The sequence below is a fragment of the Procambarus clarkii genome, unplaced genomic scaffold (genome assembly GCF_040958095.1).
Source record: "Procambarus clarkii isolate CNS0578487 unplaced genomic scaffold, FALCON_Pclarkii_2.0 HiC_scaffold_298, whole genome shotgun sequence".
NCBI lineage: Eukaryota > Metazoa > Arthropoda > Malacostraca > Decapoda > Cambaridae > Procambarus > Procambarus clarkii.
Window position 1 is genome coordinate 26,087 of NW_027189331.1, and position 72,089 is coordinate 98,175.

General features: G+C 40.6%; 1 protein-coding gene across 1 annotated transcript; it reads right to left on the reverse strand.

Annotated features, from left to right (window-relative positions):
• Positions 1-24,671: 24,671 nt before the first annotated feature.
• LOC123751552 (uncharacterized) lies at positions 24,672-54,587 on the reverse strand. The gene is made up of 3 exons (XM_069320672.1): positions 54,510-54,587; positions 47,918-48,209; positions 24,672-24,946 (listed from the first exon to the last, which is right to left on the reverse strand). Exons 1-3 carry the CDS (start codon positions 54,585-54,587, stop codon positions 24,672-24,674), a joined length of 645 nt encoding a protein of 214 aa, XP_069176773.1.
• Between the last annotated feature and the right edge of the window lie 17,502 nt (positions 54,588-72,089).

Sequence of the window (72,089 nt, forward strand, 5' to 3'; positions counted from 1 at the left end):
TATAAAAACCAACATTAGAGATCACGAGGCCTAGGCCTCGCCTGTGACCACACATCCTGCCACCCTGGCCTGCTACACTCACACACCTCACACTCTTAACTCTCTCATAATCACTCTCACTCTCTTACTCTGTCACTCTTACTCTCTGTCACTCTTACTCTCTGTCACTCTTACTCTCTGTCACTCTTACTCTCTGTCACTCTTACTCTCTGTCATTCTTACTCTCTGTCACTCTTACTCTGTCACTCTTACTCTCTGTCACTCTTACTCTCTGTCACTCTTACTCTGTCACTCTTACTCTCTGTCACTCTTACTCTCTGTCACTCTTACTCTCTGTCACTCTTACTCTCTGTCACTCTTACTCTCTGTCACTCTTACTCTCTGTCACTCTTACTCTGTCACTCTTACTCTCTGTCACTCTTACTCTCTGTCACTCTTACTCTCTGTCACTCTTACTCTCTGTCACTCTTACTCTCTGTCACTCTTACTCTCTGTCACTCTTACTCTCTGTCACTCTTACTCTCTGTCACTCTTACTCTCTGTCACTCTTACTCTGTCACTCTTACTCTCTGTCACTCTTACTCTCTGTCACTCTTACTCTGTCACTCTTACTCTCTGTCACTCTTACTCTCTGTCACTCTTACTCTCTGTCACTCTTACTCTCTGTCACTCTTACTCTCTGTCACTCTTACTCTCTGTCACTCTTACTCTCTGTCACTCTTACTCTCTGTCACTCTTACTCTCTGTCACTCTTACTCTCTGTCACTCTTACTCTCTGTCACTCTTACTCTGTCACTCTTACTCTCTGTCACTCTTACTCTCTGTCACTCTTACTCTGTCACTCTTACTCTCTGTCACTCTTACTCTCTGTCACTCTTACTCTCTGTCACTCTTACTCTCTGTCACTCTTACTCTCTGTCACTCTTACTCTCTGTCACTCTTACTCTCTGTCACTCTTACTCTCTGTAACTCTTACTCTCTGTAACTCTTACTCTGTCACTCTTACTCTCTGTCACTCTTACTCTCAGTCACTCTTACTCTCTGTCACTCTTACTCTGTCACTCTTACACTGTCACTCTTACACTCTGTCACTCTTACTCTCTGTCACTCTTACTCTCTGTCACTCTTACTCTCTGTCACTCTTACTCTCTGTCACTCTTACTCTCTGTCACTCTTACTCTCTGTCACTCTTACTCTCTGTCACTCTTACTCTGTCACTCTTACTCTCTGTCACTCTTACTCTCTGTTACTCTTACTTTCTGTCACTCTTACTCTCTGTCACTCTTACTCTGTCATTCTTACTCACTCTCAGTCACCCTTACCCATTCATACTCACTCTCTCACTCTTACTCTCATACTCTTACTCTCAATTACTCTTACTCTCAATCACTCTTACTCCCAATCACTCCTACTCCCAATCACTCCTACTCTCAATCACTCCTACATTCATTCTTACTCTTACTCTTACTCCCAATCACTCTTACTCTCAATCACTCTTATTCTCATTCTTACTCTTACTCTCACTCTTACTCTTACTCCCAATCACTCTTACTCCCAATCACTCTTACTCTCAATCACTCTTACTCTCAATCACTCTTACTCTCAATCACTCTTACTCTCATTCTTACTCTTACTCACTCTTACTCTCAATCACTCTTATTCTCATTCTTACTCCTATTCCCAATCACTCTTACTCCCAATCACTCTTACTCTCAATCACTCTTACTCCCAATCACTCTTACTCTCAATCACTCTTACTCTCAATCACTCTTACTCACAATCACTCTTACTCTCATTCTTACTCTTACTCTTACTCTCAATCACTCTTATTCTCATTCTTACTCCTACTCCCAATCACTCTTACTCCCAATCACTCTTACTCTCAATCACTCTTACTCCCAATCACTCTTACTCTCAATCACTCTTACTCTCAATCACTTTTACTCTCAATCACTCTTACTCTCAATCACTCTTACTCTCACTAACTCTCAATCACTCTTACTCTCACTCTAACTCTCAATCACTCTTACGCACTATTACTCACTCTTTCTCTCAGTCATCCTTACTCACTCTCATACTCACTCTTACTCTGTCACTCTTACTCTCTGTCACTCTTACTCTCTGTCACTCTTACTCTCTGTCACTCTTACTCTCTGTCACTCTTACTCTCTGTCATTCTTACTCTCTATCACTCTTACTCTGTCATTCTTACTCTGTCACTCTTACTCACTCTCAGTCACCCTTACCCATTCATACTCACTCTCTCACTCTTACTCTCATACTCTTACTCTCAATTACTCTTACTCTCAATCACTCTTACTCCCAATCACTCCTACTCCCAATCACTCCTACTCTCAATCACTCCTACTCTCATTCTTACTCTTACTCTTACTCCCAATCACTCTTACTCTCAATCACTCTTATTCTCATTCTTACTCTTACTCCCAATCACTCTTACTCCCAATCACTCTTACTCTCAATCACTCTTACTCTCAATCACTCTTACTCTCAATCACTCTTACTCTCATTCTTACTCTTACTCACTCTTACTCTCAATCACTCTTATTCTCATTCTTACTCCTGCTCTCACTCTAACTCCTACTCCCAATCACTCTTACTCCCAATCACTCTTACTCTCAATCACTCTTACTCTCAATCACTCTTACTCCCAATCACTCTTACTCTCAATCACTCTTACTCTCAATCACTCTTACTCTCAATCACTCCTACTCTCACTAACTCTCAATCACTCTTACTCTCACTCTAACTCTCAATCACTCTTACTCTCATACTCACCCTTACTCTCAATCACTTTACTCTCACTCTTACTCATTCTGTCACCCTTACTCTCACTCTTACTCACTCTCAGTCACTCTTACATATACTCACTGTTACTCACACTTACACACTCTCTGGCACTCTCACTCACCTTCAGTCACTCTTACTCACTCTTACCCACTCTCGCTCACTCTTACTCACTCTAGTTAATAAGAACACGCCAATATAAGACAACAAAACGTTTTCAGATTCTTTCTCACCACTTTCCAGCAACTTTTATAATTTATATAAATTATCTTAGGGAATAATACATAAATTATATATTTAAACATGATATTAGTGTTTAGTGGAATGCATAAGGAGTCAAATTGTGTTAAAAAGAGCGATTTTTAGAAAATTTGGAAAACTACTTTTTTCTGTTCATATTATAACTAAATGGATTTTAAAGGTTTCACTCAGCCAATATATATCATTCACAATTTATTAATGAATTTTACAAAAAAACACCATAAATTTTATATTTAAACATGTAAAAACTATTTGTTTTACATTTGGAAGAAAATAATTGTAGAAAAACAATTTATAATTAAACCTTTGTGTTTGGATTTTTTGAGTAAAAGTTTCTCAAAGGCTCTCCTGCACCATTCTCAATGCAAATCATTCCCACACCTATGGGAAGAGATAGGCGAACGTTGTGTAGATGATTTGTGTTTGCTGGGCTTCTCCCCTTTTCAATATCTTACTCAGTATTTTAACGAGAAACAAATAGATGATTGAAAATGAAGTATTTAAGTTATTATCAAATCAATTATGTGTTTCCATCATTTTTATCGTATATATATATGAATTAATACCCATAGACTGTAAATTCACAAAAACGTAAAAACGGCAAAATATTGCCTAATTCGATGATATTTTGTTTAAGTCACATAAAGGAAAAGGGGATGATAAACGTCAAAATATTGCTAAATTCGATGATTTTTCGTACGAAACAAAATGCAAGAAAAATTGCTTAAAATGCAATATTGTGCGAAATTCTGAAATTTGAAGGCCAAATCACATATCGTGATACTACATGAAATAGAATCGAAATATTGGTAAAAATGAATATATATACGTAGTATCAAACTACATGAAAAACGTGAAAAAGTCACTATTTAACCATATTTGAGGATTTTAACTTCAAAACATAGAGCGAGGTTTCCTATTATTTATATCAAAGAAAAGACATATGACAATGTTGTTTCAAATACAAATGATAAAAATCAATGTGTTTTCATTAGAATTAACTAAAATGTTCTTGATTTTCCGTTTATATTACCGAGGGAAGATGTACACGTAAAACCGCTCTAATCCGGCTGAAACGTAGATATATGCAATAAAAACCGAACTTCTCCTCTTTTCAATATCTTACTCAGTATTTTAACGAGAAACAAATAGATGATTGAAAATGAAGTATTTAAGGTTATTATCTAATCAATTATGTGTTTGCATCATTTTTATCGTATATATATGAATTAATACCCATTGACTGTAAATTCACAAAAACGTAGAAAGCGGCAAAATATTGCCTAATTCAATGATATTTTGTTTAAATCAAACAAAGGAAAAGGGGATGGTAAACGTCAAAATATTGCTAAATTCGATGATTTTTCGTACGAAACAAAATGCAAAACTTGCTTAAAATGCAATATTGTGCGAAATTCTGAGATTTGAAGGCCAAATCACATATCGTGATACTACATGAAATAGAATCGAAATATTGGTAAAAATGAATATATTTACGTAATATCAAACTACATGAAAAACATGAAAAAGTCAATATTTAACCATATTTGAGGATTTTACCTTCAAATCATAGAGCGAGGTTTCGTATTATTTAGATCCAAGAAAAGACATATGACAATGTTGTTTCAAATACAAATGATAAAAATCAATGTATTTTCATTAGTATTAACTAAAATGTTCCTGATTTTCCGTTTATATTACCGATGGAAGATGTACACGAAAATCGCTCTATTCCGGCTGAAACGTCGATATATGCAATAAAAACAGAACTTCTCCCCTTTTCAATATCTTACTCAGTATTTTAACGAGAAACAAATAGTTGATTGAAAATGAAGTATTTAAGGTTATTATCTAATCAATTATGTGTTTGCGTCATTTTTATCGTATATTTAATGAATTAATACCCATAGACTGAAAATTCACAAAAACGTGGAAAAACGGCAAAATATTGCCTAATTCGATGATATTTTGTTAAAGTCACATAAAGGAAAAGGGGATGATAAACGTCAAAATATTGCTAAAATCGATGATTTTTCGTACGAAACAAAATGCAAGAAAACTTGCTTAAAATGCAATATTATGCGAAATTCTGAGATTTGAAGGCAAAATCACATATCGTGATACTACATGAAATAGAATCGAAATATTGGTAAAAATGAATATATTTACGTAATATCAAACTACATGAAAAACGTGAAAAAGTCAATATTTAACCATATTTGATGATTTTAACTTCAAATCATAGAGCGAGGTTTCGTATTATTTAGATCCAAGAAAAGACACATGACAATGTTGTTTCCAATACAAATGATAAAAATCAATGTATTTTCATTAGTATTAACTAAAATGTTCCTGATTTTCCGTTTATATTACCGATGGAAGATGTACACGAAAATCGCTCTATTCCGGCTGAAACGTCGATATATGCAATAAAAACAGAACTTCTCCCCTTTTCAATATAATACTCAGTATTTTAACGAGAAATAAATAGTTGATTGAAAATGAAGTATTTAAGGTTATTATCTAATGTATTATGTGTTTGCGTCATTTTTATCGTATATATAATGAATTAATACCCATAGACTGAAAATTCACAAACTCGTGGAAAAACGGCAAAATATTGCCTACTTCGATGATATTTTGTTTAAATCAAATAAAGGAAAAGGGGATGATAAACGCCAAATATTGCTAAATTCGATGATTTTTCGTACGAAACAAAATGCAAGAAAACTTGCTTAAAATGCAATATTACGCGAAATTCTGAGATTTGAAGGCCAAATCACATATCGTGATACGACATGAAATAGTATCGAAATATTGGTAAAAATGAATATATTTACGTTATATCAAACTAAATGAAAAAAGTGAAAAAAGTCAATATTTAACCATATTCGAGGATTTTAACTTCAAATCATAGAGCGAGGTTTCGTATTATTTAGATCCAAGAATAGACATATGACAATGTTGTTTCCAATACAAATGATAAAAATCAATGTGTTTTCATTAGAATTAACTAAAATGTTCCTGATTTTCCGTTTATATTACCTAGGGAAGATGTACACGTAAAACCGCTCTAATCCGGCTGAAACGTCGATATATGCAATAAAAACCGAACTTCTCCCCTTTTCATTATCTTACTCAGTATTTTAACGAGAAACAAATAGATGATTGAAAATGAAGTATTTAAGTTATTATCAAATCAATTATGTGTTTCCATCATTTTTACCGTATATATATGAATTAATACCCATAGACTGTAAATTCACAAAAACGCAGGAAACGGCAAAATATTGCCTAATTCGATGATATTTTGTTTAAGTCACATAAAGGAAAAGGGGATGATAAACGTCAAAATATTGCTAAATTCGATGATTTTTCGTACGAAACAAAATGCAAGAAAACTTGCTTAAAATGCAATATTATGCGAAATTCTGAGATTTGAAGGCCAAATCACATATCGTGATACTACATGAAATAGAATCGAAATATTGGTAAAAATGAATATATTTACGTAATATCAAACTACATGAAAAACGTGAAAAAGTCAATATTTAACCATATTTGATGATTTTAACTTCAAATCATAGAGCGAGGTTTCGTATTATTTAGATCCAAGAAAAGACATATGACAATGTTGTTTCCAATACAAATGATAAAAATCAATGTATTTTCATTAGTATTAACTAAAATGTTCCTGATTTTCCGTTTATATTACCGATGGAAGATGTACACGAAAATCGCTCTATTCCGGCTGAAACGTCGATATATGCAATAAAAACAGAACTTCTCCCCTTTTCAATATCTTACTCAGTATTTTAATGAGAAACAAATAGTTGATTGAAAATGAAGTATTTAAGGTTATTATCTAATGTATTATTTGTTTGCGTCATTTTTATCGTATATATAATGAATTAATACCCATAGACTGAAAATTCACAAAAACGTGGAAAAACGGCAAAATATTGCCTAATTCGATGATATTTTGTTTAAATCAAATAAAGGAAAAGGGGATGATAAACGCCAAATATTGCTAAATTCGATGATTTTACGTACGAAACAAAATGCAAGAAAACTTGCTTAAAATGCAATATTATGCGAAATTCTGAGATTTGAAGGAAAAATCACATATCGTGATACGACATGAAATAGTATCGAAATATTGGTAAAAATGAATATATTTACGTAATATCAAACTACATGAAAAAAGTGAAAAAAGTCAATATTTAACCATATTTGAGGATTTTAACTTCAAATCATAGAGCGAGGTTTCGTATTATTTAGATCCAAGAATAGACTTATGACAATGTTGTTTCCAATACAAATGATAAAAATCAATGTGTTTTCATTAGAATTAACTAAAATGTTCCTGATTTTCCGTTTATGTTACCTAGGGAAGATGTACACGTAAAACCGCTCTAATCCGGCTGAAACGTCGATATATGCAATAAAAACCGAACTTCTCCCCTTTTCAATATCTTACTCAGTATTTTAACGAGAAACAAATAGATGATTGAAAATGAAGTATTTAAGTTATTATCTAATCAATTATGTGTTTGCATCATTTTTATCGTATATATATGAAATAATACCCATAGACTGTAAATTCACAAAAACGTAGAAAACGGGAAAATATTGCCTAATTCGATGATATTTTGTTTAAGTCACATAAAGGAAAAGGGGATGATAAACGTCAAAATATTGCTAAATTCGATGATTTTTCGTACGAAACAAAATGCAAGAAAACTTCCTTAAAATGCAATATTATGCGAAATTCTGAGATTTGAAGGCCAAATCACATATCGTGATACTACATGAAATAGAATCGAAATATTGGTAAAAATGAATATATATACGTAGTATCAAACTACATGACAAACGTGAAAAAAGTCACTATTTAACCATATTTGAGGATTTTAACTTCAAAACATAGAGCGAGGTTTCCTATTATTTATATCAAAGAAAAGACATATGACAATGTTGTTTCAAATACAAATGATAAAAATCAATGTGTTTTCATTAGAATTAACTAAAATGTTCTTGATTTTCCGTTTATATTACCGAGGGAAGATGTACACGTAAAACCGCTCTAATCCGGCTGAAACGTAGATATATGCAATAAAAACCGAACTTCTCCTCTTTTCAATATCTTACTCAGTATTTTAACGAGAAACAAATAGATGATTGAAAATGAAGTATTTAAGGTTATTATCTAATCAATTATGTGTTTGCATCATTTTTATCGTATATATATGAATTAATACCCATAGACTGTAAATTCACAAAAACGTAGAAAGCGGCAAAATATTGCCTAATTCAATGATATTTTGTTTAAATCAAACAAAGGAAAAGGGGATGGTAAACGTCAAAATGTTGCTAAATTCGATGATTTTTCGTACGAAACAAAATGCAAGAAAACTTGCTTAAAAAGCAATATTGTGCGAAATTCTGAGATTTGAAGGCCAAATCACATATCGTGATACTACATTAAATAGAATCGAAATATTGGTAAAAATGAATATATTTACGTAGTATCAAACTACATGAAAAAGGTGAAAAGAGTCACTATTTAACCATATTTGAGGATTTTAACTTCAAAACATAGAGCGAGGTTTCCTATTATTTATATCCAAGAAAAGACATATGACAATGTTGTTTCAAATACAAATGATAAAAATCAATGTGTTTTCATTAGAATTAACTAAAATGTTCTTGATTTTCCGTTTATATTACCGAGGGAAGATGTACACGTAAAACCGCTCTAATCCGGCTGAAACGTCGATATATGCAATAAAAACCGAGCTTCTCCCCTTTTCAATATCTTACTCAGTATTTTAACGAGAAACATATAGATGATTGAAAATGAAGTATTTAAGGTTATTATCTAATCAATTATGTGTTTGCATCATTTTTATCGTATATATATATGAATTAATACCCATAGACTGAAAATTCACAAAAACGTGGAAAAACGGCAAAATATTGCCTAATTCGATGATATTTTGTTTAAATCACATAAAGGAAAAGGGGATGATGAACGTCAAAATATTGCTAAATTCGATGATTTTTCGTACGAAACAAAAGGCAAGAAAACTTGCTTAAAATGCAATATTATGCGAAATTCTGAGATTTGAAGACCAAATCACATATCGTGATACTACATGAAATAGAATCGAAATATTGGTAAAAATGAATATATTTACGTAGTATCAAACTACATGAAAAACGTGAAAAAAGTCACAATTTAACCATATTTGAGGATTTTAACTTCAAATCATAGAGCGAGGTTTCGTATTATTTAGATCCAAGAAAAGACATACTACAATGTTGTTTCCAATACAAATAATAAAAATCAATATATTTTCATAGTGTTAACTAAAATGTTCCTGATTTTCCGTTTATATTACCGATGGAAGATGTACACGTAAAACCGCTCTAATCCGGCTGAAACGTCGATAAATGCAATAAAAACCGAACTTCTCCCGTTTTCAATATCTTACTCAGTATTTTAACGAGAAACAAATAGATGATTGAAAATGAAGTATTTAAGGTTATTATCTAATCAATTATGTGTTTGCATCATTTTTATCATATATATATATGAATTATTACCCATAGACTGAAAATTCACAAAAACGTGGAAAAACGGCAAAATATTGTCTAATTCGATGATATTTTGTTTAAATCACATAAAGGAAAAGGGGATGATAAACGTAAAAATATTGCTAAATACGATGATTTTTCGTACGAAACAAAATGCAAGAAAACTTGCTTAAAATGCAATATTATGCGAAATTATGAGATTTGAAGGCCAAATCACATATCGTAATACTACATGAAATAGTATCAAAATATTGGTAAAAATGAATATATTTACGTAATATCAAACTACATGAAAAACGTGAAAAAGTCAATATTTAACCATATTTAAGGATTTTAACTTCAAATCATAGAGCGAGGTTTCGTATTATTTAGATCCAAGAAAAGACATATGACAATGTTGTTTCCAATACAAATGATAAAAATCAATGTATTTTCATTAGTATTAACTAAAATGTTCCTGATTTTCCGTTTATATTACCGATGGAAGATGTACACGAAAATCGCTCTATTCCGGCTGAAACGTCGATATATGCAATAAAAACAGAACTTCTCCCCTTTTCAATATCTTACTCAGTATTTTAACGAGAAACAAATAGTTGATTGAAAATGAAGTATTTAAGGTTATTATCTAATGAATTATGTGTTTGCGTCATTTTTATCGTATATATAATGAATTAATACCCATAGACTGAAAATTCACAAAAACGTGGAAAAACGGCAAAATATTGCCTAATTCGATGATATTTTGTTTAAATCAAATAAAGGAAAAGGGGATGATAAACGTCAAAATATTGCTAAATTCGATGATTTTTCGTACGAAACAAAATGCAAGAAAAATTGCTTAATATGCAATATTGTGCGAAATTCTGAGATTTGAAGGCCAAATCACATATCGTGATACGACATGAAATAGAATCGAAATATTGGTAAAAATGAATATATATACGTAGTATCAAACTACATGAAAAATGTGAAAAAAGTCACTAATTAACCATATTTGACGATTTTAACTTCAAATCAAAGAGCGAGGTTTCGTATTATTTAGATCCAAGAAAAGACATATGACAATGTTGTTTCCAATACAAATGATAAAAATCATTGTGTTTTCATTAGAATTAACTAAAATGTTCTTGATTTTCCGTTTATATTACCGAGGGAAGATGTACACGTAAAACCGCTCTAATCCGGCTGAAACGTCGATATATGCAATAAAAACCGAACTTCTCCCCTTTTCAATATCTTACTCAGTATTTTAACGAGAAACATATAGATGATTGAAAATGAAGTATTTAAGGTTATTATCTAATCAATTATGTGTTTGTATAATTTTTATCGTATATGTATGAATTAATACCCATAGACTGTAAATTCACAAAAACGTGGAAAACGGCAAAATATTGCCTAATTCGATGATATTTTGTTTAAGTCACATAAAGGAAAATGGGATGATAAACGTCAAAATATTGCTAAATTCGATGATTTTTCGTACGAAACAAAATGCAAGAAAACTTGCTTAAAAAGCAATATTGTGCGAAATTCTGAGATTTGAAGGCCAAATCACATATCGTGATTCTACATTAAATAGAATCGAAATATTGGTAAAAATGAATATATTTACGTAGTATCAAACTACATGAAAAAGGTGAAAAAAGTCACTATTTAACCATATTTGAGGATTTTAACTTCAAAACATAGAGCGAGGTTTCCTATTATTTATATCCAAGAAAAGACATATGACAATGTTGTTTCAAATACAAATGATAAAAATCAATGTGTTTTCATTAGAATTAACTAAAATGTTCTTGATTTTCCGTTTATATTACCGAGGGAAGATGTACACGTAAAACCGCTCTAATCCGGCTGAAACGTCGATATATGCAATAAAAACCGAACTTCTCCCCTTTTCAATATCTTACTCAGTATTTTAACGAGAAACATATAGATGATTGAAATGAAGTATTTAAGGTTATTATCTAATCAATTATGTGTTTGCATCATTTTTATCGTATATATATATGAATTAATACCCATAGACTGAAAATTCACAAAAACGTGGAAAAACGGCAAAATATTGCCTAATTCGATGATATTTTGTTTAAATCACATAAAGGAAAAGGGGATGATGAACGTCAAAATATTGCTAAATTCGATGATTTTTCGTACGAAACAAAAGGCAAGAAAACTTGCTTAAAATGCAATATTATGCGAAATTCTGAGATTTGAAGACCAAATCACATATCGTGATACTACATGAAATAGAATCGAAATATTGGTAAAAATGAATATATTTACGTAGTATCAAACTACATGAAAAACGTGAAAAAAGTCACAATTTAACCATATTTGAGGATTTTAACTTCAAATCATAGAGCGAGGTTTCGTATTATTTAGATCCAAGAAAAGACATACTACAATGTTGTTTCCAATACAAATAATAAAAATCAATATATTTTCATAGTGTTAACTAAAATGTTCCTGATTTTCCGTTTATATTACCGATGGAAGATGTACACGTAAAACCGCTCTAATCCGGCTGAAACGTCGATAAATGCAATAAAAACCGAACTTCTCCCCTTTTCAATATCTTACTCAGTATTTTAACGAGAAACAAATAGATGATTGAAAATGAAGTATTTAAGGTTATTATCTAATCAATTATGTGTTTGCATCATTTTTATTGTATATATATATGAATTAATACCCATAGACTGAAAATTCACAAAAACGTGGAAAAACGGCAAAATATTGCCTAATTCGATGATATTTTGTTTAAATCACATAAAGGAAAAGGGGATGATAAACGTCAAAATATTGCTAAATTCGATGATTTTTCGTACGAAACAAAATGCAAGAAAACTTGCTTAAAATGCAATATTGTGCGAAATTCTGAGATTTGAAGGCCAAATCACATATCGTGATACTACATTAAATAGAATCGAAATATTGGTAAAAATGAATATATTTACGTAGTATCAAACTACATGAAAAACGTGAAAAAAGTCACTATTTAACCATATTTGAGGATTTTAACTTCAAATCATAGAGAGGTTTCGTATTATTTAGATCCAAGAAAAGACATATGACCATGTTGTTTCCAATACAAATTATAAAAATCAATGTGTTTTCATTAGAATTACCTAAAATGTTCCTGATTTTCCGTTTATATTACCGAGGGAAGATGTACACGTAAAACCGCTCTAATCCGGCTGAAACGTCGATATATGCAATAAAAACCGAACTTCTCCCGTTTTCAATATCTTACTCAGTATTTTAACGAGAAACAAATAGATGATTGAAAATGAAGTATTTAAGGTTATTATCTAATCAATTATGTGTTTGCATCATTTTTATCATATATATATATGAATTATTACCCATAGACTGAAAATTCACAAAAACGTGGAAAAACGGCAAAATATTGTCTAATTCGATGATATTTTGTTTAAATCACATAAAGGAAAAGGGGATGATAAACGTCAAAATATTGCTAAATACGATGATTTTTCGTACGAAACAAAATGCAAGAAAACTTGCTTAAAATGCAATATTATGCGAAATTATGAGATATGAAGGCCAAATCACATATCGTAATACTACATGAAATAGTATCGAAATATTGGTAAAAATGAATATATTTACGTAATATCAAACTACATGAAAAACGTGAAAAAGTCAATATTTAACCATATTTAAGGATTTTAACTTCAAATCATAGAGCGAGGTTTCGTATTATTTAGATCCAAGAAAAGACATATGACAATGTTGTTTCCAATACAAATGATAAAAATCAATGTATTTTCATTAGTATTAACTAAAATGTTCCTGATTTTCCGTTTATATTACCGATGGAAGATGTACACGAAAATCGCTCTATTCCGGCTGAAACGTCGATATATGCAATAAAAACAGAACTTCTCCCCTTTTCAATATCTTACTCAGTATTTTAACGAGAAACAAATAGTTGATTGAAAATGAAGTATTTAAGGTTATTATCTAATGAATTATGTGTTTGCGTCATTTTTATCGTATATATAATGAATTAATACCCATAGACTGAAAATTCACAAAAACGTGGAAAAACGGCAAAATATTGCCTAATTCGATGATATTTTGTTTAAATCAAATAAAGGAAAAGGGGATGATAAACGTCAAAATATTGCTAAATTCGATGATTTTTCGTACGAAACAAAATGCAAGAAAAATTGCTTAATATGCAATATTGTGCGAAATTCTGAGATTTGAAGGCCAAATCACATATCGTGATACGACATGAAATAGAATCGAAATATTGGTAAAAATGAATATATATACGTAGTATCAAACTACATGAAAAATGTGAAAAAAGTCACTAATTAACCATATTTGACGATTTTAACTTCAAATCAAAGAGCGAGGTTTCGTATTATTTAGATCCAAGAAAAGACATATGACAATGTTGTTTCCAATACAAATGATAAAAATCATTGTGTTTTCATTAGAATTAACTAAAATGTTCTTGATTTTCCGTTTATATTACCGAGGGAAGATGTACACGTAAAACCGCTCTAATCCGGCTGAAACGTCGATATATGCAATAAAAACCGAACTTCTCCCCTTTTCAATATCTTACTCAGTATTTTAACGAGAAACATATAGATGATTGAAAATGAAGTATTTAAGGTTATTATCTAATCAATTATGTGTTTGTATAATTTTTATCGTATATGTATGAATTAATACCCATAGACTGTAAATTCACAAAAACGTGGAAAACGGCAAAATATTGCCTAATTCGATGATATTTTGTTTAAGTCACATAAAGGAAAATGGGATGATAAACGTCAAAATATTGCTAAATTCGATGATTTTTCGTACGAAACAAAATGCAAGAAAACTTGCTTAAAAAGCAATATTGTGCGAAATTCTGAGATTTGAAGGCCAAATCACATATCGTGATTCTACATTAAATAGAATCGAAATATTGGTAAAAATGAATATATTTACGTAGTATCAAACTACATGAAAAAGGTGAAAAAAGTCACTATTTAACCATATTTGAGGATTTTAACTTCAAAACATAGAGCGAGGTTTCCTATTATTTATATCCAAGAAAAGACATATGACAATGTTGTTTCAAATACAAATGATAAAAATCAATGTGTTTTCATTAGAATTAACTAAAATGTTCTTGATTTTCCGTTTATATTACCGAGGGAAGATGTACACGTAAAACCGCTCTAATCCGGCTGAAACGTCGATATATGCAATAAAAACCGAACTTCTCCCCTTTTCAATATCTTACTCAGTATTTTAACGAGAAACATATAGATGATTGAAAATGAAGTATTTAAGGGTATTATCTAATCAATTATGTGTTTGCATCATTTTTATCGTATATATATATGAATTAATACCCATAGACTGAAAATTCACAAAAACGTGGAAAAACGGCAAAATATTGCCTAATTCGATGATATTTTGTTTAAATCACATAAAGGAAAAGGGGATGATGAACGTCAAAATATTGCTAAATTCGATGATTTTTCGTACGAAACAAAAGGCAAGAAAACTTGCTTAAAATGCAATATTATGCGAAATTCTGAGATTTGAAGACCAAATCACATATCGTGATACTACATGAAATAGAATCGAAATATTGGTAAAAATGAATATATTTACGTAGTATCAAACTACATGAAAAACGTGAAAAAAGTCACAATTTAACCATATTTGAGGATTTTAACTTCAAATCATAGAGCGAGGTTTCGTATTATTTAGATCCAAGAAAAGACATACTACAATGTTGTTTCCAATACAAATAATAAAAATCAATATATTTTCATAGTGTTAACTAAAATGTTCCTGATTTTCCGTTTATATTACCGATGGAAGATGTACACGTAAAACCGCTCTAATCCGGCTGAAACGTCGATAAATGCAATAAAAACCGAACTTCTCCCCTTTTCAATATCTTACTCAGTATTTTAACGAGAAACAAATAGATGATTGAAAATGAAGTATTTAAGGTTATTATCTAATCAATTATGTGTTTGCATCATTTTTATTGTATATATATATGAATTAATACCCATAGACTGAAAATTCACAAAAACGTGGAAAAAACGGCAAAATATTGCCTAATTCGATGATATTTTGTTTAAATCACATAAAGGAAAAGGGGATGATAAACGTCAAAATATTGCTAAATTCGATGATTTTTCGTACGAAACAAAATGCAAGAAAACTTGCTTAAAATGCAATATTGTGCGAAATTCTGAGATTTGAAGGCCAAATCACATATCGTGATACTACATTAAATAGAATCGAAATATTGGTAAAAATGAATATATTTACGTAGTATCAAACTACATGAAAAACGTGAAAAAAGTCACCTTTTAACCATATTTGAGGATTTTAACTTCAAATCATAGAGAGGTTTCGTATTATTTAGATCCAAGAAAAGACATATGACCATGTTGTTTCCAATACAAATTATAAAAATCAATGTGTTTTCATTAGAATTACCTAAAATGTTCCTGATTTTCCGTTTATATTACCGAGGGAAGATGTACACGTAAAACCGCTCTAATCCGGCTGAAACGTCGATATATGCAATAAAAACCGAACTTCTCCCGTTTTCAATATCTTACTCAGTATTTTAACGAGAAACAAATAGATGATTGAAAATGAAGTATTTAAGGTTATTATCTAATCAATTATGTGTTTGCATCATTTTTATCATATATATATATGAATTATTACCCATAGACTGAAAATTCACAAAAACGTGGAAAAACGGCAAAATATTGTCTAATTCGATGATATTTTGTTTAAATCACATAAAGGAAAAGGGGATGATAAACGTCAAAATATTGCTAAATACGATGATTTTTCGTACGAAACAAAATGCAAGAAAACTTGCTTAAAATGCAATATTATGCGAAATTATGAGATTTGAAGGCCAAATCACATATCGTAATACTACATGAAATAGTATCGAAATATTGGTAAAAATGAATATATTTACGTAATATCAAACTACATGAAAAACGTGAAAAAGTCAATATTTAACCATATTTAAGGATTTTAACTTCAAATCATAGAGCGAGGTTTCGTATTATTTAGATCCAAGAAAAGACATATGACAATGTTGTTTCCAATACAAATGATAAAAATCAATGTATTTTCATTAGTATTAACTAAAATGTTCCTGATTTTCCGTTTATATTACCGATGGAAGATGTACACGAAAATCGCTCTATTCCGGCTGAAACGTCGATATATGCAATAAAAACAGAACTTCTCCCCTTTTCAATATCTTACTCAGTATTTTAACGAGAAACAAATAGTTGATTGAAAATGAAGTATTTAAGGTTATTATCTAATGAATTATGTGTTTGCGTCATTTTTATCGTATATATAATGAATTAATACCCATAGACTGAAAATTCACAAAAACGTGGAAAAACCGCAAAATATTGCCTAATTCGATGATATTTTGTTTAAATCAAATAAAGGAAAAGGGGATGATAAACGTCAAAATATTGCTAAATTCGATGATTTTTCGTACGAAACAAAATGCAAGAAAAATTGCTTAATATGCAATATTGTGCGAAATTCTGAGATTTGAAGGCCAAATCACATATCGTGATACGACATGAAATAGAATCGAAATATTGGTAAAAATGAATATATATACTACAAATATATCAAACTACATGAAAAACGTGAAAAAAGTCACTAATTAACCATATTTGACGATTTTAACTTCATATCAAAGAGCGAGGTTTCGTATTATTTAGATCCAAGAAAAGACATATGACAATGTTGTTTCCAATACAAATGATAAAAATCATTGTGTTTTCATTAGAATTAACTAAAATGTTCTTGATTTTCCGTTTATATTACCGAGGGAAGATGTACACGTAAAACCGCTCTAATCCGGCTGAAACGTCGATATATGCAATAAAAACCGAACTTCTCCCCTTTTCAATATCTTACTCAGTATTTTAACGAGAAACATATAGATGATTGAAAATGAAGTATTTAAGGTTATTATCTAATCAATTATGTGTTTGTATCATTTTTATCGTATATGTATGAATTAATACCCATAGACTGTAAATTCACAAAAACGTGGAAAACGGCAAAATATTGCCTAATTCGATGATATTTTGTTTAAGTCACATAAAGGAAAATGGGATGATAAACGACAAAATATTGCTAAATTCGATGATTTTTCGTACGAAACAAAATGCATGAAAACTTGCTTAAAATGCAATATTATGCGAAATTTTGAGATTTGAAGGCCAAATCACATATCGTGATTTGGCCTACATGAAACTACATGAAATAGTATCGAAATATTGGTAAAAATGAATATATTTACGTAATATCAAACTACATGAAAAACGTGAAAAAAGTCAATATTTAACCATATGTGAGGATTTTAACTTCAAATCATAGAGCGAGGTTTCGTATTATTTAGATCCAAGAAAATACATATGACAATGTTGTTTCCAATACAAATCATAAAAATCAATGTTTTTTCATTAGTATTAACTAAAATGTTCCTGATTTTCCGTTTATATTACCGATGGAAGATGTACACGAAAATCGCTCTATTCCGGCTGAAACGTCGATATATGCAATAAAAACAGAACTTCTCCCCTTTTCAATATCTTACTCAGTATTTTAACGAGAAACAAATAGATGATTGAAAATGAAGTATTTAAGGTTATTATCTAATCAATTATGTGTTTGCGTCATTTTTATCGTATATATAATGAATTAATACCCATAGACTGAAAATTCACAAAAACGTGGAAAAACGGCAAAATATTGCCTAATTCGATGATATTTTGTTTAAATCACATAAAGGAAAAGGGGATGATGAACGTCAAAATATTGCTAAATTCGATGATTTTTCGTACGAAACAAAATGCAAGAAAACTTGCTTAAAATGCAATATTATGCGAAATTCTGAGAATTGAAGGCCAAATCACATATCATGATACTACATGAAATAGAATCGAAATATTGGTAAAAATGAATATATTTACGTAGTATCAAACTACATGAAAAACGTGAAAAAGTCACTATTTAACCATATTTGAGGATTTTAACTTCAAATCATAGAGAGGTTTCGTATTATTTAGATCCAAGAAAAGACATATGACCATGTTGTTTCTAATACAAATGATAAAAATCAATGTGTTTTCATTAGAAATAACTAAAATGTTCCTGATTCTCCGTTTATATTACCGAGGGAAGATGTACACGTAAAACCGCTCTAATCCGGCTGAAACGTCGATATATGCAATAAAAACCGAACTTCTCAACTTTTCAATATCTTACTCAGTATTTTAACGAGAAACAAATAGATGATTGAAAATGAAGTATTTAAGGTTATTATCTAATCAATTATGTGTTTGCGTCATTTTTATCGTATATATAATGAATTAATACCCATAGACTGAAAATTCACAAAAACGTGGAAAAACGGCAAAATATTGCCTAATTCGATGATATTTTGTTTAAATCAAATAAAGGAAAAGGGGATGATAAACGTCAAAATATTGCTAAATTCGATGATTTTTCGTACGCAACAAAATGTAAGAAAAATTGCTTAATATGCAATATTGTGCGAAATTCTGAGATTTGAAGGCCAAATCACATATCGTGATACGACATGAAATAGAATCGAAATATTGGTAAAAATGAATATATATACGTAGTATCAAACTACATGAAAAACGTGAAAAAAGTCACTAATTAACCATATTTGACGATTTTAACTTCAAATCAAAGAGCGAGGTTTCGTATTATTTAGATCCAAGAAAAGACATATGACAATGTTGTTTCCAATACAAATGATAAAAATCATTGTGTTTTCATTAGAATTAACTAAAATGTTCTTGATTTTCCGTTTATATTACCGAGGGAAGATGTACACGTAAAACCGCTCTAATCCGGCTGAAACGTCGATATATGAAATAAAAACCGAACTTCTCCCCTTTTCAATATCTTACTCAGTATTTTAACGTGAAACATATAGATGATTGAAAATGAAGTATTTAAGGTTATTATCTAATCAATTATGTGTTTGTATCATTTTTATCGTATATGTATGAATTAATACCCATAGACTGAAAATTCACAAAAACGTGGAAAACGGCAAAATATTGCCTAATTCGATGATATTTTATTTAAGTCACATAAAGGAAAAGGGGATGATAAACGTCAAAATATTGCTAAATTCGATGATTTTTCGTACGGAACAAAATGCAAGAAAACTTGCTTAAAATGCATTATTATGCGATTAATGATTAGATAATAACCTTAAATACTTCATTTTCAATCATCTATTTGTTTCTCGTTAAAATACTGAGTAAGATATTGAAAAGGGGAGAAGTTCGGTTTTTATTGCATATATCGACGTTTCAGCCGGATTAGAGCGGTTTTACGTGTACATCTTCCCTCGGTAATATAAACGGAAAATCAGGAACATTTTAGTTAATTCTAATGAAAACACATTGATTTTTATCATTTGTATTGGAAACAACATTGTCATATGTCTTTTCTTGAATCTAAATATTACGAAACCTCGCTCTATGATTTGAAGTTAAAATCCTCAAATATGGTTAAATAGTGACTTTTTTCACCTTTTTCATGTAGTTTAATACTACGTAAATATATTCATTTTAGCCAATATTTCGATTCTATTTCATGTAGAATCACGATATGTGATTTGGCCGTCAAATATCAGAATTTCGCAAAATATTGCATTTTAAGCAAGTTTTCTTGCATTTTGTTTCGTACGAAAAATCATCGAATTTAACAATATTTTGACGTTTATCATCCCGTTTTCCTTTATGTGACTTAAACAAAATATCATCGAATTAAGCAATATTTTGCCGTTTTCCACGTTTTTGTGAATTTACAGTCTATGGGTATTAATTCATATATATACGATAAAAATGATGCAAACACATAATTGATTAGATAATAATCTTAAATACTTCATTTTCAATCATCTATTTGTTTCTCGTTAAAATACTGAGTAAGATATTGAAAAGGGGAGAAGTTCTGTTTTTATTGCATATATCGACCTTTCAGCCGGAATAGAGCGATTTTCGTGTACATCTTCCATCGGTAATATAAACGGAAAATCAGTAACATTTTAGTTAATACTAATGAAAACACATTGATTTTTATCATTTGTATTGGAAACAACATTGTCATATGTCTTTTCTTGGATCTAAATAATACGAAACTTCGCTCTCTGATTTGAAGTTAAAATCCTCAAATACGGTTAAATATTGACTTTTTTCACGTTTTTCATGTAGTTTGATATTACGTAAATATATTCATTTTTACCAATATTTCGATACTATTTCATGTAGTATCACGATATGTGATTTGGCCTTCAAATCTCAGAATTTCGCATAATATTGCATTTTAACAAGTTTTCTTGCATTTTGTTTCGTACGAAAAATCATCGAATTTAGCAATATTTTAACGTTTATCATCCCCTTTTCCTTTATGTGAATTAAACAAAATATCATCGAATTAGGAAATATTTTGCCGTTTTCCACGTTTTTGTGAATTTACATTCTATGGGTATTAATTCATATATATACGATAAAAATTATGCAAACACATAATTGATTAGATAATAACCTTAAATACTTCATTTTCAATCATCTGTTTGTTTCTCGTTAAAATACTGAGTAAGATATGGAAAAGGGGAGAAGTTCTGTTTTTATTGCATATATCGACGTTTCAGCCGGATTAGAGCGGTTTTACGTGTACATCTTCCCTCGGTATTATAAACGGAAAATCAGGAACATTTTAGTTAATTCTAATGAAAACACATTGATTTTTATCATTTGTATTGGAAACAACATTGTCATATGTCTTTTCTTGGATCTAAATAAAACGAAACCTCGCTCTATGATTTGAAGGTAAAATCTTCAAATATGGTAAAATAGTGACTTTTTCACGTTAATCATGTAGTTTGATATTACGTAAATATATTCATTTTTACCAATATTTCGATACTATTTCATGTAGTATCACGATATGTGATTTGGCCGTCAAATATCAGAATTTCGCCAAATATTGCATTTTAAGCAAGTTTTCTTGCATTTTGTTTCGTACGAAAAATCATCGAATTTAGCAATATTTTGCCGTTCATCATCACCTTTTCCTTTATGTGACTTAAACAAAATATCATCGAATTAGGCAATATTTTGCCGTTTTCCACGTTTTTGTGAATTTACAGTCTATGGGTATTAATTCATATATATACGATAAAAATGATGCAAACACATAATTGATTAGATAATAACCTTAAATACTTCATTTTCAATCATCTATTTGTTTCTCGTTAAAATACTGAGTAAGATATTGAAAAGGGGAGAAGTTCTGTTTTTATTGCATATATCGACCTTTCAGCCGGAATAGAGCGATTTTCGTGTACATCTTCCATCGGTAATATAAACGGAAAATCAGTAACATTTTAGTTAATACTAATGAAAACACATTGATTTTTATCATTTGTATTGGAAACAACATTGTCATATGTCTTTTCTTGGATCTAAATAATACGAAACCTCGCTCTCTGATTTGAAGTTAAAATCCTCAAATATGGTTAAATATTGACTTTTTTCACGTTTTTCATGTAGTTTGATATTACGTAAATATATTCATTTTTACCAATATTTCGATACTATTTCATGTAGTATCACCATATGTGATTTGGCCTTCAAATCTCAGAATTTCGCATAATATTGCATTTTAACAAGTTTTCTTGCATTTTGTTTCGTACGAAAAATCATCGAATTTAGCAATATTTTGACGTTTATCATCCCCTTTTCCTTTATGTGATTTAAACAAAATATCATCGAATTAGGCAATATTTTGCCGTTTTTCCACGTTTTTGTGAATTTTCAGTCTATGGGTATTAATTCATATATATACGATAAAAATTATGCAAACACATAATTGATTAGATAACAACCTTAAATACTTCATTTTCAATCATCTATTTGTTTCTCGTTAAAATACTGAGTAAGATATTGAAAAGGGGAGAAGTTCGGTTTTTATTGCATATATCGACGTATAACCCACCAATAACCACTACCTCCAACAGTCATCAACAACAACGACCACTACCAACAACGACCACTACCACCACCAACAACCACTGTCATCAACAAAAACGACCACTACCACCAACGACCACTACCACCAACGACCACTAGCACCAACGACCACTACCACCAACGACCACTACCACCACCAACGACCACTACCACCACCAACGACCACTACCACCACCAACGACCACTACCACCACCAACGACCACTACCACCAACGACCACTACCACCAACGACCACTACCACCACCAACGACCACTACCACCACCAACGACCACTACCACCAACGACCACTACCACCAACGACCACTACCACCACCAACAACCACTATCACCAACGACCACTACCACCAACAACCACTACCACCAACGACCACTACCATCAACGACCACTACCACCACCAACAACCACTAACACCAACGACCACTACCACCACCAACAACCACTACCACCAACGACCACTACCACGACCAACAACCACTACCACCACTAAAAACCACTACCACCACCAACGACCACTACCACCACCAACGACCACTACCACCAACAACCACTACCACCACCAACAACCACTACCACCAACGACCACTACCACCACCAACAACCACTACCACCACCAACAACCACTACCACCACCAACAACCACTACCACCAACGACCACTACCACCACCAACAACCACTACCACCAACGACCACTACCACCACCAACAACCACTACCACCACCAACAACCACTACCACCACCAACGACCACTACCACCACCAACAACCACTACCACCACCAACGACCACTACCACCACCAACAACCACTACCACCACCAACAACCACTTCCACCACCAACGACCACTACCACCAACGACCACTACCACCAACAACCACTACCACCAACAACCACTACCACCAACAACCACTACCACCAACCACCATTACCACCATAAAAAATAAATTAATTAATAATAATAAATAACTAAATAAATAAATAAAATTAAAATAAAATAAAAATTAAATAAAATTAAAACTCAATAAAAATTAAATCAATAAAAAATTAATAAATAATAACTAAATAAATAAATAACCTAACTACTAGCCTGAGGTGGTGGTGAACCCGCAGACCCACGATCACAGGGAGGGGACTTGTCAGGGAAAAGCGCCAAGCCGTCAGTCACACATTGCACTTATATTGTCCCTATTATAGTACTTGGAGGGGATCAGGATCAGGATTAGGGATGGAGGCCTGGTCGACGACCGGGCCGCGGGGACGCTAAGCCCCGGAAACACCTCAAGGTAACCTCAAGGGACGGGGGGAAGGAATGGTGCTCCCCAGCGCTCCAGGACGCTCGGGGATTGAGCTCTGGCCTGCATAAAGCGAGACCGTCACCCTTCACGATGGGTCGGTTTTTATTCCTTTTTACATTTTGTTTTGTATTGTTTTAATTTTTTCTGACGTTCCGCAACGAGTTTTTCAATATCATTAATTGCTGTCAATACATTTTACTCAAGTCCAATAACTTCGATTGGGCCTTGTTCCCCCTCGTCCAGGAACGGTGATTTTTACGTGGTGTTTTTCGGTGAGTTTGTTTATTGTATCACCCTTGGGGCCAAGGATCACTTTCCTGTGTTCCTCTCCGACTTCTATGGTCTTTTAAATGGTCTTTTTCTGATGTTACGCCACAAGTTCTTCAATATCATTAATTGCTGACAGTACATTTTCCTCAAGTCCAATAACTTCAATTGGGCCTTATTCCCCTCGTGCAGGAACGTTGATGTGGACTTGGTGTTTTTCGGTGAGTTTGTTTATTGTATCACCCTTGGGCCCAAGGATCACTTTCCTGTATTTTTCTCCGACTTCTATGGTCTTTTAAATGCCCTTCGCTGCCAGTTCCTCTCTGGCTTTAGCTGCCTCCTCCCGTTTGGCCTTTCTCTCCTCCCGTTTGGCCTTTTCCTCCTCCCGTTTGGCCTTTCTCTCCTCCCGTTTGGCCTTTTCCTCCTCCCGTTTGGCCTTTTCCTCCTCCCGTTTGGCCTTTTCCTCCTCCCGTTTGGCCTTTTCCTCCTCCCGTTGGGCCAACAGCTTTTTATGGTCCTCAATAATTAAATTAATTTTACTAATGGCCTTTTCAACATTTGTCTTATATCCTTCAACAATTGTGTCTCTGAGGCACTATTCTTTTGTCGGTATTATTATCTTGACCTAAAATGTCTTTTATATATCCGAACGGGTTTTACCTTTCGGGCCTATTATAACCGACCGGAAGTCGGGCGGGATAAATAATAACCGAGAAATTTTTCTATCATCTTCACTTCGTCCATGGGCCGAGTTTGTCTTGACGGGGTTACCGTTTTCGGTTTTGTGTTCTCCTCCGGGAGTGTTACCGGAGCTTATGGGCTCTGATCCTTCTTCCGTTGGTGTTGTCGATCCCGTTTTGGGTTTTAGGGCATCACCGGTATTACGGCGTTTATTTTCTACTGTCACCTAACCATTGCCAGGTGAATTATTGGCCTTAACAGCCACAGAATTTTTATCTTGTTTGGCGTTTCTTGACGGTTGGAGGGGGTTGATGTCCTTTGACGGTTGGAGGGGGTTGGCGGCTTGCACGCCGCGGACATTGAGGTTTTCGGTTGGCCTAATCTGTTTTGTGGCAGGAATCTCACTTCCTCCACGATCAATCAAGTCATTTTTATTTTATGGTGTCCCATTTTTCTCATCTGCCATTGGAGTGCGAGAAATTCTAGCCCGACTTGCTGCTATTTTTGGAGTCTTCAAGAGGCAACTGTTTCTCTCACGAGCCTTTTTGTTGTAGTATTAAAGAAGTGTTACCATAGATATCAAAATCATTATGATATGAACCCCGAGGCTTACAAAGCCTGTTTTTTGTGGGTCGGGTCTCACACCCATAATTACCAAATGGGCTTTTAGCTGGTCAATGTATTGCCTCATATTCATTGTAGTTGTGTCTCTACGAAGGCTAAATTACGCCAAGAAGCTGTTGGCTTCATCCACCCAGCCTGGAGCTGATGGCAGCGGCGTTTCATGCCTTGAAACGCCTCGAATCCGCTCCATTAAAAGATACGTCAGTGGGGAGGCTTCTGCCCGTGTTTGTTCGTGTCTCAAAGTTTACTATTTTAACACCCTCCCATAATTGATGTTGTCTTATCGTATGGCGAAGAAGCTAATGATTCCGAAGACAATAATGCACAAAACAGTTTTGAGTAGTTGAGGCATCTTTAGATGAGGCATCTTCAGATGGCTAGAATATTGAAAACAGTCTCCGACCGTGTACTTGTAACATTAGAAGACAGGATGAGGGATATATAGTAAGCTTAGAAGAAATCTACTAAGGTAGAATATTCCTAGGATTTGTACGTGATGTGGATACATCCTGTGATAAGATACAGTAACTAGAGAGCCCGGGGTAGTAGAGAGCGCGCGTAGATGGCTTAGGAAGCATACTGTAGAGCTGGGGTATCCAGAGGGTACAAAAGTAGCAGGGGTTGTAGGTACCACAGGATGTAGGGAGTCTTTGTGATCATTGGGAACACAAGGTGTTAAGATCCTGGACCACCACTAGTAACGTTACTATGATTGTGTGTGGTGATTTAGGTGTGGCTGTGTGTGTGGGGGGGGGGGAGTGTTTGCGTGGGTGTGGCTGTGTGTGTGGGGGGGGGGGGAAGGGAGTGTTTGTGTGTGTGTGTGTGTGTGTGTGTGTGTGTGTGTGTGTGTGTGTGTTTTACTGCAATGACAACAATCTAATGTTGCTAGTATTGACTGTGGTGTTTTATAAGGGTGGTAGTATTGACTGGTGTCATCAGTGGTGCTTTCGTTGGTTAGTATTAACAGTGAGCCTAGTATTGATCGTGGTGTTAACAGTAGTGATTGACAGCCCTAGATTGTGTGCTTCGTTTCCTTTATGTTGCATTTCTGTGATGAGTTTCATATTATCGCTGTGCTTAATGGATAACAATGTCTGGTAGTGGTAGTGGAGAGTGGTTGCTGGTGGTGGTAGTGGTTGTTTGTGGTGGTAGTGGTCGTTGGTGGTAGTGGTTGTTGTTGGTGGTAGTGGTTGTAGGTGGTAGTGGTCGTTGGTGGTAGTGGTCGTTGGTGGTTGTGGTTGTTGGTGGTGGTAGTGGTCGTTGCTGGTAGTGGTTGTTGTTGGTGGTAGTGGTCGTTGGTGGTAGTGGTCGTTGGTGGTTGTGGTCGTTGGTGGTAGTGGTTGTTGGTGGTGGTAGTGGTCGTTGCTGGTAGTGGTTGTTGGTAGTGGTAGTGGTTGTTGGTGGTAGTGGTCGTTGGTGGTAGTGGTTGTTGGAGGTAGTGGTTGTTGGTGGTGGTAGTGGTTGTTGGTGGTGGTAGTGATCGTTGGTGGTGGTAGTGATCGTTGGTGGTGGTAGTGGTCGTTGGTGGTAGTGGTCGTTGGTGGTCGTGGTCGTTGGTGGTAGTGGTCGTTGGTGGTAGTGGTCGTTGGTGGTAGTTGTTGTTTGTGGTGGTAGTGGTCGTTGGTGGTAGTGGTTGTTGGTGGTAGTGGTTGTTGGTGGTAGTGGTCGTTGGTGGTAGTGGTCGTTGGTGGTATAGGTCATTGGTGGTAGTGGTCGTTGGTTGTAGTGATCGTTGGTGGTAGTGGTTGTTGGTGGTAGTGGTCGTTGGTGATAGTCGTTGTTGTTGTTGATGATTGTTGGTGGTAGTAGTTGTTGGTGGTAGTGGTTGTTGGTGGTGGTAGTGATCGTTGGTGGTAGTAGTTGTTGGTGGTAGTGGTTGTTGGTGGTGGTAGTGATCGTTGGTGGTAGTGGTCGTTGGTGGTAGTGGTTGTTGGTGGTAGTGGTTGTTGGTGATAGTGGTTGTTGTTGTTGATAATTGTTGGTGGTAGTAGTTGTTGGTGGTAGTGGTTGTTGTTGGTAGTAGTGGTCGTTGGTGGTAGTGGTCGTTGGTGGTAGTGATCGTTGGTGGTAGTGATCGTTGGTGGTAGTGGTCGTTGGTGGTAGTGGTCGTTGGTGGTAGTGGTCGTTGGTGGTAGTGATCGTTGGTGGTAGTGATCGTTGGTGGTATTGGTCGTTGGTGGTAGTGGTCGTTGGTGGTAGTGATCGTTGGTGGTAGTGGTCGTTGGTGGTAGTGATCGTTGTTGGTAGTGGTCGTTGGTGGTAGTGGTCGTTGGTGGTAGTGGTCGTTGGTGGTAGTGGTCATTTGCGTTAGTGGTTGTTGGTGGTGGTAGTGGTCGTTGGTGGTAGTGGTCGTTGCTGGTAGTGGTTGTTGTTGGTGGTAGTGGTCGTTGGTGGTAGTGGTCGTTGGTGGTAGTGGTTATTGGTGGTAGTGGTTGTTGGTGATAGTGGTTGTTGTTGTTGATAATTGTTAGTGATAGTAGTTGTTGCTGGTAGTGGTCGTTGTTGGTAGTGGTCGTTGGTGGTAGTGATCGTTGGTGATAGTGATCGATGGTGGTAGTGGTCGTTGGTGGTAGTGGTCGTTGGTGGTAGTGATCGTTGGTGGTAGTGGTCGTTGGTGGTAGTGGTCGTTGCTGGTAGTGGTCGTTGGTGGTAGTGATCGTTGGTGGTAGTGGTCGTTGGTGGTAGTGATCGTTGGTGGTAGTGGTCGTTGGTGGTAGTGGTCGTTGGTGGTAGTGATCGTTGGTGGTAGTGGTCATTGGTGGTAGTGGTTGTTGGTGGTGGTAGTGGTCGTTGGTGGTAGTGGTCGTTGCTGGTAGTGGTTGTTGTTGGTGGTAGTGGTTGTTGGTGGTAGTGGTCGTTTTTGGTAGTGGTCGTTGGTGTTGATGATTGTTGGTGGTAGTGGTTGTTGTTGTTGGTAGTGGTCGTTGTTGGTAGTGGTCGTTGTTGTTGATGATTGTTGGTGGTAGTGGATGTTGGTGGTTGTGGTTGTTGGTGGTGGTAGTGGTCGTTCTTGGTAGTGGTCGTTGTTGTTGATGATTGTTGGTGGTAGTGGTTGTTGTTGGTGGTAGTGGTCGTTGGTAGTAGTGGTCGTTGTTGTTGATTATTGTTGGTGGTAGTAGTTGTTGGTGGTTGTGGTTGTTGGTGGTAGTGATCGTTGGTGGTAGTGGTTGTTGGTGGTGGTAGTGGTCGTTGCTGGTATTGGTTGTTGTTGGTGGTAGTGGTCGTTGGTTGTAGTGGTCGTTGGTGGTAGTGGTTGTTGGTGGTAGTGGTCGTTTTTGGTAGTGGTCGTTTTTGGTAGTGGTCGTTGTTGTTGATGATTGTTGGTGGTAGTAGTTGTTGGTGGTAGTAGTTGTTGGTGGTAGTGGTTGTTGTTGGTGGTAGTGGTCGTTGTTGTTGATGATTGTTGGTGGTAGTGGTTGTTGTTGGTGGTAGTGGTCGTTATTGTTGATGATTGTTGGTGGTAGTGGTTGTTGTTGGTGGTAGTGGTTGTTGTTGGTGGTAGTGGTCGTTGTTGTTGGTGATTGTTGGTGGTAGTGGTTGTTGGTGATTGTTGGTGGTAGTGGTTGTTGGTGGTAGTGGTCGTTGTTGTTGATGATTGTTGGTGGTAGTTGTTGGTGGTATTGGTTGTTGTTGGTAGTCGTTGTTGTTGATCATTGTTGGTGGTAGTGGTTGTTGGTGGTAGTGGTTGTTGGTGGTAGTGATTGTTTGTGTAGGGATTGGTGAAGGTTGTTGGTGATGGTTGTTGGTGTTAGTGGTTGTTGGTGTTAGTGGTTGTTGGCAATTGTGATTGTTGGTGGTTGTGGTTGTTGATAGTTGTGGTTGTTGATGGTTGTGGTTGTTGGTGGCTGTGGTTGTTTGGTTGTTGTTGAGAGTAGTGTTTGATGGTTGGTGTTGTTGGTGGTATTTGTGATTGTTGTTATTGTTTGTTGATTGATGTCTGTGGCTGTTGGATGTTTGTGGTAGTAGTTGATGTTTGTCCATTCATTGGTTGTTAGTGGTAGTGGTTGTTAGTGGTACTGATTGTTGGTGGTTGATGGTAGTGGTTGTTGGCGGTGGTGGTTGTTGGTGGTGGTTGTTGGTGGTGGATGTTGGTTGATGGTAGTGGTTGTTGGTGGTAGTGGTTTTTGGTGGTACTGGTTGTTGGTGGTTGTAATTGTTGGTGGTTGTGGTTGTTTGGTTGTTGTTGATGGTGGTGATTGACGGAGGTTGTTTGTGCAGGTATTAGTTGTTGGTAGTAGTGGCTGATGGTTGTTGTTGGTGGTATTTGTGGTTGTTGGTAGTGGTTGCTTGTTGATGTCTCTGGTTGTTGGGTGTTTGTGGTAATGGTTGTTGGGTGTTGGTGGTAATGGTTGGTGACGAGTTATAGGCAGCTTCAAATAGCCCAGAAACATCGAAACATGCCCTGAAAACATGTGTGTGTGTGTGTGTGTGTGTGTGTGTGTGTGTGTGTGTGTGTGTGATCTGAGGAGAGGCAATGGCAATGTTATTGATGCTTTGACCTCTCCACCACTATCCATATGCCTCGGTGCTCGTGGACCACTTGACGCTCCACTTCCGTCCTCAGTATGTCCACATCTTTCTTCATTTCTGCTCAGCACAATTGCATTCACCTTCCGACTCTTAATTTCAGCAGTCTGGGCTCTACTCAGGTCCGCTCTCTTCACATGATTCTTCTTCGGCTGGGCCATCTTCACTTTTGACCTCACCGAGACTTCATTTTCCTGGGCTGGACCTTCATCAAACAGCCATGCTATATCTACATCGATATCTTCTACCGGTTTAATCGACACTGTCTCATCTTCTCCAGCGTCTTCCTTGTCGGCCACCTCTGCCTTCATCACTACCGAGACAGGGTACTCAAAGGCTTGGTGGTCTCCTGACTCATCTCCTCGGATGTCAGTCGGGTTCACACTCTCAGGTGTCCCACCCGTGCCGTGGCCTTCTGGGCACTCCTCTGGCACAGTCTCCGCTATGATTCCTGGCAACACCTTTGTCCCACACAAGTCATTCCCCAGGATCACTTGGACTCCTGGAACAGGTATGTTGGGGCATACTCCCAACATCACCTCTGCCGACACATATTCCGACCTTAGCTGGACAGTACATACAGGCATGTCACTCGCAGACAATAACCCGTATACTTTCATCTTACTCCTGCCAGCTAACCGTCGATCGTTCCCAATCAGGCTTCTCGTAATCAAGCTCTGATTAGCTCCGGTATCCCTTAAGATACCAACTTCTACCTCAGGCTGGCCTCCTATACTGATCCAACCTTTACTCATGAACGGCCTATACCTCTCGTTCACTAAGTTCACCTTCTGTGGTTTGTCTTGGAACACATTAGTATATTTACCTCGGGGGTCACACATGGCCAGGGTCACAACTCTCTTGCCCTGCCGACAGTCTCGCATCACGTGACCCAATCCGTTACAATTGTAACACCTCACCTGGGAAAAGTCTCTTCTATATGTACCAAAACGGCTCTGACTTTGTCCACTCACATGAGAGTTACTCGAGCCAGCCATATTACCTGCACTCTGTGGAGCTTTACTGGACTCTTGATTTCCTGGATCACGATTAGTTTCTCGTTTAGCTCCTCCATCCTCACTTTCAGACGAAGTGCGCGACGTACTCCTCTGAGTTTTAGAGTACTCACGTTTATCTGCCCATTTATCAAAATTCTTCTCACCCCAGACTCCTCTGGGTCTTTCATAATTTCTTCCTCCCCAGACTCCACTGGACTGCAATTGCTGCATCTCGCCTCACTTCTCACTCTGTTCTCCCTCAAGCTCTTGTATGCTTCAGTAATCATGTCCGCCCTATCTGCGGCATCTTTCACGTCCTTTATCCCTGCTTCTTGGATCTTGAACTTTGTTTCGGGATGCATCATCTCCAAGAACTTCTCCATGACCATCAGTTGCTTCAGGTCAGCGTAGGATCCAACTCCAGCAGCCTCAACCCACTTCTGGAATCGTCATTCCAGATCCCTTGCCGTCTCGGCAAACGTACTTGCTCCAACTTTCACCATCTCTCTGAAGCGCTTCCTATAAGCTTCTGAGGTTAACTGAAATGAGCGCAATATGCTGCTCTTTACCGTGGCATAATCCTGGCACTCTTCCAGTGACAATTGGGTGTATGCCTCCCTGGCTGCACCGATCAATCTTAACTGGACCAGCTGGGCCCATTCCTCCTGTGGCCACTCCTTGATACTGGCCACCTTTTCAAAGTGCTCGAAAAAGCTCTCTGCCTCTTCAGGAACAAACAAGGGAATGTCCTTCTCCCTAACCCTAACATCTGGTGAGTGTGAGACCTTGGTTGTGCTCTCCATCAACCCATGTTCAATCCTTTGTTCAGCCAAGGTTCTATTCGCTTCTCTCTGCATTTGTTTTGTTCTCTCTTTTTCTTTTTCAACCTGGGCTTTTTCTTTTTCTTTCTCCTGTTCCAACTCCAGTTCTCTTACTCTGGTTTTCTCTTTTTCTACTTCCAGTCTGGTTTTCTCTTTTTCTACTTCCAGTCTGGTTTTCTCTTTTTCCTTCTCGGCTTCATTTTTCATTTGGAGTTCCAATTTCATCTTCTCCAGCTGGAACTGTCTCTCCTTGTCCTCACGCTTCATCTGGAGCTCTAACTGGAATATCTCCAAACTCCTATTTCGGCTACTTCTGCTACTGCGGCTACTCTTGCTGCTCCTACTCGATCCCTGGGATCTCACTTCATCCTGCCCATCATCCTCCTTTCCACTTTCAGCTCCTTTTTGGGCTCCTTGTTCTGCCGCTTCACTTTTGGCTCTTAACTGCCTCAGGATCTCATCCTTCATCCCAGCTACTTTAGATACTTTTAACCTAATGCCACATTTTTCTGCTATTTGTTTTAATTGATCCCTCGTGCAACCTTCCAAGTCCTCAGGCTTGCCTGACTCCACAAATGCTTGCACCTTATCCATCTTGTCCTGTGAGTCTTCCCAAGAGAGAGAATATACACCTGCGGTCACACAGTTTATCTATTTCAACAAGGGGTGTACTAATCCACTCTTGGACAGGGTGTGGGTGTGTCAGTTCACTCTCCCGGACAGGCCCCCAATTTGTTATATTTTGTGTGTTGGTGGTGTTGTCGTTGTGTTGTTGATCCTTCTTTACAGACAACCCAACCCACAACTCGGTAGAGTGCTTATACCTCACTAGGAGATCACACTAGGCGCTTCTGGCTCTTGGAGAGGGGCTCAACGTCACACGTTTAGGGGATGCGGCTCCAACACTTAACCTCGTTGTCACGTGCACACACCCACTCGAGCCGCTGTGACTCCCCACTCTCTCCTTATGTGATATGATCTCCTCAATCCCCTTTGACTTACTAGTTTTCCGTCCTACCCTGTCCACAGCGGTGGTTCTTGGTTCTTTCTCTCTCTCTCTTCCTTTACTATTTCCTGGGAAGCCTCACTAGGACAAGGGCAAACACCAGCAAATTGGAATACATTTACTGGACAAAGCACATACACAATACATACATACATATAATAATAATGAATCCTATACTCTATACTATTACAATCAGGTTGCACTCCAACATCATCAGAACTCTATCATCAGCTTATCAAGTGGTATCCTATCTCCTGGTTCACCACCTGATACTATCAACCTCCTCAAGTAGATCAAGTCTACATACACTGTTGCACTATCAACAAGAGAATATATATATATATATATATATATATATATATATATATATATATATATATATATATATATATATATATATATATATATATATATATATATATATATATATACATATATATATATATACATATATATAAATATATATATATATATATATATATATATATATATATATATATATATATATATATATATATATATATATATATATATATATATATATATATCTATAAACGTGTACAAGGAAAATCAGCATGTGAATGCAATAACATATATCAGTATAAATGTTCCTTGATACACAACAATGATCAATCGATCACCCTATCAGTCCTAGAACACATACATCTGTAGATAATCCAGCCTACGATTGTAACTCTAAACTTCAGTATAAAACACTCCTTGACATAAGAATGCAAACAATCAATTACCTCTCACTGCGTCTTGCACGATAATGACAACCAAACACTCGATTACCTCTCTACAAGTAATCATTTAGAACTTTCCTTCCACCTCTGGAAGTTCACTACCCTGATCTCTTCAGGTTCTTCCGGGCTTAACTACCAGGATCCTCTGCAGCTCCTCCAGGCTGCTACCATTAAGTTTTCCTTGAGCAATTACGGTGCTTCACCCTTCTGCTAGGTTCCTCCACAGCTCTCTTGGCTGCTACACCATGAAGTTCCCTCGAGCAACTATGGTGCCTCATCACCTCTACAGAAGCACGTGACACTCCTCTTCACTGCTTCTCTTCACACCTCGAGGTCCTCTGCTCCACTACCTTGGAGTCACATCAACTACTCCCTCTGTGCTGGCTTCGAAGTTCTCAGCAACTTCTTCCCCAAAGACAAACCTGCAACCCATCGACACTCCAATAAAAATGTTTCCATTAAAACACATAAACAAAAATAACCACACAACATGTTTGCTTCCTACATCCATCTGCTCTCTACATACTGTGTGAGTGGACTCCCCCGTTTTGGGGCGGGTCCATGCTCCACCTCGCCCGGCGGTCCTCACTCACTCAGGGAGGGGTCCTCTGCTACCAGGAGCTGGGCTCTGGCAGTCGACGGGAGAGGGCGCGCTGCTCGTCCCTCCAGCTGTCTCTCTCATCTCCGTCCTCTCATTTAGGCTTCCTGCCTTACCAAAACATGTCTAACTTATAAATAAACATTGCTACTGTCGCTGGGCACACGACCAACTACAAGCAATCACTATGAACTGGCTTAAATCGTGCTTACCACAGATTGTCTAGTCGAGGGCGCTATCCCTCTGATGGCGTCTGATCAGGGCGCTCCACACAGCCCACGAAAATGTCTCTGGGCACCTTAATAAACTCTCCTCGCTGTCCAGGACTTGAGACCACAACGTTCTCAGCTCAATTCCACAGCTGGCACGTCTGCACACTTCTCTTGGAGATATATCACTAGGGGTTCCTTTCTGACGGGAGCTCAAACGGAGCGTGGCTTTCCCCCTGCGATGTCTGGCCTCAAGTGAGATCAAAGCCCTCCAGAAGCGAGCCTCACGCCTCCAGCAAAATATCCACATCTCCTATCCAGTCATTTATTTATTTTCTTATTTACTGCCCATAATCTTAAATTGTTCATTGAATCCAACAAACTATTTTACATCTGTGTTATCGCCTCTATATTTCCTATACTTTCTAGTTAGGTCAGGCTTGTTGAATAACTCTCAAGGGGGAGACTCGTTTCTCCTGTAGGCTGAGATCATAACACAGGATACTAATACAGTGTGGCCAGTGAATTCAGTGGTACTGTTGTCCAACCAGCTAAGGGACTGAAACGGTGAAATTAGTACCTACTAATTTGTCTATGCTGTCGTGTATGCTCGATGATATCGAGATGGAGGAGGACAAAGTAAAGAAATTTATTGACACAAGGGACGAGAGAATTTTGGAAGAGTGTACCAAGGCCCAGCTCCAACAAGTGGCAAACCACATTGGGATCAGGTTGAGGACGACTAAGGTTGCGGAGCGAAGGATAGAGATCATGGCACAGCTCACAGTTCGAGAGGAGGTGACTGGAGAGGAGCCGTCTCAAGGAGAGCCCTCCCAAGAAGAGCCTTCGCAAGGTGAACCGTCCCGACTAGAGCCACCCCAAGCGCCTACCAGTGTGGAGAGAATTCACAGTGAACATGGGAGCAGTGGAAAGTCCAGCTGTAGTTGTGGGAACCGACCTGTGAGATTTATATTTATTTAATTTATATGAATATATATAGAATTTATATTTACGTTAATTTATATACTTCGATAGCAATTTGTATAATGATAAGTGGACTGTATTTCTACAATAATCTCATAATCTCACAAATCGATCCTCTACACATTAGGGGGGGTTTATATTAATTGAATATATATGCAGCCAATCAAACTACAGTAATAGACTACATACATTGAAGAGGTTCCTTATCTTATAGTACAGCAGGTTAGTCCACCAGGTATAACTAGGGTGAAGACACCAAATTATCCTCTTTGAGGTAGCTTCCATCACCCAGTAACTGGTGCACAAAATCTTGCTTCCTCGTCTTGACCTGTCAAAAGTGCGCTAGCTGTAAAGCCAGAATCCTATATATGACAAGTATTTCAGAGAAAACACTGTACTTGGAATAATAAAGACCTGGCTTAATTACCTTTAGTTTGAGGCTATATCGTGCTCTAACCGGCTAACCCTACCCAATGACATTAATGGCCACTATTGATAGATAATGGGTTTCGGAAAGAACACTTAACTTGATTTGATGACAGCGTGTTGAAAATGGTACACCTTTGGTTTCCATAACACTACGTCCAAGTAAATTTAACAGGAGCCGAATTTGCTCCCTGTGAGCCTCTGGTCTAGTATCAACAAAGGCTGCCCTCCTTCCTCACCCTGACGCCTGGCTTACATTGTCCACATGACAGAAAGTGATTGAAGGGTCACATTTACTCTACTTTAATATTGATAATTAAGTTAATTTATATGAGATGTTTTATGATGGTAAAGTCCAAAGACTAATGTATTTAAGAATAATTCCCAGCAGAATAGCTGGTGAATTATAATAGTATGTGGTGATGATATCCCGTTTTCTTTAGACGGTAATTCCACTACAAGTTACGTTTTCTATAGGTTACTTGTTGGTAATACAGCAGCAATTATTATCTGTCTGATTATTAAATGGTGTCGGATTTTCCGACAGTAGTAAGAGGAGCCTGCAACCGGAAATAATGAAGATGCAACTGGAAGCCCAGCTGCGGCGAGAGGAAAGAGAAGCGCAAATGCAGCGAGAAGGAGAGAGACAACTGCGACTGGAGGAGATAAAGGCAAAGAAAGAAGTCGAATTCCGTCGCATTGAGTGTGGTCTGCCCTCACTACTTGCACGGCGGGATGACCTCAAGGTAATGGAACGTGACTTACCTACGTTCGAACCACAAGAAGCTGAGGCATTCTTCAAACACTTTGAACGAATAGCAACTCGGAAGGAGTGGCCAGAAGATGATTGGGCTGCTCTGGTCCAGGGCAGGTTGACCGGCGAGGCCCAGGAAGCCTATAACATGCTGGACCTAGAGGAGTGTACTAGTTATGACGCAATTAAGAATGCGGTGCTCCACTCATTTCGGCTGACTCCGGAGATGTACCGGAAGCGGTTCAGAGAGTGTACAAGAGCGTCGGGGAAGTCTTATGCCGAGACCGCCAGGGATATGGAACGGAAATTCCTACGTTGGTTGAAGGCGGAGGAAGCGGAGCCGGCGGATGAGATCAAACGACTGATAGTGATGGAGAAGTTTATGTCAGTGCTCCATCCTGAGTTGCGAGTAAGGGTGAGAGAAGCAGGTATTAAGGACCTGAAGGCTGCAGCGGACCGAGCCGACATGCTGAAGGAGGCACTACATCTCAGGAGGGAGGGGCCGCCCAGACACTCGCCTTACCCCAGGTCGGGAGGGAACTTTAGGAGTTCAGGAAGAGCGAGGACGGGTGGGGACTCTCCCAAGGGTAGTGTGCCCAATGAAGTAGCCCAGTTCAAGAGCTCAAGGGACTCGGTGAGGAAGCCCCAAGCTATGAGCAGTGGACCTAGCTCAGGAGCAAGTGCTGCAGCCCCGGACACGACGACAGGGAGTCCAAGGAGGACCCAGCGAACGTCTGCAAGTGGTACCGCCAGGGGGACTGGCGAGTGGCCGCCCAGGGGAGCCAGCCGATGCTTTAACTGTGGTGTGAGGGGACATTATGCCCGCGAGTGTGAGGAGCACCAAAGGAATATGGGACTAATGTTGGAAGAGGAGAGAGTGTTTGTTCACACCCCATATTATGGTGGACCCAACGTGAATGGTTGGGAATTGAAGTTGGCTGAACATCCCTTCGTTTTCGGGGCCAACGTGAAGTTTGGAAAGTCAGACCCAGTGGAGGTGGCCGTTCTTCGAGATACGGGTGCTGACATAAGTATGGTAACCAGGAGTATTCTCCCCAAGGAATTTAATGATTCACCTGTGGGAGTGGTGAGGATACGCAGTGTGGGGGAGGAATACAGGTTGCCACTTCACGAAGTACAGCTGATTGCCGACTGCGGAGTCGAGAATGCTATAGTAGTTGTAGCCCCTAAATTACCCCTAGAGCATGTACAGATGGTGCTGGGTAATGACCTCGGAGGAGGCAGGATACAACCCGATTGGGTCAGGAGTGCCTATGTTGCAAGCAGCGGTACAACCCTGCCAGGTGAGGTATCGGTCGTTCCAGATGGTAGTGAGGAAGCCGACTTCGTCAGGGGAAACGTCGCCAAAGACGACGACAACGAGGGCGAGAGTTCAGAGAGGTCGTCGCAGGTCGTGGAAAACCCCGACGAGGACCTCCGACTAAGCCTGATGATGCGTGTGGAGGAGTGGCGAGGAGCAGCTGTACAAACGCCTGGGGCGGTGAAGAGGCTGCAGACCGCACTCCCTCCACACAGAAACGTGAATAAAGTAAGCTCAGTGGATGAGCGAACGGCAGTGAGGGGCAGAGTGGAGGAGCCACGACGCAGTGCACCCTATGCCGGCCAGATGAATAGTGGGAGGTGCAAGATGAACCACCGTGATGAGGCGAGCCACAGGGAGGTGGATGAGCCCAACCACGAACCGAAGAAGACGTCTGCAGGGAAGAGAATCGCATGGAGGAGTGAAAATGTTCGTCGGGAACGAAGGAGCGAATGGTATAGGAAAGGCAATACGAAAAAAGCAGGAAATAGGTACACCCAGGGTAGGCGCCAGCCTAACCAGAGGGGCATTGAGCCATCGCAAAAGCCTAGTGTGGAAGAGAGGAAGCTGCTAGATGGAGTACAGGAGACAAGTGCCACTGTGAGGAGGCAACGCACCTATGGGAGAAGAGGAACCGAGAATAGAGAAGATTGGCGAAGAGGAGATCATAAGAGGAAACATGGAATACCTGTACGATGCAGTGGAAGTGCAAGACTATCTCAGAGTGCACGACGCGGTGGAGGCGCTGCATGCACTGAATCTTACAGTGGTAACGAGCCGTTAGAGTACACTCGTAGCCATGGAGAGAGGATTTCTTGTAGGTGTTCAGGGAACACCCATCACACCCGGTCCTATGCGAGATGGAGATATAATGAGGCAAGTGACTGGCAAGGTGGTACGAGCCACGTCACCAACTGGAGGAGTGACACTTCAGGAACGGAGGGAGCAAGAGTATAGGTTGCCCTCTTGAGTGCTGCTCTTCCGATATGACTCTTATTTTAAGGGGAGGGGTAAGATACAGTACCTAGAGAGCCCGGGGTAGTAGAGAGCGCGCATAGATGGCTTAGGAAGCATACTGTAGAGCTAGGGTATCCAGAGGGTACAAAAGTAGCAGGGGTTGTAGGTACCATAGGATGTAGGGAGCCTTTGTGATCATTGGGAACACAAGGTGTTAAGATCCTGGACCACCATTAGTAACGCTACTATGATTGTGTGTGGTGATTTAGGTGTGGCTGTGTGTGTGGGGGGGGGGGGTGTTTGTGTGGGTGTGTGTGTGTGTGTTTTACTGCAATAACAACAATCTTATGTTGCTAATATTGACTGTGGTGTTTAATAGGGGTTCTAGTATTGACTGGTGTCATCAGTGGTGCTTTCGTTGGTTAGTATTAACAGTGAGCCTAGTATTGATCGTGGTGTTAACAGTAGTGATTGACAGCCCTAGATTGTGTGCTTCGTTTCCTTTATGTTGCATTTCTCGGATGAGATTCATATTATCTCTGTGCTTCCTGGGTAACAATGTCTGGAGCGAAGTTTTAGCGTCGGTACGAATGATGACATCTTGTAAATTATTCTCAATTTTTTAGAAAAAAAGAAAATTAATTCTTCTTCTGATGTTAAAGTTGGTGGAGAGGTCAAAGCATCAATTACATTGCTATTGCCTCTCCTTAGATCACACACAAACACACTCACACACACACACACACACACACACACACACACACACACACACACACACACACACACACACACACACACACACACACACACACACACACACACACACACACACACACACACACACTAAATCATGGAGAGATAAATTGGGAATCAAGGAATCCCCATGGAGGTTACGAAACGTGGGGAGCAAAATTAGTAGATGTTATAGACAGGAATTTCCTAACACAACTTGTGAAGGAAGACACAAGGGGAAAGAGGAGGAGATGCACCGAGCCTATTAGACCTGATTTTCACCCAGAACGTAGAAAATATCGAGAATTTAGAGCATGAAATACCTCTAGGGGCCAGTGACCATTGTGTCCTAGTCTTTGACTACATGACGGAATTCAAACTTATGACCATGGGACAAGAGATCTGGGAAAGGAGAGGTGACTACAGGAAAGTGGACTATAAGAGGATAAGGGACTATCTGGGTGAAGTGCAGTGGGAGGAAGAAATTAGAGGAAAAACAGTCCAAGATATGATGGACCTAGTCATACAGAAATGCCAGGAGGCCGAAGAGAGATTTATACCAACAGTAAAGGGAAAAAATAAGAAGGAATATAATAACCCATGGTTTAATAGACAGTGTTAGGAAGAAAAAATGGCCAGCAGGCGGGAGTGGAGGAAGTACAGAAGACAAAGGACAGAGGACAACAGGATCAGATACATCAGAGCTAGGAACACACACACACACACACACACACCTGGCGTTCCGCGAGCGCTATGTCATGGGTTCTCGTATCCTGGCCGGGGAGGATTTACTGGGCGCAATTCCTTAACTGTAGCCTCTGTTTAACGCAACAGTAAAATGTGTACTTGGATGAAAAAACGATTCTTCGCGGCAGGGGATCGTATTCCAGGGACCAGCCCGAAACGCTACGCGTACTAGTGGCTGTACAAGAATGTAACAACTCTTGTATATATATATCTCTCAAGAACGATTACATTAACATAAGACGAACATCGGAAAGGGACTATGAGAACGATATTCCAATCAAAGCGAAAAAACAACCTAAGTTACTACACAGTCATATAAGAAGAAAAATGTCGGTGAACGACCAAGTGACAAGACTAAGGAAGACAGAGGGGGCATATACTGAAAGTGACAAGGAAATCTGCGAGGCACTGAATGCCAGTTTCCATGGAGTGTTCACTACCGAGCCTGAGCAGCTCCCATTGTTGGAAGGGGTTACCCTAGATGAAAGACTATCAGATATAGAGGTGACAGCAGAGGAGGTAATGAAACAGTTGACAACTCTAGATGCAACTAAAGCAGTTGGACCAGACAAAGTATCACCGTGGATACTAAAAGAAGCAGCGCAGGCCCTCAGCGTGCCTCTGGCAATGATCTTTAATGAGTCACTTATGTCGGGAGAATTGCCCAGTTGCTGGAAGAAGGCAAATGTCGTGCCGATTTTCAAGAAAGGTGATAGGGAGGAGGCACTTAACTATAGACCTGTATCACTGACAAAAATCCCCTGTAAAATACTGGAAAGAATAATTAGGCTACGACTGGTTGCACACCTGGAGAACATTAGGTTTGTGAACAAACATCAACATGGTTTCTGGACAGGGAAATCGTGCCTAACAAACCTTCTGCAATTCTATGATAAAATAACAAGGATAAGACAGGACAGAGATGGTTGGGCAGACTGCATATTTCTGGACTGCCAAAAGCCTTTGATACAGTACCGCACATGAGACTGCTGTTCAAGCTCGAGAGGCAGGCGGGGTTGGGGGGAAAAGTCCTAGCATGGATAAGGAACTTCCTAACAGGAAGGAGCCAAAGAGTTACGGTAAGGGGCGAGAAGTCAGACTGGCGAACAGTAACAAGTGGAGTACCACAAGGATCGGTGCTGGGACCAATTTTATTTCTAGTATATGTTAACGACATGTTTACAGGTGTAGAGTCCTACATGTCGATGTTTGCGGATGACGCAAAGTTGATGAGAAGAGTTGTGACAGATGAGGATTGCCGGATCCTCCAATAGGACCTGAACAGGTTGCAGAGATGGTCAGAGAAATGGCTACTGGAATTCAACACGAGCAAATGTAAAGTTATGGAAATGAGACTAGGAGATAGGAAACCAAAGGGAGAGTACACAATTAAGGGGAACAGCCTACCTGTGACGACGCGCGAAAGAGACCTGGGGGTGGACGTAACACCTAATCTATCTCCTGAGGCACATATAAATAGGATAACGACAGCAGCGTACTCTCTCTACACTGGCAAAAGTTAGAACATCATTCAGAAACCTAAGGAGGCATTAAGGGCGCTTTACACTGCCTACGTAAGGCCAGTCTTAGAGTATGCCGCCTCATCATGGAGTCCCCATGATGAGGCGGTAGTAACGCTACTATGATTGTGTGTGGTGATTTAGGTGTGGCTGTGTGTGGGGGGGAGGGGAGTGTTTGTGTGTGTGTGGGGGGGGGGGGGGGGAGGGGAGTGTTTGTGTGTGTGTGGGGGGGGGGGAGGGGAGTGTGTGTGTGTGTGTGTACTCACCTAATTGTGCTTGCGGGGGTTGAGCTTTGGCTCTTTGGTCCCGCCTCTCAACCGTCAATCAACTGGTGTACAGATTCCTGAGCCTACTGGGCTCTATCATATCTACATTTGAAACTGTGTATGGAGTCAGCCTCTACCACATCACATCCTAGTGCATTCCATTTACTAACTATACTGACACTGCAAAAGTTCTTTCTAATGTCTCTGTGGCTCATTTGGGTACCCAGTTTCCACCTGTGTCCCCTTCGCGTCCCTTCAGTGTTGTATAGTTCATCCTTGTTTACCCGGTCGATTCCCCTGAGGATTTTGTAGGTTGTGATCATGTCCCCCCTCTGTCTTCCAGTGTCGTAAGGTGCATTTCCCGCAGCCTTTCCTCATAACTCATGCCTCTTAGTTCTGGGACTAGTCTAGTAGCATACCTTTGGACTTTTTCCAGCTTCGTCTTGTGCTTGACAAGGTACGGGCTCCATGCTGGGGCCGCATACTCCAGGATTGGTCTTACATATGTGGTGTACAAGATTCTGAATGATTCCTTGTGTGTGTTTCACTGCAATGACAACAATCTAATGTTGCTAGTATTGACTGTGGTGTTTAATAGGGGTGGTAGTATTGACTGGTGTCATCAGTGGTGCTTTCGTTGGTTAGTATTAACAGTGAGCCTAGTATTGATCGTGGTGTTAACAGTAGTGATTGACAGCCCTAGATTGTATGCTTTGTTTCCTTTATGTTGCATTTCTCTGATGAGTTTCATATTATCTCTGTGCTTAATGGATAACAATGTCTGGAGTTTTAGCGTCGGTACGAATGATGACATCTTGTAAATTATTCTCAATTTTTTAGAAAAAAAGAAAATTCTTCTTCCGATGTTCAAGTTGGTGGAGAGGTCAAAGCATCAATAACATTGCTATTGCCTCTCCTCAGATCACACACACACACACACACACGCACACACACACACACACACACACACACACACACACACACACACACACACACACACACACACACACACACACACACACACACACACACACACACACACACACACACACACACACACACACACACACATGTTTTCAGGGCATGTTTCGATGTTTCTGGGCTATTTGAAGCTGCCTATAACTCATCACCAACCATTACCACCAACACCCAACAACCATTACCACAAACACCCAACAACCAGAGACATCAACAAGCAACCACTACCAACAACCACAAATACCACCAACAACAACCATCAGCCACTACTACCAACAACTAATACCTGCACAAACAACCTCCATCAATCACCACCATCAACAACAACCAAACAACCACAACCACCAACAATCACAACCACCAACAACCACAACCACGAATAAACACAATTAACAACAACCACTGACACCAACAACCGCAATTACCAATAACAACCACTACTACCAACAACAACCTCTACCACCAACAATCACAACCACCATCAATCACTACCACCAATATCCACCAACAACCACTACCACCAGCAAACACTACCACTAACAACCAGTACCACCAACAACCAGTACCACCAAAAACCTCTACTACCAACAACCACTACCATCAACCAACAACCACCACCAACCACCACCAACAACAACAACCACCACCAACAACAAACACCACCAACAACCACCACCACCAACAACAACCACCACCACCTACAACCACTACCAACAACCACTACCATAAACCAACAACCACCAACAATCATTACTCCAAGAATCATTACCACTAACAACCACTACCACTAACAACCACTACCACTAACAACCAATGCCTGGACAAACAACAACTACTACCACAAACATCCAACAGCCACAGACATCAATCAACAAACAATAACAACAATCACAAATACCACCAACAACACCAACCATCAAACACTACTCTCAACAACAACCAAACAACAACAGCCACCAACAACCACAACCATCAACAACCACAACCATCAACAACCACATCCACCAACAATCACAATTTCCAACAACCACTAACACCAACAACCACTAACACCAACAATCACTAACACCAACAACCATCACTAACACCCTTCACCAATCCCTACACCAACAATCACTACCACCAACAACCAACTACCACCAACAACCACTACCACCAACAACCACTACCACCAACAACCACTACCACCAACAACCACTACCACCAACAACCACTACCACCAACAATCATCAATAACAACGACCACTACCACCAACAACTACTACCACCAACAATCATCAACAACAATCATCAACAACAACGACCACTACCACCAACGACCACTACCACCAACAATAACTAACACCAACACCCATCACCAACACCCTTCACCAATCCCTACACCAAAAATCACTACCACCAACAACCACTACCACCAACAACTACTACCACCAACAATCATCAACAATAACGACCACTACCACCAACAATCATCAACAACAACGACCACTACCACCAACGACCACTACCACCAACAACAACCACTACCACCAACAACCACTACCACCAACAATCATCAACAACAACGACCACTACCAACAACGACCACTACCACCAACGACCACTACCACCAACAACAACCACTACCACCAACAACCACTACCACCAACAATCATCAACAACAACGACCACTACCACCAACGACCACTACCACCAACAACAACCACTACCACCAACAACCACTACCACCAACAATCATCAACAACAACGACCACTACCACCAACAACAACCACTGTCATCAACAACAATGACCACTACCAACAACGACCACTACCACCAACGACCACTACCACCAACAACAACCACTACCACCAACAATCATCAACAACAACGACCACTACCACCAACAACAACCACTGTCATCAACAACAACGACCACTACCAACAACGACCACTACCAACAACGACCACTACCACCAACGACTACTACCACCAACAACAACGACCACTACCAACAACGACCACTACCACCAATGACCACTACCGCCAACAACCACTACCACCAACGACCACTACCACCAGCAACAACCACTACCAGCAACGACCACTACCACCACCAACAACCACTACCACCAACGACCACTTCCACCAACGACCACTACCACCACCAACGACCACTACTACCAACGACCACTACCACCAACGACCACTACCACCAACAACAACCACTACCACCAACAACCACTACCACCACCAACAACAACCACTACCAACAACGACCACTACCACCAGCTACTACCACCAACAATCATCAACAACAACGACCACTACCAACAACGACCACTACCACCAATGACCACTTTCACCAACAACCACTACCACCAAAAACCACTACCACCAACAACAACCACTACCAGCAACGACCACTACCACCAACGACCACTACCACCACCAACAACCACTACCACCAACGACCACTACCACCAACGACCAATATAACCAACGACAACTACCACCACCAACGACCACTACCACCAACGACCACTACCACCAACGACCACTACCACCAACGACAACTACCACGAACGACCACTACCACCACCAACAACCACTACCAGCAACGACCACTACCACCACCAACAACCACTACCAGCAACGACCATTACCACCACCAACAACCACTACCAGCAACGACCACTATCACCACCAACGACCACTATCACCAACGACCACTACCACCAACGACCACTACCACCAACAATCATCAACAACAACCACTACCACCAACGATCACTACCACCAACGACCACTACCACCAACGACCACTACCACCAACGACCACTACCACCACCAACGACCACTACCACCAACGACCACTACCACCAACGACCACTACCACCACCAACGACCACTACCACCAACGACCACTGCCACCAATGACCACTACCACCACCAACAACCACTACCACCAACGACCACTACCACCAACGACCACTACCACCAACGACCACTACCACCAAAGACCACTACCACCAAGGACCACTACCACCACCAACGACCACTACCACCAACGACCACTACCACCAACGACCACTACCACCACCAACGACCACTACCACCACCAACGACCACTACCACCAACGACCACTACCACCACCAACGACCACTACCACCAACGACCACTACCACCAACGACCACTACCACCAACGACCGCTACCACCAACAACCACTACCACCAACGACCACTACCACCAACGACCACTACCACCAACAACCACTACCACCAACGACCACTACCACCAACGACCACTACCACCACCAACGACCACTACCACCACCAACGACCACTACCACCAACGACCACTACCACCACCAACGACCACTACCACCAACGACCACTACCACCACCAACAACCACTATCACCAACGACCACTACCACCAACAACCACTACCACCAACGACCACTACCACCAACGACCACTACCACCACCAACAACCACTACGACCAACGACCACTACCACCACCAACGACCACTACCACCAACAACCACTACCACCAATAGTGGTAGTGGTAGTCTGAACCGCAGACCCGCAGACGATGGGTGGTGGTGAACCTGCAGACCCGCAGACGATGGGTGGTGGTGAACCCGCAGACGATGGGTGGTGGTGAACCCGCAGACGATGGGTGGTGGTGAACCCGAAGACGATGGGTGGTGGTGAACCCGCAGACGATGGGTGGTGGTGAACCCGCAGACGATGGGTGGTGGTGAACCCGCAGACCCGCAGACGATGGGTGGTGGCGAACCCGCAGACCCGCAGACGATGGGTGGTGGTGAACCCGCAGACCCGCAGACGATGGGTGGTGGTGAACCCGCAGACCCGCAGACGATGGGTGGTGGTGAACCCGCAGACCCACGATCACAGGGAGGGGACTTGTCAGGGAAAAGCGCCAAGCCGTCAGTCACACATTGCACTTATATTGTCCCTATTATAGTACTTGGAGGGGATCACGATCAGGATTAGGGATGGAGGCCTGGTCGACGACCGGGCCGCGGGGACGCTAAGCCCCGGAAACACCTCAAGGTAACCTCAAGGGACGGGGGGAAGGAATGGTGCTCCCCAGCGCTCTAGGACGCTCGGGGATTGAACTTTGGCCTGCATAAAGCGAGACCGTCACCCTTCACGATGGGTCGGTTTTTATTCCTGTTTACATTTTGTTTTGTATTGTTTTAATTTTTTCTGGCGTTCCGCAACGAGTTTTTCAATATCATTAATTGCTGTCAATACATTTTCTTCAAGTCCCATAACTTCGATTGGGCCTTATTCCCCTCGTCCAGGAACGGTGATTTTTACGTGGTGTTTTTCGGTGAGTTTGTTTATTGTATCACCCTTGGGGCCAAGGATCACTTTCCTGTGTTCCTCTCCGACTTCTATGGTCTTTTAAATGGTCTTTTTCTGATGTTACGCCACGAGTTCTTCAATATCATTAATTGCTGACAGTACATTTTCCTCAAGTCCAATAACTTCAATTGGGCCTTATTCCCCTCGTGCAGGAACGTTGATGTGGACTTGGTGTTTTTCGGTGAGTTTGTTTATTGTATCACCCTTGGGCCCAAGGATCACTTTCCTGTATTTTCCTCCGACTTCTATGGTCTTTTAAATACCCTTCGCTGCCATTTCCTCTCTGGCTTTAGCTGCCTCCTCCCGTTTGGCCTTTCTCTCCTCCCGTTTGGCCTTTTCCTCCTCCCGTTTGGCCTTTCTCTCCTCCCGTTTGGCCTTTTCCTCCTCCCGTTTGGCCTTTTCCTCCTCCCGTTTGGCCTTTTCCTCCTCCCGTTTGGCCTTTTCCTCCTCCCGTTGGGCCAACAGCTTTTTATGGTCCTCAATAATTAAATTAATTTTACTAATGGCCTTTTCAACATTTGTCTTATATCCTTCAACAATTGTGTCTCTGAGGCACTATTCTTTTGTCGGTATTATTATCTTGACCTAAAATGTCTTTTATATATCCGAACGGGTTTTACCTTTCGGGCCTATTATAACCGACCGGAAGTCGGGCGGGATAAATAATAACCGAGAAATTTTCCTATCATCTTCACTTCGTCCATGGGCCGAGTTTGTCTTGACGGGGTTACCGTTTTCGGCTTTGTGTTCTCCTCCGGGAGTGTTACCGGAGCTTTTGGGCTCTGATCCTTCTTCCGTTGGTGTTGTCGATCCCGTTTTGGGTTTTAGGGCATCACCGGTATTACGGCGTTTGTTTTCTACTGTCACCTAACCATTGCCAGGTGAATTATTGGCCTTAACAGCCACAGAATTTTTATCTTGTTTGGCGTTTCTTGACGGTTGGAGGGGGTTGATGTCCTTTGACGGTTGGAGGGGGTTGGCGGCTTGCACGCCGCGGACATTGAGGTTTTCGGTTGGCCTAATCTGTTTTGTGGCAGGAATCTCACTTCCTCCACGATCAATCAAGTCATTTTTATTTTATGGTGTCCCATTTTTCTCATCTGCCATTGGAGTGCGAGAAATTCTAGCCCGACTTGCTGCTATTTTTGGAGTCTTCAAGAGGCAACTGTTTCTCTCACGAGCCTTTTTGTTGTAGTATTAAAGAAGTGTTACCATAGATATCAAAATCATTATGATATGAACCCCGAGGCTTACAAAGCCTGTTTTTTGTGGGTCGGGTCTCACACCCATAATTACCAAATGGGCTTTTAGCTGGTCAATGTATTGCCTCATATTCATTGTAGTTGTGTCTCTACGAAGGCTAAATTACGCCAAGAAGCTGTTGGCTTCATCCACCCAGCCTGGAGCAGATGGCAGCGGCGTTTCATGCCTTGAAACGCCTCGAATCCGCTCCATTAAAAGATACGTCAGTGGGGAGGCTTCTGCCCGTGTTTGTTCGTGTCTCAAAATTTACTATTTTAACACCCTCCCATAATTGATGTTGTCTTATCGTATGGCGAAGAAGATAATGATTCCGAAGACAATAATGCACAAAACAGTTTTGAGTAGTTGAGGCATCTTTAGATGAGGCATCTTCAGATGGCTAGAATATTGAAAACAGTCTCCGACCGTGTACTTGTAACATTAGAAGACAGGATGAGGGATATATAGTAAGCTTAGAAGAAATCTACTAAGGTAGAATATTCCTAGGATTTGTACGTGATGTGGATACGTCCTGTGATAAGACACAGTAACTAGAGAGCCCGGGGTAGTAGAGAGCGCGCGTAGATGGCTTAGGAAGCATACTGTAGAGCTGGGGTATCCAGAGGGTACAAAAGTAGCAGGGGTTGTAGGTACCACAGGATGTAGGGAGTCTTTGTGATCATTGGGAACACAAGGTGTTAAGATCCTGGACCACCATTAGTAACGTTACTATGATTGTGTGTGGTGATTTAGGTGTGGCTGTGTGTGTGGGGGGGGCAGTGTTTGTGTGTGTGTGTGTGTGTGTGTGTGTGTGTGTGTGTGTGTGTATGTGTGTGTGTGTGTGTGAGTGTGTGTGTGTGTGTGTGTGTATGTGTGTGTGTGTGTGTGTGTGTGTGTGTGTGTGTGTTTCACTGCAATGACAACAATCTAATGTTGCTAGTATTGACTGTGGTGTTTAATAAGGGTGGTAGTATTGACTGGTGTCATCAGTGGTGCTGTCGTTGGTTAGTATTAACAGTGAGCCTAGTATTGATCGTGGTGTTAACAGTAGTGATTGACAGCCCTAGATTGTGTGCTTCGTTTCCATTATGTTGCATTTCTCGGATGAGATTCATATTATCTTTGTGCTTAATGGATAACAATGTCTGGTAGTGGTAGTGGAGAGTGGTTGTTGGTGGTGGTAGTGGTTGTTTGTGGTGGTAGTGGTCGTTGGTGGTTGTTGTTGGTGGTAGTGGTTGTAGGTGGTAGTGGTCGTTGGTGGTAGTGGTCGTTGGTGGTAGTGGTCGTTGGTGGTTGTGGTCGTTGGTGGTAGTGGTTGTTGTTGGTGGTAGTAGTCGTTGCTGGTAGTGGTTGTTGGTGGTGGTAGTGATCGTTGCTGGTAGTGGTTGTTGGTGGTGGTAGTGGTTGTTGGTGGTAGTGGTTGTTGGTGGTAGTGGTCGTTGGTGGTAGTGGTTGTTGGAGGTAGTGGTTGTTAGTGGTGGTGGTAGTGGTCGTTGCTTGTAGTGGTTGTTGGTGGTGGTAGTGATCGTTGGTGGTGGTAGTGATCGTTAGTGGTGGTAGTGGTCGTTGGTGGTCGTGGTCGTTGGTGGTAGTGGTCGTTGGTGGTCGTGGTCGTTGGTGGTAGTGGTTGTTGGTGGTATTGATCGTTGGTGGTAGTAGTCGTTAGTGGTAGTGGTTGTTGGTGGTAGTGGTCGTTGGTGGTAGTGGTCGTTGGTGGTAGTGGTCGTTGGTTGAAGTGATCGTTGGTGGTAGTGGTTGTTGGTGGTAGTGGTTGTTGGTGGTAGTGGTTGTTGGTGGTAGTGGTTGTTGGTGGTGGTAGTGGTCGTTGCTTGTAGTGGTTGTTGGTGGTGACGGTGGAAGTGGTCGTTGGTGGTAGTGGTCGTTGGTGGTAGTGGTTGTTGGTGGTGGTAGTGGTCGTTCTTGGTAGTGGTTGTTGGTGGTGGTAGTAGTCGTTGGTGGTAGTGATCGTTGGTGGTCGTGGTCGTTGGTGGTAGTGGTTGTTTGTGGTGGTAGTGGTCGTTGGTGGTAGTGGTTGTTGGTGGTAGTGGTCGTTGGAGGTAGTGGTTGTTGGTGGTAGTGATCGTTGGTGGTAGTGGTCGTTAGTGGTAGTGGTCGTTGGTGGAAGTGGTCGTTGGTGGTAGTGGTCGTTGGTGGTAGTGGTCGTTGGTGATAGTGGTTGTTGTTGTTGATGATTGTTGGTGGTAGTAGTTGTTGGTGGTAGTGGTTGTTGTTGGTGGTAGTGATCGTTGGTTGTAGTGGTCGATGGTGGTAGTGGTCGTTGGTGGTAGTGATCGTTGGTGGTAGAGATCGTTGGTGGTATTGGTCGTTGATGGTAGTGGTCGTTGGTGGTAGTGATCGTTGGGGTAGTGGTCGTTGGTGGCAGTGGTCGTTGGTGGTAGTGGTCGTTGGTGGTAGTGGTCGTTGGTGGTAGTGATCGTTGGGGGTAGTGGTCGTTGGTGGTAGTGGTCGTTGGTGGTAGTGGTCGTTGGTGGTAGTGATCGTTGGGGGTAGTGGTCGTTGGTGGTAGTGGTCGTTCGTGGTAGTGGTCGTTGGTGGTAGTGGTTGTTGGTGGTAGTGATCGTTTGTGGTAGTGGTCATTGGTGGTAGTGGTTGTTGGTAGTAGTGGTTGTTGGTGGTAGTGATCGTTTGTGGTAGTGGTCATTGGTGGTGGTGGTCATTTGTGGTAGTGGTCGTTGGTGGTAGTGGTCATTGCTGGTAGTCGTTGTTGTTGGTGGTAGTGGTCGTTGGTGGTAGTGGTCGTTGGTGGTAGTGGTTGTTGGTGGTAGTGGTCGTTTTTGGTAGTGGTCGTTGTTGTTGATGATTGTTGGTGGTAGTGGTTGTTGTTGGTGGTAGTGGTCGTTGTTGTTGATGATTGTTGGTGGTAGTGGTTGTTGGTGGTGGTAGTAGTCGTTGGTGGTAGTTGTCGTTGGTGGTAGTGGTCGTTGTTGTTGATGATTGTTGGCGGTAGTAGTTGTTGGTGGTAGTGGTTGTTGTTGGTGGTAGTGGTCGTTGTTGGTAGTGGTCGTTGTTGTTGATGATTGTTGGTGGTAGTGGATGTTGTTGGTGGTTGTGGTCGTTGTTGTTGATGATTGTTGGTGGTAGTGGTTGTTGTTGGTGGTAGTGGTCGTTGGTGGTAGTGGTCGTTGTTGTTGATGATTGTTTGTGGTAGTAACTGTTGGTGGTTGTGGTTGTTGTTGGTAGTCGTTGTTGTTGATCATTGTTCGTGGTAGTGGTTGTTGGTGGTAGTGATTGTTGGTGGTAGTGATTGTTGGTGGTAGTGATTGTTGGTGTAGGGATTAGTGAAGGTTGTTGGTGATGGTTGTTGGTGTTAGTGGTTGTTGGCAATTGTGATTGTTTGTGGTTGTGGTTGTTGATGGATGTTTGGTTGTTGTTGAGAGTAGTGTTTGATGATTGGTGTTGTTGGTTGTATTTGTGATTGTTGTTATTGTTTGTTGATTGATGTCTGTGGCTGTTGGATGTTTGTGGTAGTAGTTGTTGTTTGTCCAGGCATTGGTTGTAAGTGGTAGTGGTTGTTAGTGGTAATGATTGTTGGTGGTTGTTGGTTGATGGTAGTGATTGTTGGTGGTGGTAGTGGTCGTTGGTGGTAGTGGTCGTTGGTGGTCGTGGTCGTTGGTGGTAGTGGTCGTTGGTGGTAGTTGTTGTTTGTGGTGGTAGTGGTCGTTGGTGGTAGTGGTCGTTGGTGGTAGTGGTCGTTGGTGGTAGCGATCGTTGTTGGTAGTGGTTGTTGGTGGTAGTGGTCGTTGGTGATAGTGGTTGTTGTTGTTGATTGTTGGTGGTAGTGGTTGTTGGTGGTAGTGGTCGTTGCTGGTAGTGGTGGTTTTTGGTGGTAGTGATTGTTGGTGGTAGTGGTCGTTGGTGGTAGTGGTCGTTGGTGGTAGTGATCGTTGGTGGTAGTGGTCGTTGGTGGTAGTGGTCGTTGGTGGTAGTGGTCGTTGGTGGTAGTGGTTGTTGGTGGTAGTGATCGTTGGTGGTAGTGGTTGTTGGTGGTGGTAGTGGTCGTTGCTGGTAGTCGTTGTTGTTGGTGTTAGTGGTCGTTGGTTGTAGTGGTCGTTGGTGGTAGTGGTCGTTGGTGGTAGTGGTTGTTGGTGGTAGTGGTCGTTTTTGGTAGTGGTCGTTGTTGTTGATGATTGTTGGTGGTAGTAGTTGTTGGTGGTAGTAGTTGTTGGTGGTAGTGGTTGTTGTTGGTGGTAGTGGTTGTTGTTGGTGGTAGTGGTCATTGTTGTTGATGATTGTTGGTGGTAGTGGTTGTTGTTGGTGGTAGTGGTCGTTGTTGGTAGTGGTCGTTGTTGTTGATGATTGTTGGTGGTAGTGGTTGTTGTTGGTGGTCGTTGTTGTTGGTGGAAGTGGTTGTTGGTGGTAGTGATTGTTGGTGTAGGGATTGGTGAAGGTTGTTTGTGATGGTTGTTGGTGTTAGTGGTTGCTGGTGTTAGTGGTTGTTGGCAATTGTGATTGTTGGTGGTTGTGGTTGTTGATAGTTGTGGTTGTTGATGGTTGTGGTTGTTGATGGTTGTGGTTGTTGATGGTTGTGGTTGTTGGTGGCTGTGGTTGTTTGGTTGTTGTTGAGAGTAGTGTTTGATGGTTGGTGTTGTTGGTGGTATTTGTGATTGTTGTTATTGTTTGTTGATTGATGTCTGTGGCTGTTGGATGTTTGTGGTAGTAGTTGTTGTTTGTCCATTCATTGGTTGTTAGTGGTAGTGGTTGTTAGTGGTACTGATTGATGGTGGTTGTTGGTTGATGGTAGTGGTTGTTGGCGGTGGTGGTTGTTGTTGGTGGTTGTTGGTGGTAGTTGTTGGTGGTGGGTGTTGGTTGATGGTAGGGGTTGTTGGTGGTAGTGATTTTTGGTGGTACTGGTTGTTGGTGGTACTGGTTGTTAGTGGTAGTGTTTGCTGGTGGTAGTGGTTGTTGGTGGATATTAGTTGTAGTGATTGATGGTGGTTGTGATTGTTGGTGGTAGAGGTTGTTGTTGGTAGTTGTGGTTGTTGGTTGTTGTTGGTAATTGTGGTTGTTGGTGGCAGTGATTGTTGTTAATTGTGTTTCTTCGTGGTTGTGGTTGTTGGTGGTTGTGATTGTTGTTGATTGTGGTTGTTTGGTTGTTGTTGATGGTTGTGATTGATGGAGGTTGTTTGTGCAGGTATTAGTTGTTGGTAGTAGTGGCTGATGGTTGTTGTTGGTGGTATTTGTGGTTGTTGGTAGTGGTTGCTTGTTGATGTCTCTGGTTGTTGGGTGTTTGTGGTAATGGTTGTTGGGTGTTTGTGGTAATGGTTGTTGGGTGTTGGTGGTAATGGTTGGTGACGAGTTATAGGCAGCTTCAAATAGCCCAGAAACATCGAAACATGCCCTGAAAACATGTGTGTGTGTGTGTGTGTGTGTGTGTGTGTGTGTGTGTGTGTGTGTGTGTGTGTGTGTGTGTGTGTGTGTGTGTGTGTGTGTGTGTGTGTGTGTGTTGAGGAGAGGCAATCGCAATGTTATTGATGCTTTGACCTCTCTACCACTATCCATATGCCTCTGTGCTCGTGGACCACTTGGCGCTCCACTTCCGTCCTCAGTCTGTCCACATCATTCTTCATTTCTGCTCAGCACAGTTCCATTCACCTTCCGACTCTTAATTTTAGCGGGCTTGACTCTACTCAGGTCCGCTCTCTTCACATGATTCTTCTTCGGCTGGGCCATCTTCACTTTTGACCTCACCGAGACTTCATTTTCCTGGGCTGGACCTTCATCAAACAGCCATGCTATATCTACATCGATATCTTCCACCGGTTTAATCGACACTGTCTCATCTTCTCCAGCGTCTTCCTTGTCGGCCACCTCTGCCTTCCTCACTACCGAGACAGGGTACTCAATGGCTTGGCGGTCTCCTGACTCATCTCCTCGGATGTCAGTCAGGTTCACACTCTCAGGTGTCCCACCCGTGCCGTGGCCTTCTGGGCACTCCTCTGGCACAGTCTCCGCTATGATTCCTGGTAACACCTTTGTCCCACACAAGTCATTCCCCAGGATCACTTGGACTCCTGGAACAGGTATGTTGGGGCATACTCCCAACATCACCTCATCCGACACATATTCCGACCTTAGCTGGACAGTACATACAGGCATGTCACTCTCAGACAATAACCCGTATACTTTCATCTTACTCCTGCCAGCTAACCGTCGATCGTTCCCAATCAGGCTTCTCGTAATCAAGCTCTGATTAGCTCCGGTATCCCTTAAGATACCAACTTCTACCTCAGGCTGGCCTCCTATACTGATCCAACCTTTACTCATGAACGGCCTATACCTCTCGTTCACTAAGTTCACCTTCTGTGGTTTGTCTTGGAACACATTAGTATATTTACCTCGGGGGTCACACATGGCCAGGGTCACAACTCTCTTGCCCTGCCGACAGTCTCGCATCACGTGACCCAATCCGTTACAATTGGAACACCTCACCTGGGAAAAGTCTCTTCTATATGTACCAAAGCGGCTCTGACTTTGTCCACTCACATGAGAGTTACTCGAGCCAGCCATATTACCTGCACTCTGTGGGGCTTTACTGGACTCTTGATTTCCTGGATCACGATTAGTTTCTCGTTTAGCTCCTCCATCCTCACTTTCAGACGAAGTGCGCGACCTACTCTTCTGAGTTTTAGAGTACTCACGTTTATCTGCCCATTTATCAAAATTCTTCTCACCCCAGACTCCTCTGGGTCTTTCATAATTTCTTCCTCCCCAGACTCCACTGGACTGCAATTGCTGCATCTCGCCTCACTTCTCACTCTGTTCTCCCTCAAGCTCTTGTATGCTTCAGTAATCATATCCGCCCTATCTGCGGCATCTTTCACGTCCTTTATCCCTGCTTCTTGGATCTTGAACTTTGTTTCGGGATGCATCATCTCCAAGAACTTCTCCATGACCATCAGTTGCTTCAGGTCAGCGTAGGATCCAACTCCAGCAGCCTCAACCCACTTCTGGAATCGTCATTCCAGATCCCTTGCCGTCTCGGCAAACGTACTTGCTCCAACTTTCACCATCTCTCTGAAGCGCTTCCTATAAGCTTCTGGGGTTAACTGAAACGAGCGCAATATGCTGCTCTTTACCGTGGCATAATCCTGGCACTCTTCCAGTGACAATTGGGTGTATGCCTCCCTGGCTGCACCGATCAGTCTTAACTGGACCAGCTGGGCCCATTCCTCCTGTGGATACTCCTTGATACTGGCCACCTTTTCAAAGTGCTCGAAAAAGCTCTCTGCCTCTTCAGGAACAAACAAGGGAATGTCCTTCTCCCTAACCCTAACATCTGGTGAGTGTGATACCTTGGTGGTGCTCTCTGGCAACCCCAGGTTCAATCCTTTGTTCAGCCAAGGTTCTATTCGCTTCTCTCTGCATTTGTTTTGTTCTCTCTTTTTCTTTTTTTCAACCTGGGCTCTTTCTTTTTCTTTCTCCTGTTCCAACTCCAGTTCTCTTACTCTGGTTTTCTCTTTTTCTACTTCCAGTCTGGTTTTCTCTTTTTCTACTTCCAGTCTGGTTTTCTCTTTTTCCTTCTCGGCTTCATTTTTCATCTGGAGTTCCAATTTCATCTTCTCCAGCTGGAACTGTCTCTCCTTGTCCTCACGCAGCATCTGGAGCTCTAACTGGAATATCTCCAAACTCCTATTTCGGCTACTTCTGCTACTGCGGCTACTCTTGCTGCTCCTACTCGATCCCTGGGATCTCACTTCATCCTGCCCATCATCCTCCTTTCCACTTTCAGCTCCTTTTTGGGCTCCTTGTTCTGCCACTTCACTTTTGGCTCTTAACTGCCTCAGGATCTCATCCTTCATCCCAGCTACTTTAGATACTTTCAACCTAATGCCAGATTTTTCTGCTATTTGTTTTAATTGATCCCTCGTGCAACCTTCCAAGTCCTCAGGCTTGCCTGACTCCACAAATGCTTGCACCTTATCCATCTTGTCCTGTGAGTCTTCCCAAGAGAGAGAATATACACCTGCGGTCACACAATTTATCTATTTCAACAAGGGGTGTACTAATCCACTCTTGGACAGGGTGTGGGTGTGTCAGTTCACTCTCCCGGACAGGCCCCCAATTTGTTATATTTTGTGTGTTGGTGGTGTTGTCGTTGTGTTGTTGATCCTTCTTTACAGACAACCCAACCCACAACTCGGTAGAGTGCTTATACCTCACTAGGAGATCACCCTTGGCGCTTCTGGCTCTTGGAGAGGGGCTCAACGTCACACGTTTAGGGGATGCGGCTCCAACACTTAACCTCGTTGTCACGTGCACACACCCACTCGAGCCGCTGTGACTCCCCACTCTCTCCTTATGTGATATGATCTCCTCAATCCCCTTTGACTTACTAGTTTTCCGTCCTACCCTGTCCACAGCGGTGGTTCTTGGTTCTTTCTCTCTCTCTCTCTCTCTCTCTCTCTCTCTCTTCCTTTACTATTTCCTGGGAAGCCTCACTAGGACAAGGGCAAACACCAGCAAATTGGAATACATTTACTAGACAAAGCACATACACAATACATACATACATATAATAATAATGAATCCTATACTCTATACTATTACAATCAGGTTGCACTCCAACATCATCAGAACTCTATCATCAGCTTATCAAGTGGTATCCTATCTCCTGGTTCACCACATGATACTATCAACCTCCTCAAGTAGATCAAGTCTACATACACTGTTGCACTATCAACAAGAGAATATATATATATATATATATATATATATATATATATATATATATATATATATATATATATACATATATATATATATACATATATATATACATATATATATATATATATATATATATATATATAAATATATATATATATATATATATATATATATATATATATATATATATATATATATATATATATATATATATATATGCGAACAAGCCTGAATGGTCCCCAGGACAATATGCAACTGAAAACTCACACCCCAGAAGTGACTCGAACCCATACTCCCAGAAGCAACGCAACTGGTATGTACAAGACGCTTAATCCACTTGACCATCACGACCGGACATAATGAGGTGATAGCCGAGGCTATTTGAACCACCCCACCGCCGGCACTCGGATAGTTATCTTGGGCATAGCATTTTACCAAATCACCTCATTCTTTGGGGCACACGTGAGGAACACAAATGCGAACAAGCCTGAATGGTCCCCAGGACAATATGCAACTGAAAACTCACACCCCAGAAGTGACTCGAACCCATACTCCCAGAAGCAACGCAACTGGTATGTACAAGACGCCTTAATCCACTTGACCATCACGACCGGACATAATGAGGTGATAGCCGAGGCTATTTGAACCACCCCACCGCCGGCACTCGGATAGTTATCTTGGGCATAGCATTTTACCAAATCACCTCATTCTTTGGGGCACACGTGAGGAACACAAATGCGAACAAGCCTGAATGGTCCCCAGGACAATATGCAACTGAAAACTCACACCCCAGAAGTGACTCGAACCCATACTCCCAGAAGCAACACAACTGGTATGTACAAGACGCCTTAATCCACTTGACCATCACGACCGGACATAATGAGGTGATAGCCGAGGCTATTTGAACCACCCCACCGCCGGCACTCGGATAGTTATCTTGGGCATAGCATTTTACCAAATCACCTCATTCTTTGGGGCACACGTGAGGAACACAAATGCGAACAAGCCTGAATGGTCCCCAGGACAATATGCAACTGAAAACTCATTCCTGGGGACCATTCAGGCTTGTTCGCATTTGTGTTCCTCACGTGTGCCCCAAAGAATGAGGTGATTTGGTAAAATGCTATGCCCAAGATAACTATCCGAGTGCCGGCGGTGGGGTGGTTCAAATAGCCTCGGCTATCACCTCATTATGTCCGGTCGTGATGGTCAAGTGGATTAAGGCGTCTTGTACATACCAGTTGCGTTGCTTCTGGGAGTATGGGTTCGAGTCACTTCTGGGGTGTGAGTTTTCAGTTGCATATTGTCCTGGGGACCATTCAGGCTTGTTCGCATTTGTGTTCCTCACGTGTGCCCCAAAGAATGAGGTGATTTGGTAAAATGCTATGCCCAAGATAACTATCCGAGTGCCGGCGGTGGGGTGGTTCAAATAGCCTCGGCTATCACCTCATTATGTCCGGTCGTGATGGTCAAGTGGATTAAGGCGTCTTGTACATACCAGTTGCGTTGCTTCTGGGAGTATGGGTTCGAGTCACTTCTGGGGTGTGAGTTTTCAGTTGCATATTGTCCTGGGGACCATTCAGGCTTGTTCGCATTTGTGTTCCTCACGTGTGCCCCAAAGAATGAGGTGATTTGGTAAAATGCTATGCCCAAGATAACTATCCGAGTGCCGGCGGTGGGGTGGTTCAAATAGCCTCGGCTATCACCTCATTATGTCCGGTCGTGATGGTCAAGTGGATTAAGGCGTCTTGTACATACCAGTTGCGTTGCTTCTGGGAGTATGGGTTCGAGTCACTTCTGGGGTGTGAGTTTTCAGTTGCATATTGTCCTGGGGACCATTCAGGCTTGTTCGCATTTGTGTTCCTCACGTGTGCCCCAAAGAATGAGGTGATTTGGTAAAATGCTATGCCCAAGATAACTATCCGAGTGCCGGCGGTGGGGTGGTTCAAATAGCCTCGGCTATCACCTCATTATATCCGGTCGTGATGGTCAAGTGGATTAAGGCGTCTTGTACATACCAGTTGCGTTGCTTCTGGGAGTATGGGTTCGAGTCACTTCTGGGGTGTGAGTTTTCAGTTGCATATTGTCCTGGGGACCATTCAGGCTTGTTCGCATTTGTGTTCCTCACGTGTGCCCCAAAGAATGAGGTGATTTGGGAAAATGCTATGCCCAAGATAACTATCCGAGTGCCGGCGGTGGGGTGGTTCAAATAGCCTCGGCTATCACCTCATTATGTCCGGTCGTGATGGTCAAGTGGATTAAGGCGTCTTGTACATACCAGTTGCGTTGCTTCTGGGAATATGGGTTCGAGTCACTTCTGGGGTGTGAGTTTTCAGTTGCATATTGTCCTGGGGACCATTCAGGCTTGTTCGCATTTGTGTTCCTCACGTGTGCCCCAAAGAATGAGGTGATTTGGTAAAATGCTATGCCCAAGATAACTATCCGAGTGCCGGCGGTGGGGTGGTTCAAATAGCCTCGGCTATCACCTCATTATGTCCGGTCGTGATGGTCAAGTGGATTAAGGCGTCTTGTACATACCAGTTGCGTTGCTTCTGGGAGTATGGGTTCGAGTCACTTCTGGGGTGTGAGTTTTCAGTTGCATATTGTCCTGGGGACCATTCAGGCTTGTTCGCATTTGTGTTCCTCACGTGTGCCCCAAAGAATGAGGTGATTTGGTAAAATGCTATGCCCAAGATAACTATCCGAGTGCCGGCGGTGGGGTGGTTCAAATAGCCTCGGCTATCACCTCATTATGTCCGGTCGTGATGGTCAAGTGGATTAAGGCGTCTTGTACATACCAGTTGCGTTGCTTCTGGGAGTATGGGTTCGAGTCACTTCTGGGGTGTGAGTTTTCAGTTGCATATTGTCCTGGGGACCATTCAGGCTTGTTCGCATTTGTGTTCCTCACGTGTGCCCCAAAGAATGAGGTGATTTGGGAAAATGCTATGCCCAAGATAACTATCCGAGTGCCGGCGGTGGGGTGGTTCAAATAGCCTCGGCTATCACCTCATTATGTCCGGTCGTGATGGTCAAGTGGATTAAGGCGTCTTGTACATACCAGTTGCGTTGCTTCTGGGAATATGGGTTCGAGTCACTTCTGGGGTGTGAGTTTTCAGTTGCATATTGTCCTGGGGACCATTCAGGCTTGTTCGCATTTGTGTTCCTCACGTGTGCCCCAAAGAATGAGGTGATTTGGTAAAATGCTATGCCCAAGATAACTATCCGAGTGCCGGCGGTGGGGTGGTTCAAATAGCCTCGGCTATCACCTCATTATGTCCGGTCGTGATGGTCAAGTGGATTAAGGCGTCTTGTACATACCAGTTGCGTTGCTTCTGGGAGTATGGGTTCGAGTCACTTCTGGGGTGTGAGTTTTCAGTTATATATATATATATATATATATATATATATATATATATATATATATATATATATATATATATATATATATATATATATATATATATAAACGTGTACAAGGAAAATCAGCATGTGAATGCAATAACATATATCAGTATAAATGTTCCTTGATACACAACAATGATCAATTGATCACCCTATCAGTCCTAGAACACATACATCTGTAGATAATCCAGCCTACGATTGTAACTCTAAACTTCAGTATAAAACACTCCTTGACTTAAGAATGCAAACAATCAATTACCTCTCACTGCGTCTTGCACGATAATGACAACCAAACACTCGATTACCTCTCTACAAGTAATCATTTAGAACTTTCCTTCCACCTCTAGAAGTTCACTACCCTGATCTCTTCAGGTTCTTCCGGGCTTAACTACCAGGATCCTCTGCAGCTCCTCCAGGCTGCTACCATTAAGTTTTCCTTGAGCAATTACGGTGCTTCACCCTTCTGCTAGGTTCCTCCACAGCTCTCTTGGCTGCTACACCATGAAGTTCCCTCGAGCAACTATGGTGCTTCGCCACCTCTACAGAAGCACGTGACACTCCTCTTCACTGCTTCTCTTCACACCTCGAGGTCCTCTGCTCCACTACCTTGGAGTCACATCAACTACTCCCTGTGTGCTGGCTTCGAAGTTCTCAGCAACTTCTTCCCCAAAGACAAACCTGCAACCCATCGACACTCCAATAAAAATGTTTCCATTAAAACACATAAACAAAAATAACCACACAACATGTTTGCCTCCTACATCCATCTGCTCTCTACATACAGTGTGAGTGGACTCCCCCCGTTTTGGGGCGGGTCTATGCTCCACCTCGCCCGGCGGTCCTCACTCACTCAGGGAGGGGTCCTCTGCTACCAGGAGCTGGGCTCTGGCAGTCGACGGGAGAGGGCGCGCTGCTCGTCCCTCCAGCTGTCTCTCTCATCTCCGTCCTCTCATTTAGGCTTCCTGCCTTACCAAAACATGTCTAACTTATAAATAAACATTGCTACTGTCGCTGGGCACACGACCAACTACAAGCAATCACTATGAACTGGCTTAAATCGTGCTTACCACAGATTGTCTAGTCGAGGGCGCTATCCCTCTGATGGCGTCTGATCAGGGCGCTCCACACAGCCCACGAAAATGTCTCTGGGCACCTTAATAAACTCTCCTCGCTGTCCAGGACTTGAGACCACAACGTTCTCAGCTCAATTCCACAGCTGGCACGTCTGCACACTTCTCTTGGAGATATATCACTAGGGGTTCCTTTCTGACGGGAGCTCAAACGGAGCGTGGCTTTCCCCCTGCGATGTCTGGCCTCAAGTGAGATCAAAGCCCTCCAGAAGCGAGCCTCACGCATCCAGCAAAATATCCACATCTCCTATCCAGTCATTTATTTATTTTCTTATTTACTGCCCATAATCTTAAATTGTTCATTGAATCCAACAAACTATTTTACATCTGTGTTATCGCCTCTATATTTCCTATACTTTCTAGTTAGGTCAGGCTTGTTGAATAACTCTCAAGGGGGAGACTCGTTTCTCCTGTAGGCTGAGATCATAACACAGGATACTAATACAGTGTGGCCAGTGAATTCAGTGGTACTGTTGTCCAACCAGCTAAGGGACTGAAACGGTGAAATTAGTACCTACTAACTTGTCTGTGCTGTCGTGTATGCTCGATGATATCGAGATGGAGGAGGACAAAGTAAAGAAATTTATTGACACAAGGGACGAGAGAATTTTGGAAGAGTGTACCAAGGCCCAGCTCCAACAAGTGGCAAACCACTTTGGGATCAGGTTGAGGACGACTAAGGTTGCGGAGCGAAGGATAGAGATCATGGCACAGCTCACAGCTCGAGAGGAGGTGACGGGAGAGGAGCCGTCTCAAGGAGAGCCCTCCCAAGAAGAGCCTTCGCAAGGTGAACCGTCCCAACTAGAGCCACCCCAAGCGCCTACCAGTGTGGAGAGAATTCACAGTGAACATGGGAGCAGTGGAAAGTCCAGCTGTAGTTGTGGGAACCGACCTGTGAGATTTATATTTATTTAATTTATATGAATATATATAGAATTTATATTTACGTTAATTTATATACTTCGATAGCAATTTGTATAATGATAAGTGGACTGTATTTCTGCAATAATCTCATAATCTCACAAATCAATCCTCTACACATTAGGGGGGGTTTATATTAATTGAATATATATGCAGCCAATCAAACTACAGTAATAGACTACATACATTGAAGAGGTTCCTTATCTTATAGTACAGCAGGTTAGTCCACCAGGTATAACTAGGGTGTAGACACCAAATTATCCTCTTTGAGGTAGCTTCCATCACCCAGTAACTGGTGCACAAAATCTTGCTTCCTCGTCTTGACCTGTCAAAAGTGCGCTAGCTGTAAAGCCAGAATCCTATATATGACAAGTATTTCAGAGAAAACACTGTACTTGGAACAATAAAGACCTGGCTTAATTACCTTTAGTTTGAGGCTATATCGTGCTCTAACCGGCTAACCCTACCCAATGACATTAATGGCCACTAATGATAGATAATGGGTTTCGGAAAGAACACTTAACTTGATTTGATGACAGCGTGTTGAAAATGGTACACCTTTGGTTTCCATAACACTACGTCCAAGTAAATTTAACAGGAGCCGAATTTGCTCCCTGTGAGCCTCTGGTCTAGTATCAACAAAGGCTGCCCTCCTTCCTCACCCTGACGCCTGGCTTACATTGTCCACATGACAGAAAGTGATAGAAGGGTCACATTTACTCTACTTTAATATTGATAATTAAGTTAATTTATATGAGATGTTTTATGATGGTAAAGTCCAAAGACTAATGTATTTAAGAATAATTCCCAGCAGAATAGCTGGTGAATTATAATAGTATGTGGTGATGATATCCCGTTTTCTTTAGACGGTAATTCCACTACAAGTTACGTTTTCTATAGGTTACTTGTTGGTAATACAGCAGCAATTATTATCTGTCTGATTATTAAATGGTGTCGGATTTTCCGACAGTAGTAAGAGGAGCCTGCAACCAGAAATAATGAAGATGCAACTGGTAGCCCAGCTGTGGCGAGAGGAAAGAGAAGCGCAAATGCAGCGAGAAGGAGAGAGACAACTGCGACTGGAGGAGATAAAGGCAAAGAAAGAAGTCGAATTCCGTCGCATTGAGTGTGGTCTGCCCTCACTACTTGCACGGCGGGATGACCTCAAGGTAATGGAACGTGACTTACCTACGTTCGAACCACAAGAAGCTGAGGCATTCTTCAAACACTTTGAACGAATAGCAACTCGGAAGGAGTGGCCAGAAGATGATTGGGCTGCTCTGGTCCAGGGCAGGTTGACCGGCGAGGCCCGGGAAGCCTATAACATGCTGGACCTAGAGGAGTGTACTAGTTACGACGCGATTAAGAATGCGGTGCTCCACTCATTCCGGCTGACTCCGGAGATGTACCGGAAGCGGTTCAGAGAGTGTACAAGAGCGTCGGGGAAGTCTTATGCCGAGACCGCCAGGGATATGGAACGGAAATTCCTATGTTGGTTGAAGGCGGAGGAAGCGGAGTCGGCGGATGAGATCAAACGACTGATAGTGATGGAGAAGTTTATGTCAGTGCTCCATCCTGAGTTGCGAGTAAGGGTGAGAGAAGCAGGTATTAAGGACCTGAAGGCTGCAAGCGGACCGAGCCGACATGCTGAAGGAGGCACTACATCTCAGGAGGGAGGGGCCGCCCAGACACTCGCCTTACCCCAGGTCGGGAGGGAACTTTAGGAGTTCAGGAAGAGCGAGGACGGGTGGGGACTCTCCCAAGGGTAGTGTACCCAATGAAGTAACCCAGTTCAAGAGCTCAAGGGACGCGGTGAGGAAGCCCCAAGCTATGAGCAGTGGACCTAGCTCAGGAGCAAGTGCTGCAGCCCCGGACACGACGACAGGGAGTCCAAGGAGGACCCAGCGAACGTCTGCAAGTGGTACCGCCAGGGGGACTGGCGAGTGGCCGCCCAGGGGAGCCAGCCGATGCTTTAACTGTGGTGTGAGAGGACATTATGCCCGCGAGTGTGAGGAGCACCAAAGGAATATGGGACTAATGTTGGAAGAGGAGAGAGTGTTTGTTCACACCCCATATTATAGTGGACCCAACGTGAATGGTTGGGAACTGAAGTTGGCTGAACATCCCTTCGTTTTCGGGGCCAACGTGAAGTTTGGAAAGTCAGACCCAGTGGAGGTGGCCGTTCTTCGAGATACGGGTGCTGACATAAGTATGGTAACCAGGAGTATTCTCCCCAAGGAATTTAATGATTCACCTGTGGGAGTGGTGAGGATACGCAGTGTGGGGGAGGAATACAGGCTGCCACTTCACGAAGTACAGCTGATTGCCGACTGCGGAGTCGAGAATGCTATAGTAGCTGTAGCCCCTAAATTACCCCTAGAGCATGTACAGATGGTGCTGGGTAATGACCTCGGAGGAGGCAGGATACAACCCGATTGGGTCAGGAGTGCCTATGTTGCAAGCAGCGGTACAACCCTGCCAGGTGAGGTATCGGTCGTTCCAGATGGTAGTGAGGAAGCCGACTTCGTCAGGGGAAACGTCGCCAAAGACGACGACAACGAGGGCGAGAGTGCAGAGAGGTCGTCGCAGGTCGTGGAAAACCCCGACGAGGACCTCCGACTAAGCCTGATGATGCGTGTGGAGGAGTGGCGAGGAGCAGCTGTACAAACGCCTGGGGCGGTGAAGAGGCTGCAGACCGCACTCCCTCCACACAGAAACGTGAATAAAGTAAGCTCAGTGGATGAGCGAACGGCAGTGAGGGGCAGAGTGGAGGAGCCACGACGCAGTGCACCCTATGCCGGCCAGATGAATAGTGGGAGGTGCAAGATGAACCACCGTGATGAGGCGAGCCACAGGGAGGTGGATGAGCCCAACCACGAACCGAAGAAGACGTCTGCAGGGAAGAGAATCGCATGGAGGAGTGAAAATGTTCGTCGGGAACGAAGGAGCGAATGGTATAGGAAAGGCAATACGAAGAAAGCAGGAAATAGGTACACCCAGGGTAGGCGCCAGCCTAACCAGAGGGGCATTGACCCATCGCAAAAGCCTAGTGTGGAAGAGAGGAAGCTGCTAGATGGAGTACAGGAGACAAGTGCCACTGTGAGGAGGCAACGCACCTGTGGGAGAAGAGGAACCGAGAATAGAGAAGATTGGCGAAGAGGAGATCATGAGAGGAAACATGGAGTACCTGTAGGATGCAGTGGAAGTGCAAGACTATCTCGGAGTGCACGACGCGGTGGAGGCGCTGCATGCACTGAATCTTACAGTGGTAACGAGCCGTTAGAGTACACTCGTAGCCATGGAGAGAGGATTTCTTGTAGGTGTTCAGGGAACACCCATCACACCCGGTCCTATGCGAGGTGGAGATATAATGAGGCAAGTGACTGGCAAGGTGGTACGAGCCACGTCACCAACTGGAGGAGTGACACTTCAGGAACGGAGGGAGCAAGAGTATAGGTTGCCCTCTTGAGTGCTGCTCTTCCGATATGACTCTTATTTTAAGGGGAGGGGTAAGATACAGTACCTAGAGAGCCCGGGGTAGTAGAGAGCGCGCATAGATGGCTTAGGAAGCATACTGTAGAGCTAGGGTATCCAGAGGGTACAAAAGTAGCAGGGGTTGTAGGTACCATAGGATGTAGGGAGTCTTTGTGATCATTGGGAACACAAGGTGTTAAGATCCTGGACCACCATTAGTAACGCTACTATGATTGTGTGTGGTGATTTAGGTGTGGCTGTGTGTGTGGGGGGGGGTGTTTGTGTGGGTGTGTGTGTGTGTGTTTTACTGCAATAACAACAATCTTATGTTGCTAATATTGACTGTGGTGTTTAATAGGGGTTCTAGTATTGACTGGTGTCATCAGTGGTGCTTTCGTTGGTTAGTATTAACAGTGAGCCTAGTATTGATCGTGGTGTTAACAGTAGTGATTGACAGCCCTAGATTGTGTGCTTCGTTTCCTTTATGTTGCATTTCTCGGATGAGATTCATATTATCTCTGTAAGTCACATAAAGGAATAGGGGATGATAAACGTCAAAATATTGCTAAATTCGATGATTTTTCGTACGAAACAAAATGCAAGAAAACTTGCTTAAAATGTAATATTATGCGAAATTCTGAGATTTCAAGGCCAAATCACATATCGTGATACTACATGAAATAGAATCGAAATATTGGTAAAAATGAATATATTTACGTAATATCAAACTACATGAAAAACATGAAAAAGTCAATATTTAACCATATTTAAGGATTTTAACTTCAAATCATAGAGCGAGGTTTCGTATTATTTAGATCCAAGAAAAGACATATGACAATGTTGTTTCCAATACAAATGATAAAAATCAATGTATTTTCTTTAGTATTAACTAAAATGTTCCTGATTTTCCGTTTATATTACCGATGGAAGATGTACACGAAAATCGCTCTATTCCGGCTGAAACGTCGATATATGCAATAAAAACAGAACTTCTCCCCTTTTCAATATCTTACTCAGTATTTTAACGAGAAATAAATAGTTGATTGAAAATGAAGTATTTAAGGTTATTATCTAATGTATTATGTGTTTGCGTCATTTTTATCGTATATATAATGAATTAATACCCATAGACTGAAAATTCACAAACACGTGGAAAAACGGCAAAATATTGCCTAATTCGATGATATTTTGTTTAAATCAAATAAAGGAAAAGGGGATGATAAACGCCAAATATTGCTAAATTCGATGATTTTTCGTACGAAACAAAATGCAAGAAAACTTGCTTAAAATGCAATATTATGCGAAATTCTGAGATTTGAAGGCCAAATCACATATCGTGATACGACATGAAATAGTATCGAAATATTGGTAAAAATGAATATATTTACGTAATATCAAACTACATGAAAAAGTGAAAAAAGTCAATATTTAACCATATTTGAGGATTTTAACTTCAAATCATAGAGCGAAGTTTCGTATTATTTAGATCCAAGAATAGACATATGACAATGTTGTTTCCAATACAAATGATAAAAATCAATGTGTTTTCATTAGAATTAACTAAAATGTTCCTGATTTTCCGTTTATGTTACCTAGGGAAGATGTACACGTAAAACCGCTCTAATCCGGCTGAAACGTCGATATATGCAATAAAAACCGAACTTCTCCCCTTTTCAATATCTTACTCAGTATTTTAACGAGAAACAAATAGATGATTGAAAATGAAGTATTTAAGTTATTATCTAATCAATTATGTGTTTGCATCATTTTTATCGTATATATATGAAATAATACCCATAGACTAAATTCACAAAAACGTAGAAAACGGCAAAATATTGCCTAATTCGATGATATTTTGTTTAAGTCACATAAAGGAAAAGGGGATAATAAACGTCAAAATATTGCTAAAATCGATGATTTTTCGTACGAAACAAAATGCAAGGAAACTTCCTTAAAATGCAATATTATGCGAAATTCTGAGATTTGAAGGCCAAATCATATATCGTGATACTACATGAAATAGAATCGAAATATTGGTAAAAATGAATATATTTACGTAATATCAAACTACATGAAAAACATGAAAAAGTCAATATTTAACCATATTTGAGGATTTTAACTTCAAATCATAGAGCGAGGTTTCGTATTATTTAGATCCAAGAAAAGACATATGACAATGTTGTTTCCAATACAAATGATAAAAATCAATGTGTTTTCATTAGAATTAACTAAAATGTTCTTGATTTTCCATTTATATTACCGAGGGAAGATGTACACGTAAAACCGCTCTAATCCGGCTGAAACGTCGATATATGCAATAAAAACCGAACTTCTCCCCTTTTCAATATCTTACTCAGTATTTTAACGAGAAACAAATAGATGATTGAAAATGAAGTATTTAAGGTTATTATCTAATCAATTATGTGTTTGCATCATTTTTATGGTATATATATGAATTAATACCCATAGACTGTAAATTCACAAAAACGGAGAAAACGGCAAAATATTGCCTAATTCAATGATATTTTGTTTAAGTCACATAAAGGAAAAGGGGATGATAAACGTCAAAATATTGCTAAATTTGATGATTTTTCGTACGAAACAAAATGCAAGAAAACTTGCTTAAAATGCAATATTATGCGAAATTCTGAGATTTGAAGGCCAAATCACATATCGTGATACTACATGAAATTGAATCGAAATATTGGTAAAAATGAATATATTTACGTAATATCAAACTACATGAAAAACGTGAAAAAGTCAATATTTAACCATATTTGATGATTTTAACTTCAAATCATAGAGCGAGGTTTCGTATTATTTAGATCCAAGAAAAGACATATGACAATGTTGTTTCCAATACAAATGATAAAAATCAATGTATTTTCATTAGTATTAACTAAAATGTTCCTGATTTTCCGTTTATATTACCGATGGAAAATGTACACGAAAATCGCTCTATTCCGGCTGAAACGTCGATATATGCAATAAAACAGAACTTCTCCCCTTTTCAATATCTTACTCAGTATTTTAACGAGAAATAAATAGTTGATTGAAAATGAAGTATTTAAGGTTATTATCTAATGTATTATGTGTTTGCGTCATTTTTATCGTATATATAATGAATTAATACCCATAGACTGTATATTCACAAAAACGTAGAAAACGGCAAAATATTGCCTAATTCAATGATATTTTGTTTAAATCAAACAAAGGAAAAGGGGATGATAAACGTCAAAATATTGCTAAATTTGATGATTTTTCGTACGAAACAAAATGCAAGAAAACTTGCTTAAAATGCAATATTATGCGAAATTCTGAGATTAGAAGGCCAAATCACATATCGTGATACTACATGAAATAGAATCGAAATATTGGTAAAAATGAATATATTTACGTAATATCAAACTACATGAAAAACATGAAAACGTCAATATTTAACCATATTTGAGGATTTTAACTTCAAATCATAGAGCGAGGTTTCGTATTATTTAGATCCAAGAAAAGACATATGACAATGTTGTTTCCAATACAAATGATAAAAATCAATGTATTTTCATTAGTATTAACTAAAATGTTCCTGATTTTCCGTTTATATTACCGATGGAAGATGTACACGAAAATCGCTCTATTCCGGCTGAAACGTCGATATATGCAATAAAAACAGAACTTCTCCCCTTTTCAATATCTTACTCAGTATTTTAACGAGAAACAAATAGTTGATTGAAAATGAAGTATTTAAGGTTACTATCTAATCAATTATGTGTTTGCGTCATTTTTATCGTATATTTAATGAATTAATACCCATAGACTGAAAATTCACAAAAACGTGGAAAAACGGCGGAATATTGCCTAATTCGATCATATTTTGTTCAAATCAAATAAAGGAAAAGGGGATGATAAACGTCAAAATATTGCTAAATTCGATGATTTTTCGTACGAAACAAAATGCAAGAAAAATTGCTTAAAATGCAATATTGTGCGAAATTCTGAAATTTGAAGGCCAAATCACATATCGTGATACTACATGAAATAGAATCGAAATATTGGTAAAAATGAATATATATACGTAGTATCAAACTACATGAAAAACGTGAAAAAAGTCACTATTTAACCATATTTGAGGATTTTAACTTCAAAACATAGAGCGAGGTTTCCTATTATTTATATCCAAGAAAAGACATATGACAATGTTGTTTCAAATACAAATGATAAAAATCAATGTGTTTTCATTAGAATTAACTAAAATGTTCCTGATTTTCCGTTTATATTGCCGAGGGAAGATGTACACGTAAAACCGCTCTAATCCGGCTGAAACGTCGATATATGCAATAAAAACCGAACTTCTCCCCTTTTCAATATCTTACTCAGTATTTTAACGAGAAACATATAGATGATTGAAAATGAAGTATTTAAGGTTATTATCTAATCAATTATGTGTTTGCATCATTTTTATCGTATATATATATGAATTAATACCCATAGACTGAAAATTCACAAAAACGTGGAAAAACGGCAAAATATTGCCTAATTCGATGATATTTTGTTTAAATCACATAAAGGAAAAGGGGATGATGAACGTCAAAATATTGCTTAATTCGATGATTTTTCGTACGAAACAAAAGGCAAGAAAACTTGCTTAAAATGCAATATTATGCGAAATTCTGAGATTCGAAGGCCAAATCACATATCGTGATACTACATGAAATAGTATCGAAATATTGGTAAAAATGAATATATTTACGTAATATCAAACTACATGAAAAACGTGAAAAAGTCAATATTTAACTATATTTGAGGATTTTAACTTCAAATCATAGAGCGAGGTTTCGTATTATTTAGATCCAAGAAAAGACATATGAAAATGTTGTTTCCAATACAAATGATAAAAATCAATGTATTTTCATTAGTGTTAACTAAAATGTTCCTGATTTTCCGTTTATATTACCGATGGAAGATGTACACGAAAATCGCTCTATTCCGGCTGAAACGTCGATATATGCAATAAAAACAGAACTTCTCCCCTTTTCAATATCTTACTCAGTATTTTAACGAGAAACAAATAGTTGATTGAAAATGAAGTATTTAAGGTAATTATCTAATCAATTATGTGTTTGCGTCATTTTTATCGTATATATAATGAATTAATACCCATAGACTGAAAATTCACAAAAACGAGGAAAAATGGCAAAATATTGCCTAATTCGATCATATTTTGTTTAAATCAAACAAAGGAAAAGGGGATGATAAACGTCAAAATATTGCTAAATTCGATGATTTTTCGTACGAAACAAAATGCAAGAAAACTTGCTTAAAATGCAATATTGTGCGAAATTCTGAGATTTGAAGGCCAAATCACATATCGTGATACTACATTAAATAGAATCGAAATATTGGTAAAAATGAATATATTTACGTAATATCAAATTACATGAAAAAAGTGAAAAAAGTCAATATTTAACCATATTTGAGGATTTTAACTTCAAATCATAGAGCGAGGTTTCGTATTATTTAGATCCAAGAATAGACATATGACAATGTTGTTTCCAATACAAATGATAAAAATCAATGTGTTTTC

What these genes read in the sequence shown, in the direction of transcription:
- LOC123751552 (XM_069320672.1), bottom strand. Translation starts at nt 54,587, where the DNA reads ATGGCCCAGCCGAAGAAGAATCATGTGAAGAGAGCGGACCTGAGTAGA. An exon ending in CTAAAATTAAGAGTCGGAAG is followed by an intron (nt 48,210 to 54,509) that starts GTGAATGGAACT and finishes ACAAAAGAATAG; the next exon opens with TGCCTCAGAGACACAATTGT. An exon ending in AGAGGAAATGGCAGCGAAGG is followed by an intron (nt 24,947 to 47,917) that starts GTATTTAAAAGA and finishes CAATTGTTGAAG; the next exon opens with GATATAAGACAAATGTTGAA.